General features: G+C 41.9%; 2 protein-coding genes across 2 annotated transcripts; both read left to right on the top strand.

Moving 5' to 3' along the window:
- The first annotated feature begins 11,668 nt into the window (after window positions 1-11,668).
- Window positions 11,669-36,889, top strand: LOC118581721 (interleukin-36 gamma-like). Its single transcript, XM_036184203.1, has 5 exons — window positions 11,669-11,841; window positions 32,069-32,121; window positions 32,611-32,718; window positions 33,512-33,651; window positions 36,680-36,889. The coding sequence occupies exons 1-5, from the start codon at window positions 11,669-11,671 to the stop codon at window positions 36,887-36,889; spliced, it is 684 nt and encodes a 227-aa protein (XP_036040096.1).
- A 20,631-nt stretch (window positions 36,890-57,520) lies between these two features.
- Il36a (interleukin 36 alpha) lies at window positions 57,521-59,532 on the top strand. Its single transcript, XM_036183366.1, is given in 5 exon segments — window positions 57,521-57,536; window positions 57,631-57,744; window positions 58,206-58,264; window positions 58,266-58,346; window positions 59,320-59,532. Coding segments are annotated over 5 exon segments (483 nt in total).
- The last annotated feature ends 9,033 nt before the right edge of the window (window positions 59,533-68,565 follow it).

The following is a 68,565-nucleotide window of genomic DNA, read 5'->3' as shown; positions in this document are numbered from 1 at the left end:
TGGCAGCCTGTGCCTGCTAGATCCTAGTGTAATCTGTGGGTCTGCAAAACAAGCATGGTCTACAGATCATCAGAAATGAAGAACTTGTGGCTCACGCAGAATCAGAACTTGGATTTTAACAAGATCCCTAGCTGATTCCTACTCACACTTGTATCTTGAGGTGCACTGTGCTGAGTGACATTTTATCCATTATGGCTGACATAGGAATACCCAAAAAAATTAGAAGGACACTGAAGATGAGGTGCCACCCTCTAGAGACTCTTATTGAATAGATCTAGAAGGCAGACTCAACAGTGGTTGGAGAAATATTGGGCTAATACATATGCTTTGTGAGAGTGCTTATTTTATTTCATTTGAGGTGGAGAAAACCAAAGTTTTGAATCAATTTAGCACCAAAGGAAAAATAACAAGTTTTTGCACCTTGGGAACAAAAATCAGCAAATATGAGAAATCAGTGACACCCCACACACTCAAGAGCCATGTGTGAAATGTCAGGAAATTGTCTGAGGAAAAAGGAAAAATTGTCTGAGTCAATCTTTATTTCAACTTTGCAAACAGGATAATTCCAATATCTTTGAGGACTTGAGGACATCAGGGGTCAAGTTACAGACTGCTATGGATTGGGTGTAGTTTAACTCTTTGGAGTTCAAGTGTTGGAAAAATGGGTTCTCAGTGTAGCAATGCTAACAGGTAGGGTCTTCATCGGGTGGGGCCCAAATTCAGGTCATTACTAGTCCCTCCCTTTCCTGTCATGACTGATTCCCTCTCACAAGAAGCAAGAGCTAAGGTGATGTAACCAGAAGAATCCTTACAAAAAGTGGCATGCATCTTACTGTTTGGGCTTTCAGCCTCTAAAACCATGAGCTAAATAAACCTTATTTCCTTATAAGCTATACAGCCTTGGGTGGTTCATTATAGCAACAGTAAACTGATAAATACACAGACATCATTGGCCAAAAGGCTGACAACATTCATATCAGACCTTTAATTTGTATCTATTCAGATGACCACCACATATCCATTCATTTAAAGAAATGCTATATTTAGCTATCGTGGATCAATGTCTACCTAGTAAAGAAAACCCAAAAAGGTGGGCTCCGAAAGCACTTTCCTAAGACAAATTTGCTATTTACCGTTAGAAGCCATCCCCATCACTAGGAGAGGACCAAGTAATGTCAGCAACACTCTAGCACAATGCACCAAGGAATTATGTCCTCAAACTCCATCCTCTACCTCTGCCCAGACTTCTAAGAGACTATTAATTTCTGGTACAAGTTCTACTGGGTAAAACATCTGCTCCTGCACCTTTGCAAGTTGCTCAGCATACACCTCAGAGGTAGAATTTGAAAGGATAGAAGAGCCACAGGTGAAAAAAAAGCCAGGCCAACTAAATTAGTGCCATTCCATTTCCCCCAGTGATGCAAACCTACAGCTAAGGAATAATAAGATTTAGGTTTGGGTCAGAGATAGTAAGGATTAAAGTCACAGGTACCACAGCCCAGAGGATATTCCAGGACTACATACCTAGGTCACGGATGTGTATCTCAGTAGCTCTGAGCAGATGCTGGAAGCTGTGGAGTATCTTTGGACACAATGATCCCAGAGACTATTGCTTCACTTGGAGTAGTAGAATGGGAGTGGATAGATATGACGTTATAATAATAACTATCATCCAATTGTTTGGTTGGCTTGTCACATTGGAGATGACTGCAAAGTCCTTGATGTTTTCTGCTTGCCAGGTGAGGTCCCCTCCTCTGGGTCTGTGATTGCTGATCATCAATAATAAGCTGTGGGAGTGTTGGATCCATTTCCAGCCTCTTCTTGGCAATGAAAATGATGTCTTTTGCTTCTAGTCCTTTGGAATACTTCTTACAACACAGTGGTGTGGGTGTAAGAAGTCTGAAGCTGCCCCACTGCAAGACAAGACCCATATTATTGACAGTTCCCTGATGTCTGATTCTTATCAACTGGTCAGCCCAATAATCCTGGTGAGCTGCATGGAACATAATAAACCACCTCAGCTGAACCTTACGTTCTACCTAAATGGCAGAATTATTAGTGGAATAAGGTACTGATTTTTAGGCTAGTTTGTCCCAGATGACCAGAAAAGAATTTGGTACCAGGATAGAATGCTCCAGTAGCTGACAAATAAATATTGGCTTTGGTTCTACATGGTAGGTAGAAGATAGAAAACCACAGGAAAACTGGTAGGAATGACTGAAGAGTAAGAAAAATTCTACAAAAGCTAAAGAAAAAATAATGTATATTACAAAGTGGTGCAAAGTTTAGCGAAACTGTAAGACCCCAGAGAGATGTAAGAACATGTCCTCCAAGAAATGCTGGTGCCTGTGCACAGAGATGACTCAAAAGCTACCTGGAAAAGAGATATAAATGTATATAGTTTTCCCTAGTAATAATGTAAACTGCTTCTAATAATTGTACTTGCTTAGGCTGAAAGGAACAAAGACACAAAAGAGGACTTGATACACTATTATATATGCATTTGGTAATAATTTTCATTATTATTGAATGGGATTTGGAGGAGGCAATGTGAAGGAAAGAAGCCATTTTTATAGGAGAGGAATATAATTTGTACCCAAAAGACTATACTAAAGTAGGAGTAAATGCAAATTCCTTGACACTTCTCCTGAGAGATGTTGCCTGTGGCCTCCTATTGTATCAGTCCAGGCTTTGTGACCGATCAAGAGACTATGACAAAATGTCTACAGATGGATAACTTCTGCCCTTCTTCCACATTTCCGTAGTCTGGGATGCTTGTCCTTAGCATCCAGCTACAACCCCATAAAGAAAGCCAAGGAGCCCCATGGAGAGGAGTTGGACTCTTGTTCAGCAGCCTTAGGCAAACTACAAGTACCTTATACAGACTGGCCAGGTTGTATTTAGGAATACACACATATACATAAATGTATGTAACAGCAATTAATAAAAACACAGGATGTGAATTTGAAAGAGGGCAAGGGGGATATAGAAGGGTTGAGAGGAGGGGAGTTAGAAATGATATAATACTATAATCTCAAAAAGGAAAGAAAAAATAAAAATTCAAACAAGTATGTAGTAATTAAATATCCAAATACTAGTTTCCACAAATTCAACAACCAAAAATTTGAGTGTTTCACACAAGCTCTTAGAAACAAAACCATTATAAAGTCTGATTTCAGGGGCTGGAAAGATGGCTCAGCAGTTAAGAACATTGGCTGGTTTTATAGAGGACCTGCATTCACTTCCTAAGCACACCTCTTCCAACCTCCATGGACACCAGGCATGCATGTAGTGTGCATACACACATGAAGGCAAACAGTCATACATATAAAATTAAAATAAATCTTCAGAAGATACAAAGGCCACAATTTGATTTAATGAATTGATTTAAGTTACTTCAACTGTTCTTTGCTTTTATACTTTTTATTATGAAATTATACAATTAGACTATCAAGTTAATGTTGAAGGCTAGCAATATTTTTAGAGGGGTGAACTGGGCCCCAATGTAAAATGTATTTCCAACATGGTCCCAGTCAATGAAATGTTAGGATCAGTTCTTTGGCTATGATTAAAGTCTTATCCAGGTTCCACCAGCCACATGTCTATGCTGTGGACTCTAGTGCATGGTTCTTTAATGCCATCATGGTGTCTTCTGCTGATCTTGGTAGCCACAGTTCTGACAGAAGCTCTAATAGGACAAAAGACTTGAATGTTTTCTGAAGATAACTAAAAGGTAGACTCTGGTCGCTCTGGCAAACAGGCACTCTCAGTAGTAGAGCCAGGAGGTAAGAGGTAAGGATGTCTTGCTAAGGAGTTTGTGGTGAGTAAAATGTATTGATTTAAAAATCTGTGGTAAGTAAGCTGTTGAGCAGTGGGGTGATAAAGGGTCTTGTTGTAGTTCTAGACTTCTTCTCTACAGACCAAACAGGGCCACTGAAGGGTTTTACACAGGGTGTGATGTGATGAAGTCTGCATTGTAGGAGGATTTCGCAGGCAACCTAGAGAGGTAGCAGTTTGAGGTGGGTGGATAGTTATGCACTGGATCAGGTCCATGTGACAAATGGCATCCTTTGACCTCAGGTGGGTGGCCTATGATCTCTACCTGCTCTGGGCCCAGGACACTTACCTACGGGCTGATTCAGTCTCTCTCCCAGTTGGGCTCTAGCAATAGGAGCGCAGAAAAGAGAGGAGTTCAAGTGGAGTTCCCTGTTCTTACAAGTTAGCAAGGGCTACATTCTCCTACAGATGGCCACAGCTTCTGTTCTTCTGAGCCTTAAGAAATTCTAGGTCACGTAGTATACCAGTGTTCTAGTTAGGATTACTATTACTTTGATGGAATACCATGACCAAAAGACACTTGAGGAGGAAAGGGTTTGTTTGGCTGATACCCTGAATCATAATCCACTGGGGGAGCCAAGGTAGGAATTCAAACCATGGGGGAACCTGGACACGGGGACCGATACAAAGACCATGGAGGAGTGCTGCTTACTGGCTTTCTCAGCTTTCTTTCTTACAGAATCCAGAACCACCTGCCCAGTGATGGCCCCACCCTAAAGGGGGCTGAGCCCTCCCACATCAATTAATAATTCAGAAATGCTGTACAGGCCTGCCTACAGCCCAGTCTTACGGAGGCATTTTCTTAACTGAAGCTCCCTCCTCTCAGATGACTCCAGCTTGTGTCAAGTTGATACAAAACTGGCCAGCACAACCAGCTACTGCTCAGTCCCCTGCTCCTTCCCCTCTAGAGAGAATGGTGAGTTTCAGCTGTTAGCAGTCACCTGTGCTTCCTTATTATAGCCTGCTGTCATTATTACAAACACTCTCAACTTTGCAGTCCCTCCCATGCACCTCTTGAGTGTATGCTCTGTCCATTGTCAGGACCTAGGTCGTGCTTCTTCAGAGAATTTTTCATTCTCTGATAACCTAGGTCAGGTTATTCTTCAGAGAATGGTGAGTGGAATATCAAAGGACTTTAGATCATTCAGTGTTGAGAGCTGATGTGTTTCCTGAAGAGGAGTGTCAGGTATAAATGAGTTGGTTAGTCTGAGTTTGAGCTAAGCAAACCATGATTAGACAACAGTAGGAATACTGATGATAGGCAGTGAGAAGATACCTCACCAAGTTAGGTCAGGAAGGGAAGAGGGAAGCCAGGCATTAGATGAAGATGTTGGCTGCACACATACATTACTTGGTAATTAACTTCTGCAAAATGAATGTGCATCAAAAATATCAGTAGTATAAAAGTTCTGTTTTCCCTACCCTGTACTTCCTGGCACTTGGCATACAGCTGGACCTAAGCTAACAGACTTCGTGGTTGGCCTTGTACCTGAATATTTCTGGGATGACTGTTAAAACTCTCAGATGGGGGTCCCATCAAAATACTATGTGAAAGGCACATATGAGTCATATATGTAATTAAAAATGTTTTTAGACAGAGTCTAGTTATATATCTCAGGCTGGCCTTTACTATGTAGCCAAGGCTAGTCTCAAACTTCTGCCTCAGCAACTACAATACTACAAACTATCCCAGCAACTACAATACATAAGTGCAATTTAAATTTTCTTGTAGCCACATAGGGCTGTGGAAATTGACCATCTGATTATGCTCTTGCAAAAGACCTGAATTTATTAACTGCCTGTAACTCCAGCTCCCACATGATTGCATGCCTCTTCCTTTCACCTCTACTCATGTATATATACCCACAATACACAGACACACATACACAATTAAAAATAAGAAAATTTTTTAAATGATTCACTATAAATAATTAAATTTAAAATAAATTTTAATAGTCACGTTAATAAAAATTAACAAAAAAGAAACAGGTGAAACTAATATTAAAAGTATTTCACTTAACCTCTGTGGTGGTTTGAATGATGTCTCCCACAGGCTGATGACCTTGAATACTTGGTTCCCCATTAGTGGTACTATTTGGGTAGGTGGTGCAGCCTTGCTGGAGGAAGTATGTCTCTGGCGGCAGACTTGAGATTCCATAGCCTCACCCAACTTCCAGTTTGCATTATGTTTTCAGAGGAAGGTGTGAGTGAGTATATGCTCCAGCCACGTGCTGCCATTTCTCTCCTGCCATTGTGCGCTCTCCCTCTAGAGCTATAGCCCAAAGTAAACTCTTCTTCTGTAAGTTGTTTTAGGTTATGGTATTTTATCACAACAACAAAAAGTAACTAATACAACTTAATGTTTGAATGGGAGCCCTACCGCTGTCCATATATACCCAAAAAAGGTTGGGATGGTGGGGATCTCCAGCTAGGGCCCCCATTCCATGCTCTGGTCTCACTCTTCCCATTCCAAACCCCATCTCTGAGAAAGGTCTCCAACAGTCAGCCCTCCCTGAGACCATGCCTACAGGCTATATAAGACCTGGTAGCCATATTTGCCCTATGATTCCTCTCCTGCCCTGAGGGTCACTCAGGAGTTGCTTTGCTCTGTTCATTAAACCTGAATTTAATCAATTCAGTTTGATTGGCTTATTACATAGGCGGTGGTGAATATCCAATAACCAGGGATTCAAAATTTATCAGTTAATATTCAGAATATTACCAATTCAGAGTTGTAGTTTATACATTGAAAACATTTTACATTTTTGTGTTAGTTATCTTTAAGTTTGAAAATAAATTAAATCATATATGCCCAAGATCTATGGTGTGATTGTTGTGCCCAGGTCGCAAGACCCCCAAGCAAGACCACCACAGAGCCAATATCTGATGGACAGAATCCTTACAGCAAGCACACAGAGGTTTGTTTTTGTATTTTTTATTTTATTATTATTTTTTTAATAACAAAGCAAGCCCAGGGCTTGGTCCTTATTTCAAACACTCTACATAGTGGGTGGAGGACAGCCCTGAGCACTCACTTGAAGGGGTTTATATAGGAAAGGTTTACATCCAAAGATTTACATATCTTGGGATTGGACGAGGGGGTTAGGGGTGAGGTAATTCTTTGAAGTTACTGGCTAAACTATAAGCATGAGGTTACTGATGGCTGACAGGATTCAGGGTATCTATAGAGACATAATTTTTTTACTCTCTATGTCCTGCTTTTGCTGAACCCAGGATATAGACATTCAGATTTATTGTTCCAGTCCTATTCTTCCATAAGTTCAATTTCTGGTCAGTTGAGTCCATTACTCCCCATATCCGGTTCTACCAATCCAGGATATAGATATAGATAGATAGATAGATTTATTGTTCCAGCCTTATCTTCCCATGAGTTCAACTTCTGGTCAGTTCTAAAACTGCTGGTCAGCAAATACCTTTGGGGTAGGGAGAAGAGTCTCTCAAGATGGCTACTGATTTTTCCCTTTCATGATGATTTGATACATGTATACTGTGTGTAATGATTGGCACAATCCAATCAATTAACATATTCATTATCAGCCATGACTATTGTCTTAGGGTTTTTATTGCTGTGAAAAGACATCTTGGGATCTCCAAAGCAATCCAGGCTTCAACTTCACACACGCAATGGTCTCTCTGGGCCTCCGTTCAGGGACACCCCAGACATATGCCTGGCCTCAGCGGCTTTATTCCATAACTTCTTTCTTCTCTCCTTAACTCTAAAGCCAGAACCATGTGGCTGAAGCTGCCAAGTTCTGCTGCTTGCTGGGGCTGGACCCCTGTTCAATTACATCTTCACCAGCTTTCCTTCTTTCAATGTCTAAACTTGGCTGTCCTGAAACTTTCTCTGCAGGCCAGACTGGCCTCAAACTCAGAGATCTGCCAGCCTCTGCCTTCCCAGTGTTGAGATTAAAGGCATACACTACCACACCCAGCTCTAAGTTTTTCTTTAATTCCTTTTCACAAGTTGAAAATCTAGCTGTGTGGAATCTTGCCCTGAAGTCACCACTCCCTTTATTCCATTTCTTAATCTATCTCCTTGAACACAGAATTTAGTTCCATTCCACTTTTTGGTGCTGCTTTTCCACTCAATCAGCTTGATACGATTCATTAGTATGAATTAATCATTAGTTCATTATAGATCTTAGAGTTAACACTAATAACCACAAAACTGAGTCTATACTAGGCAGTTTTGAGATTTCCTCTGCCAAGGGAATTAATCCAAAACTCTTCACTTTAGCCTCAGGCAGACTCTTTGGACAAGGACAAAAAGCAGCCGCTTTCTTCACCAAGAATGACTGTAGGCAACATACTAAAATTCTCCTCTGAAACCTCTTGAGTGAGCCCCTCATAGTTCAAATAACTCTTAGCACTGCTGTCTTCCATGTTCTACCAGCATGAGTGCAGCCCATTAAGCAGTACTTAAAGCATCCCACTGCTTTCCAAACCAAAGGACCAAAGTCCAAATTCCTCCAAACAAACACATGGTCCGGCCTATCACAGCAACACTGCAGTCCCTGGTACCAACTTCTGTCTTAGGGTTTTTATTGCTGTGAAGAGACACCATGACCATGGCAATTATTATAAAGAAAACATTTAATTGGCATGGCTTACATTTTCAGAGGTGTAGTCCATTATAATCATGGTGCAACATGGTGGCATGCAGGCAGACATGCATGGTGCTGGCTACATTTTGATAAGCAGGTGACAGGAAGTCGACTGTGACACTGGGGAATATTGTGACACTGTGAGTATTTCAGCTATTGTGAAATTTATTGTAATGAAAATGGGGATTATTTCTTTGACATGCTGACATGCTGATATTCTTTTTTTATATATATGTATTTCTGTTAGGTCAGCTGGAATGTTGGTTAACTTGTTCTAACTGTAACAGAGTCCTGACATGATTTAAAGGAGTAAAAATTTAATTTAGCTTATAGTTTCAGAGATTTCACTGTTGAGCCGGGGCTCTGGGGAAGCTAAACATCACAGCAGTGGGAGCATTTCATAGATTACTTACCTGATGGGCAGGAAGCAGAGAAAGAGAAGTGGCCAGGACAAGATATTGTTTTTTTAGTGACCTATTTCCTCTATATAGGCCCTATCTCATAGTTCCTACCACATTCAAATAATGCATGATATTATAAATCTAGAAGGGATTAGACTACTGTCTATTATCAAAGCCATTAGGATCCAGTAACTTCCTCAAAGCCCATCGGCTTGTAACCAAACCCTCAATATATGAACCTGTAAGGGATATTTCATATTCAGATCATAACAGATGGCTAATTCCATTCTTTCCAGGAATCTTCATCAGAGTGGCATCTCAGAACATGGTCCAGGAATGGGGACAATTCTAAGTGCTTGTGAGAAAACTCCAAGAAAACAAGACAAGAGTGACCTGTTTCTTCAAAACACAGAATTGTTCTTAGAATGTGTTTTCATGTTCCTCCCATGTGTAGCAGATAGGAGTGAGTTTACTTTAGGTTATTCACTAATGTTTGCTGTTGTTAATCAATTAAATGTTTAAACTATCCTTTATATGCTCCTGAGGGAAAACATGTTTTTGCTACATGTGTTTTTTCCTTGTGATTGTATACAGCTTGAACTCCTGAGAACTTTGCTCAGATGACCCTTCTTAACCCTCAGAGTATAAATTGGAAGACTGCCCCCACATCGGCCTATTATGGAGGTAAATTCAGCCTTAAGAGGGTTGGGAGCTACAAGCTCTAAGGAGGTTAAACAAGGTGCTACAAAATTACACAGCGTAGGTCCAGAAGGCATAATGGCAGTCCCACAGGCTTATGTTACTCATGTTCCAATTACTCTTTGGGGAAGAGACTTTCTACAACAAACTAATGCAGAAATCTATATTCCCACCTCTAATGCTGCCTATTCTTCACAAGCATGAGGTTAATGAAAAGAACAGGGTTCAAAAAGGAAAAGGACTAGGAAGAGTTACAAGGGATTCCAGAACCTATATTCCCACAAGGACAAAATCATAAATATGGATTGGGTTTTTCACAGGGGGGTCACTGAAAAAAATACCACCTATAAAAATTACATGGAAATCCAGTGAGGCTGTCTGGACACCTCAATGGTCCCTCTCTAAAGAAAAGTCACAGGCTCTTCACCATTAAGTCAGAGAACAGTTGGAGAATGGACACATAGAGCCCTCTTTTTCTCCCTGGAATTCTCCTGTTTTTGTAATTAAATCTGGTAAATGGAGACTGTTGATTGCCTTACAGAATGTTAATGCCACCATGTGGCAAATAGGAGCTTTACAGCCTGGTTTTCCTATGCCCACAGCTATTCCTGAAGCTTGGCCTTTAATCGTTTTAGATTTAAAGGATTGCTTCTATATGATACATATTCATCCTGATAATAAGGTGCATCTCACCATTCCTGTTCCCTCACTCAATCACAAAGAACCTCAGCTCCAATATCAATGGCCTATATTACCTTAAGTTATGACAAACTCCCCTACTATATGTGTCAATACTGTGTAGGAAAGGTTTTAGAGCCTGTGAAGCAGGTCTTCCTTCAGGCTTATATTATTCATTATATGGATGACAACCTATTAGTCACCTCCAAAGGGAAAGAGCTAAAATCTATGTATGACATGACTCAGAATATGCTACATAAAAATGACATTATTGTTGCACCTGAAAAAGTACAAACATCAACACTGTGAAGTATTTGGGACAACCAGTTGCTAGAATAACTGTTAAACCACACACACACACACACACACACACACACACACACACACACACTTCCATTAGAGAAGACAATTTAAAAACACCTAACAACTTTCAGAAATTATCAGGAGGTATTAATTGGCTACATCCTACTTTTGGAATACCTAGTTATGCACTAACCCATCTATTTAAAACTCTAGAAGGAGAGGCAGCATTGGACAGTCCTTGCATATTATATTGAGAGGTAAAGGAATAACTGCAGCTTTTTGAATCCATAAGGGCCAAAAAATACTAACTGCTTATCTTACTCTTCTTGCTTGATTAGTAAATCAGAGGAGGACCCAATGTCAACAATTATTTGGATCTGATCCTTACTGTATTTTATTACCCTTAACTAACAATCAGATTTTTTTAACATAGTATTTTTATTGATTGTTTGGGAATCTCACATCATGCACCCCAATCATACTCACTTCCCAGTCCTCCCACATCTATCCCCCACCCTTGTAACCTCTCCCCACAAAAAAAGAAGAAAGAGGAGGAGGCGAAGGAGAAGGAAGAGGAGAAAGAGGAGGAGGAAAAGGGGGAAAAATCAAACCCAATTTGTATTGCCCATGTGCCCACTGGAACATGGTCAAACTCCCAGCCCTTTAAAGAAAACTGAGTCCCTCTACAGAAGACATCAATTGTGGAGAGCTACACTTCAGCATCCTTATCACAATTTTGATGGCTTCCTTTTTAGGTTGTTACTTTGAGGTTGGGGGTTGGGGGGTAGGGGCTGTCACAGAAGCCTTCTATTTCCCTCTTTCTCAACTGTGTGTCTGCAATCATTGATACCACAGCAAAAGCAGCTTCCTTGCCTTTTACAGTCAGTGGAAGCATGGATCATGGGCTTCTACATGGTTTCTGGTGACAGCACAGACCATGAACATCCACATGGTCACCAGCACCAGCAAGTGCCAAGGACCTCTGTTTGGTCTCTGGTGGCAGTATAGGCCATGGACATCAACAAAGCCCTCTGCTGAAGCATGGACCATGGGCGCCTTCATAGCCTTCTGGCAGCAGCACAGGCCATCAACAGCAGAGAACATCAACATGGCCTCTGGTGAAACATGGCCCACAGTCTTGTGACAGCCTGGCCCATGGATATCAACATGGCCTCAGGTGGCAGCATAGACCACAGACAGGACAAAGACACCAACATGGCCCCAGTTGCTGCACAGATCACCCACATCAACATGGCCCCATGTGGCAGCACAGTCCATGGTCTTTGGCATGGCTTCAGGTAGTGAAACAGACCACTGACATCCCCCACTACCTTAGGTGATAACACAGGCCATGGACTTCAACACAGCCCATGGCTGCTGTATGGCCATGGCCTCAGACATGGCCTTCAGCAACAGCATGAACTATAGATATCATCAGGATTCAGTGGTGGCACAGACTACAGATATCCACATGGACCTTGAGCTTCATCACAGCCTGGGGCAGCAGCATGGACCATGGATACCAATATGGCCTCTAGAGGAAGTATAGACTGTGGAGGTCATTTGAGGAAGTCCAGCTCCATTCCTGGACTGTGTTCTGATACCTGATTGCCAATCCTAATCTCACTCTTTCTTATTTGTGTAATCTCTTCTTAATCCATAGCAGAGTGAATCCCGTCCCTCATAGGATCATGTCAGTAAACACATGGCCTAATGCCTGAAAACATAGCTAGGTGCCAGGCTCAAAAGCAGTAGTAACTAAACAACTGTTCGCTCTTCATAGTGTTGAGGCCCTTTTACACCACTGCCTTGAGTAGTTTTCAAACAGCTCACCATTTTGGCCACAGCCCCCAAAATGTCATTACTGAGTTAAATCTTAGCTACCTATTTTTTTTTTTTTCTAGGCTTTCATTGGTCTTGGGAGTTTGGGCGATGGCAGGAAGTTCCTCATACATATTGCCACACTTTCCATCTAATATCCCTAGGCAAGCAGAGGCCTAGAGTGGCGTTCCAATGGACTGCTTCTATATAGGGTAAATGAGGAGGGGAGCTATCCACGGAAGGAAGCCAGAATAGCTGGCATGAAACTCAGAGCCTTGAGCAACTCACTAGAAGATAAACCAGATGTCAGAGCCATTTGGTTAGTCTGTCCATCTGCCAAGCTCCATATCAGCCATCTGGTTGGTCTGCCCACCTGCCCAGCTCCATGTCAGAGCCATTTGGTTGGTCTGCCCACCTGCCCAGCTCCATGTCAGAGCCATCTGGGTGGTTTGCTCACCTGCCCAGCTCCATGTCAGAGCCATCTGGTTGGTCTGCCAACCTGCCCAGCCCCTTGTCAGCTGAGTCTGATTGTGCTGTCTAAAGCAATGTCCTGGGGTCTCTGCCCTTAAAACACTCCAGATGATTCTCTCTACAGTTACATTTATCTCCTTTCTAACAGTCTTCCATATCCAGTAGTGCTCATTCTCCTCAGTTCAAAACCACATGTGGAGCCTCAAAAATAACAGCTCCTTCCTCCTGAATTCACAAAAAAAGAATGAATAAATACATAAACCACATTCATCAGGTGTGTGAGGAACTCCATCTGTACAAGGTAGATGTTCTCCATCTCTGACTTGCATCTGAATGACCAAAAGAAGCTGTTTAACACAAGACAGGGTCCCACCCTTACCATGTATTTGTATGTGGGTCTGAGGGACCCTAAGGATTTGTATTTCAAACAAGGTCCCAGTGATGCTGATGTGCTGGCTGGTGAACCATACTTTGGGAATGTTTTAGAATTCACAGGGCCCTTACACCTGTTATAATGTCACAGAGCCATAATGCACTCCAATTTGCAGGGGTGAAGCATGGAGACTCAAGTGAAACAACTTACCCTAAGTCTTTAGCTCTTCAACTAAGAGCCTTCTCACACTGACTGGGCAGTGAGTGTCTGAAGCCAGGCAAACAAGGCCTTGGCCTGACTAGCTCAGCCTGGGGTATCAGCACTGCAGATGGCAATTAGATTAGTTTAGCCCTGTTAAAAGGAAATATGAAACCTGTTGCCTTGAAGAGCCCTTATTGGCAAATGTGATTAGAGCATACTTATCTTCTTCAGAAGTTTGCATTGCCTCCCCTAGTAGACCCTGACACATCCCCTCCTGGACCTTGTGACATCACATTCCTGCCTTCTGTTGTGTCTTTTTCCACAGCTATCACACCAGATGTCACATTTGGAGTAAGGATGTTGCTTCTCCCTCATTTTTCTCTTCCCTTCTCTGTAGTTCCAGTTCCTGCCACCTTCTGGCATTCTCTGGTGCTGCAGAAATCTGCCGTTTTCCAGTGGTGTTTCCTGCCATTTTCCCCAACAGAACCCTACATTCTTGAATGCTTTCAATATACATTCGGTGGAATGATTCTTTTGTACACTGTGAAAATTTGTCACTGTGCTTGTTTTAATAAGGAAGCTGACTGGCCAATTGCTGAGCAGGGTAAAGTTAGGTGGGAGAGCCAAACTGAGAATGATGGGAAGAAGAAGGGCAAAGAAGGACAGATGCCAGAAGATGCAGAGAAAGCAGAATATGTAGAAAATGAGGTAACAAAGCATGAGCCATGTGGCAAAGCATAGATAAGAAATATGGATTAATTTAAATTTAAGAGTTAGCTAGTAACAAGCCTGAGTTATTGGCCAAGCATTTACAATTAATATTAAGTTACCATGTCAGTTACTTGGGAGCAGCTTGCAAGACAGAAACTTCTACCTACGTATACACATGGACATTGTTTTATCAGATTAACTTCTCAGGTCTTTTATTTCCTTTCCTGCACTGGCTTTGTAAGGTTCTGCCTAGCTTAGCTACTTCCTGTCAGGTGACTCCAGCCTTTCATGGGTTTCAGAATTCAGCCTCTGTGTCCTCACATTTCAGAACCTTTACTTTTATCTCTGAAGTTAGAATGTCCTTTGACCCACAGACTCCAAAATTGATTTAATCTTTTACCCTTTGACCTTTCACTACACTATTCAGGTTCTCAATTCCTTCCTTGTCCAGCTTAATTTCCAAGACCCATCGCCACACTTATTGCCTTGCACTACTCTCATTCCCAAGACCTCTTCCTTTTCTAGTCCCTTTACTTCATTGTCCATATGTAGCAAAAATGCAGCCCTGGCTAAGCTGAGCCCTGATGAGGACTGAAAAATTATATATGCGTACATATGCATGGACAGGCTTGGAAGTGTCACTATACTTCTACAGCCATCACACACTGTTTTTCTTTGGTCTTCTGGATTTCTTGATGGCTATTTCATGCTTCTCCTCTCTCCTCTAAACTCCAGCGCCTCCTCCTCACTTTCAGCTATGACCTCATTTCCTATTTCACTCAGAGCACATAAGCAACCAGAAGATAAATCCCACATGTGTATCTGCTGTCCATTACAGTGTCCCCACACCCGGTCCTTCCTTCTATTGCTCAGGGTAAGTTGCCCGTGTTCTCACCTAAGCTTATTCTTTTCACTGTGTGGGTATCCCACCCTCTCTCATCTGCTCAAGAAAGGCTCCATCAGGTCCACATGTTACCCTACATCCTCACAATTTCATGACCTGACTTGTGGGTCAGATCCACCTGCATACTCACTTCCTCTTTCTCCTCCATCTCTCCTCCACACTGCTCTTAAACTCAGAAAATTCCTCAAGTGCTGTAGATGCTTTCTGTGATCTCTCTTAGTCCCTTTAAACTCACTACCCAGATCCACCCCAAGTGACTTTTGTGTTCATCACTGCACTTAAACCAATCTTGCCAGGTTTGTCACCAGCTTCCTCTTGTATCTTTTGTGTGACTTTCTTCTCTCATTTGATCTACCACACACGTTATCTGATAAATGATCCAAGCCGGAACACCTCTAAGGAAAGAAAATAGTAACAAAAGGCATAAACTGGGAAAGCCAGATATATAGCCACCTTATCTCTGGTACTCTCCTAAGACTCATCTGAAACAGCAACCTCTGAGATGATTGTCTCACTTTGCTCTGCAATCCATGCTGCCCTGGTTTTATCCTCCTCTGGCTGATCATTTTGATTCCTTTCTGATTCTTTCTCATTCTCTAGTCTATAAAGCTTTGCTCCTCAACCAAAATGATTTTCTTCACCTGGAGACATCTGGCAATCACGATTCCTAGTGTTGCTGCTGGCAACTAGTGGATAGAGGCCAGAGATACTGATAAAGATCAGATCAGTCCTCATAATAAAGGATTATTTAGCCCCAAAGGTCAAGTGACTACACTGAGAAATCCTGATTAAAATATTAGCCTTTGGCATTCTCTTTCCTTTATCTGTACCCATACTTTCTTTTGTAGGCTTTATAGTTTTACCATAGTAGAATCCTGTGTTAGATAATAAGTTAGGTCTCAAATGCACTTCATACAAAATGCAGGATGTGGAGAAAGCAGCCTCTGCTTCCCTTCTGGGAAGCACACTAGAGCTGACCCTGTTGTTGGTGATGCAGGTGAGTCAGCCCTGAGGGCGTGAGAGCAAGAGAGCTCACACACACACACACACACACACACACACACACACACACACACACACCGCCCCCTCTCCCAAAAGTCCCCTACAGCAATCAGGAGAGAGGACCCTTGCCTGGGCAAAATAGTTGAGCTATCCCTGGTGATATGAGTGAGGGGACCCAGATCTGAGAACCTAGGAGCAGAACTGGCCCTTCTTGCTGTAGTCTGCATTTGATGAGTGTGGAGGCAATGCTGGAAAGCTCCTCTGGGTAGTGACCATGAGAGAAAGCTGGCGGGCTGACCAATTCAGCTACTACCTAGGCCCAGAACCAGGGCTATGAGTTGGCCCACACCAACATCCACTTCATCTATGAACTGTTGGAGCGTGTGAAGGAGACAAACCTACAAATTAAAAAAAACAACAACAACAAAAACGAAACAAAACAAGAACAGGATATTCATGACACAGGACAACAGAATATCCAAGAGGAGCCCCACTGAGAGCCCATTACTGGAGGTGTAGCAGAAACCAGAGGCCTTGAGCCAGACCAATGAGTCAGCAATGAACACTTGCAAGTAAAGATGTATGGACTAAGTGCTAACTGTGTGACTCACTGGGCCACACTACAGCTTCCACAGCAAGATTCTTTTCTTTTTTTCTTCTGTTTTTAATTTTGTTTTAGTTCTTTGTTTTGCTTTGTTTTTTGGTTTTTCTTTTAAATTTGGTTTTGTTTGAGGGGAAGTTGCAGGGCAGAGGGTGAATTTGAGGGGACAGGGATAAAAGTGGGATCGGAATGCATGTTGTGAAATCTAAAAAGGATCAATAAAAGTAAAAGAGAAAAGAAAAATGCTAGCACAGTATTACACATCTGTGAACAGAAACAACTAAAAAAATGCAGAGTGTGTTCTTAGAAGTTAATAAAAATCCTAGGGGATGTCTCCAGTTAGCCTGTGAGACTCTCGCTTCTCCTCCCTTCTCTTCTCTCTCTTTCTGTGTCTCTGCCTCTGTCTCTCTCTCTCTCTCTGTCTCTCTCTCTCTCTCTCTCTCTCTCTCTGTGTGTGTCTGTCTGTCTGTCTGTCTGTCTGTGTGTCTGTCTCTCTCTCTCTCTGTCTCTCTCTCTCTCTCTCTGTGTGTGTGTGTGTGTGTGTGTGTGTGTGTGTCTGTCTGTCTGTCTGTCTGTGTGTCTGTCTGTCTCTCTCTCTGTCTGTGTGTGTCTGTCTGTCTATCTGTCTGTCTCTCCTGTGTGTGTGTATGAAACACACATTCATTTTCTCCCTTGCTGTAGTTAGGCACCACTCTGTGGCAGCAGTTTCTTAGGTTGGGTATCTGGATGCAGTGGACTGGAATGCCTTCAGTGTTTTCAGTTCTTAGTGATAACCTTGACTTTCCAGTTGACTGTCATTGTAAATGGGATCATGCCTGAGATGAGTGCACTTTCCCCTGACCCTCACTTCCCTGTTTCTCGGACATGATGTGTTTTGACTATGCCTGACAAAGAGGCAGTGAGTGGCTCAAAGCATAAACTTTGAGTATATGACATGTGAGTTCATTACTCTGGGTGTTTGTCCTAGTCCGTTCACCTTTATAAAAAATTCCATAGCTGGGTAATTTATACCTAACAGAAATTTCCCATAATTCTAGAGGCTGGGAAGTCCATCAGGTCAGTGTCTGGTGAGTGCTTACTCTCTGCTTCATGTGACAGATTGTTTGCAAATGGGAAGATAGCTGTGTCTTCAAGCCCTTTTATGGGGACACTAATCCCATTCACCCACTTAGTTCCCAAAGGCTCTGCTGCTTAATACTATTAATACTGAGAATTAGCTTACAAAACAGATTTTGGTGAGTTACAAACGTTCAGATATTGGCAGTGTTTAATCCTGAACGACTAGCAATTTGTTGTAAGGAAAAAATGATAATTGACACTCTCTAAGCTGGACTCCTGAGTCTTTACTCCGTGGGGACCCAGTGTTCAAATACTTGAACTTATGGGGGACATTTCTCATTCAAATCACCATAGTAACCAAGAGCAATGTCAATATCTCACTGACAAACAACTCCAAAATTGGTAACCCATTCCTGGTACTGGGATTTTGGTTAGCCTATGATGTCTACGAGGGGCATTGTCCCCCTGTTACAGAGTAACTTCATTTAAACTTTTTTCACATGTGTATTTGAATATATTTTAGGAAGCCTCTACAGTGGTAGCTTCTAACACAGCTTTTAAAAAGGTCTTTAGTGATAGTTATCCTTTTCCCTTTCTCCGTTTTCCTTCTCCACCCTGAACTCACATCCCTAACCCCACTTAATACTTCTTCTTCAATTACTCCACATTTGGCTTTATTTACACCACCTTCATCTTGTCTACCCTCTCTTTAAAGATCCTCCCCAATGACTCCTTGGTAATTCCTTGGGCTCCATGGATATTCCAATTAATTACACATATCTAAACTCAAAGCTAGTATCCACATATGCTCAATAACATGTGAAGCTTATCTTCCTGGGTCTGGGTTACCTCCATTAAAATTATTATTTCCACTCTCCTGAAATGTTTGTAATTTCATTTTCCTTAACAGCTGAATGGTCTTCCATTGTGTAAATGTATTACACTTTCATTATCTATTTATCTGTTTGTGGACAGCTAGGTCATTTCCATTTTCTAGCTATTGTGAACAGAGCAGCAATAAACACAGGTAAACAGGTATCCCTAGAGTAAGACACAAGGTCCTTTACATTTATACCCAAGAGTAGTATCGTTGAATCATATGGTAGATGTATTTCTAGCTCTTGGAGGAACCTCCACACTGGTTTTCACAGTGGCTGTATACCAGTTTTCATCCCCATATCCTCATCAACACTTGTTTCCTTTCCTTTCTTTCTTTTTTTTTTTTTTTTAAATCTTTGCCATTCTGACTGGGATAAGGTAAACTCTCCAAGTTTTGAGTTGCGTTTCCCTGGTGGCTACGGATGTTGAATATTTTACAAAAGTGTTTCTCATCCATTTTTTCTTTTTAAAGAACTCTCCATCTAGTTTAGTGGTTCTCAACCCTTTAATACAGTTTTTCATGTTATGGTGACCGCCCAACCACAAAATTATCCCCATTGTTACTTTGTGACCATATTTTTGCTACTGTTATTAATCTAATGTAAATACTGTGTTTTCTGGTGGTCTTAGGAGACCCCTGTGAAAGGGCCGTTCAGCCCTCAAGAGGACACAAGCCAGTTTGAGAACCACTGTTCTAGCTCCATTCCCCACTTTTTGATTGTGTTGTTTGTTTATTTGATGTTTGCTTTTCAAATTCTTTGTATAGTCTAGATACTAACCCTCTGTCAGATGTATAGCTGGCAAAGCTGTTTCCCTGTTTGGTAGCTGAATGAGTCTTTTGCAGTCCAGAAACTGTTTGGTTTCATGAGGTCATATTTATCAGCTGTTGGCCTTAGTGTCTGTGTTATCAGGTACTGTTCAGAAAGTCTGTTCCTGTGCCAATCAGTTCAAACACAGTCCCTGCTTTCTTCTCTGTCAGATTCAGGGTATCAGGTCTCATGTTGAAGACCCTGATCCATTTGGAATTGACTTTGTGCAGGGTGAGATGAGGATGAAGTCTCATTCACTCGTCTCCACAAGCAGACAGCCGGTTTGACTGGAGCCATTCATTGATGATTCTCTCTTTTTCTACAATGGGTATTTTTTACCTTTTTACCAAAAATTGAATTGCTGTGATTGGACTTATATCTGTGTCCTCAATTCTATTGATCAACATATCTGTTCTTTTTTATGCCAGTATCATGCTGCTTTTATTACTACAGCTTTGTAATTTAACTTGAAATCAGGGGCAGTGACACCTTGATCATTATTTTATTGTTTGGGCTTATTTTTGCTATCCTGAGTCTTTTGACTTTCCACATGGAATTCAAGATTTTCTTTTCAATTTCTGTAAAGAATTGCATTGGAATTTTAATGCAGATGCTTTTTGGTAGAATGGCAGTTTCCACAATATTAATAATACCCATGAACGTGGAGGTCTGTCCATCTTTTGGTATCTTCTTCAATTTCTTTCTTCAGTGTCTTTACATTTTTGTTGTCAAGTCTTTAACTCCCTTGGTTAGATTTATCCCAAGATATTATTTTTATGCTATTGTGAATGGATTGTTTCTTCAGTTACTTTCTTGAAACATTTTGTTGTTGCTCTTAAAGCAATATATTATTTTTTAATTTATTGCTTTGTTTTTGTTTTGTTTTTATTTTTATTTATTCTTCCTTCGTATATTATATCCTGACAGCAATTTCCCCTCTCTCCACTCCGCCCACATACACCTCTCCTCTCCCCCAGATCCACGTCTCTTCTGTTTCCCTTCAGAGAAGAGCAGGCCTCCCAAGAACATCAACTGAACATGGCAGAACAAGATGAAATAAGACTAGGCACAAACCCTCATATTGAGGCTGGATGAGGCAACCCAGTAAGAGGAAAAAGGTCCCAAGAACAGGCAAAGTATCCAGAGATACCCCACCCCCACCGGTAGGAGTCCCACAGGAACACTAAGCTACACAACTGTAACAGAAAGCAATGTGTTTTCTTCTACGTGATCCATCCTACTGGTGAGGTTTTCCATTGAGCTTTTTATTTGCCTGGCTAAATTTTCCATTTCAAGTTTTATTTCAGTTTGGCTTTTCTTATGAAATTCTTTTTCTTTATTAAGTTATTTTTCATATCTTATACTTTTTTCTTTATTTCATTTAAATGTTTGTGTTTTTGCCTTCTCCATTATGGCGTTTATTCATATTCTTTTCTAGTTCATTGGACATATTTGTTCTTTGTGTGCAGAGGGAAGTCAGAGGTCTTTAAGTGTCTTTTTTCATCACTTTTTAACCTTGTTTTTTTTTTTTTTGAGACAGGGTCTCTCTGAACCCAGAGCTCACCAATCAGTAGACTAGTTGATCAGCAAGCTCCAGAGATCCTCCTATCTTTGCCCCATGAATTCTGGGGTTACAGATGCATACCACACTGCCTAGATTTTTGTTGTTTTTGTTGTTATTTATTTATCATAATTTTTATTTAAAAAATTTTTCTTAGCCAGGTGTTGGCGGCGGCGCACACCTTTAATCCGAGCACTCGGGAGGCAGAGCCAGGTGGATCTCTGTGAGTTCGAGGTCAGCCTGGTCTACAGAGTGAGTTCCAGGAAAGGTGCAAAGCTACACAGAGAAACCCTGTCTCAGAAAACAAATAAAAAAAATTTTTCTTTCCTTTTTACATACCAACACCTCTTCCCCTCCTTCCTCTTTTCCCACCCCCCGCCACCTACCCCTATCCCATCCTCTCCTCATACAGGGTATCTGCCTAGATTTTTTTAATGTGGATGCAATGGATAGGAACTCAGGTCCACAGGATTGCACAACACTTTACCGACTGCACGACCTCCCCAATCATGCAGATGACAATTTCCATCATGACCCTTTATCTCTGTTGATAAAGACTAAAACCAAAGCAACCTTACTGAGAGTTGGGCCTCTGTATTTTGGAGTCAACTGACAATTGGAGGTTTATGTAATGAGAGATGAGCAAATCCTATTTAAACCAAGTCACAAAAAAAGAAAGCAACTTCTAGAGCATTTTAAGTCATGCAACAGCAGAACCAGAACTGAAGGATGGGTCTCTTGTTTCTGGCCTGTCTATCCTTGTTTCCTGAAGTGTAATGTTGGGAGGTAATGCAGTGAGATCAGTAATGATGTGGAGTAGGTGACACACTCCGAGTAAGCCTTGGCTCCATCCCTCAGGGAGATGCATGATTCATTTAGGAACGGTAGCTTGCCCTTCCAACACCTAAACTCCTTTCAGAATGACTAAGAGACTTTCTGAAGCATGCAGCATTTCCCACACCTCTGCAGGTGAATCATGTTTTGTTAAAACCCACAAATATCAGTCAGGTTTGGTGGGGCACACCTTTAATCCCATCACTCAGGAGGCAGAGGCAGGTGGATCTCTGATTCAAGGCCAGCCTGGTCTACAGAGTGAGATCCAGGACAGCCAGGGCTACTCAGAGAAACTCCATCTCCAAGAAACACACAACAAAATACACTCCACAAAGAGTCTGATCCAGTTTGATACATTATCCTTCCATAGAAAATTATTCATTTCATTTAGGCATTACACAAAGCTAAAAAGAGTTAATGTTCGTTATTTTTAAACTTTCTTTTGTTTTCTCCATTTTCATTTCCCTTTTTGGTTATTTTGCTCTTTCCAAGTGTTTTGAACAAGTCTTGGTGTGATAGACAGCTAATCTACCTTTAGCTACACCTGCCTGCAGTCTAGTCAATGAGAAGAAACCTGGCTTGGCTCAGCCACAGTACTATTATTTTTTTAAGCAAAAGAGGGATTTTTAACACCTGTCATTTGTTGGTTTAAAATGCCACTGGGCCGGGCGGTGGTGGTGCACGCCTTTAATCCCCGCACTTGGGAGGCAGAGCTAGGTGGATCTCTGTGAGTTCGAGGCCAGCCTGGGCTATAGAGTGAGTTCCAGGAAAGGTGCAAGAGACCCTGTCTCGAAAAACCAAAATAATAATAATAATAATAATAATAATAATAATAATAATAATAGTAATAATAATAGTAATAAATAAAAATAAAAAAATAAAATGCCACTGGACCAACTTTTGTTGGGCCCATGCCACTGTCAGCCCCCAGTGGAGGAAAGGAAAGTGTCATTAGCAAGAACTACTTGTCAACATACTGTGTTTTAGACTCGGGCAGTGACAATACCACAGAAACAAGAGAGAAGTTACAAACCAGGAACCATATGGAAACTACTCCAGACTTTGGATGTCCTGAACACAAGAGGCCAGTCAACAGGGCAGACAAATGGAAGGATAGTCAGGATCTCTTTTCCCCAAAAGCCCTGGATAAGGCTAATTTTATAGATTGATCCTATAAACTTTTGAGGATCAATTAATTCCTGTTATATCCAAGTTATTCTAGGCAGAAAAAGAAACGTTATTCAGATCATGAGAATAGTGTATTTTCTACTTTAGAACCGGAAAAGAATGATGATGATGTTATTAGGCAATGTGGTATCACACCATCTTTGGTTATAGCTAATGAAAAAGTTCTAGCTAATGAAAAAGTTCTAAAAACTGCAAATATATGAACAAAATACCAATAGCTCTTCAAATCTACCCATATTAAGGTTTATCCTACAAACACAAAAAAGTTCATTAGGAAAACTGTAACATTAATATAGTTAAAATTATAGTGTTATCTCACTTGACACAAAAAGGCATTTTATAGCTTTCCACATTTATTCCCAACTTAAAAAAAAAAAAAAACTTTACAAATTAGGGAGAGTGGGAGAGTGTTTCTTTAACCTATGTGTCAATTCTCTTTAAAATAAGTAGTAAGACAACAGAGTCCATTCAGTAGTGCAATTCAGTACCTGGGTAATACTTTGGGATAAGAATTGAGAAATCTAGGTGTGGTGGCCCACTCTAGCCAAGCTCTCGGCCACTAAATCCTTGTTTTTCTAATATCTTTGCAATATCATGGAATAAAGTTAATTTGTTAACAAATTTTGGGTTTATCAATTATTTTGTGGGACTTGTAGCAAAATATTTTTAAAGATAACAACTGTTTAAAAATTAATTCTCATCCGGATGTGGTGGTCTATGCCCTTAGTCTCAGTGGGAGGCAGAGGCAGGTGGATCTCTGTGAGTTTAAGGCCAGCTTGGTCTACAGAGTGAGTTCTAGGACAACCAGAGCTACACAGAGAAAGCCTGTCTCAAAAAACAACAACAACAACAAAAAGAAAAGAGCTAATTCTCTAAAGCCATAAAGTTTTCTATGAGTTTTGCCTGTAAACAGATTTTACTCTACTACAGATATTTATTTTACGGTCACTATCATGCATAACTTTTGATTAAAGCTGGAAAGTCTCAGATTCCCAAGGCAACCATTATTTACTTCCAGGTGAAACAAGAAAAAATTTAAAAATCACCCATCGGGGCTCTATCACAGAATACCTCAGTTTCTATTTGACTACCCCATTCCTTACTTTATTCTTTAGCCCAAATACCTTATTTACATGAGAAATATTGACAGCATCAGTAGAACTGCTGCAGGTTTGGGGGTTTTGTTTGTTTGTTTAGCATAGTAGGACAATTCTTGTATCTGCTGTGCTTAACCCAAGGACCTAGGGTGCCAGACACTCAGTCACCAAAGACTGACCTGAGACAGTGGCCCCAGAGTTCATTTGTTCATGCCAATGATAGATAAAGACACAGGTACTCCTGTGAGTAGGCAAAGCAGAAGCAAACTTTATTAAGAGACATTAAGGAAAAATAAGAAATTAAAGAAAAAGGAAACACCCAAGTGTTAGGTGGGGTAGGCATCCGACAGAGAAAAAAAATAAACACATTAAACTTCCTTGTCTAAGGGTTTTGGCTATAGCAGAAACTGGACAAAGGCTGAAACAATTGCTGTGGCATTGACTAGTTCTCTGGACTGTGATGGGCTGAGGCAATGGAGGATACACACACTCTATGCATGTTCAACTGGTCCACCTGGAGATGACCAAGCGCTGCCTACAAAAGAGTGGCTAGACCCCGTGGCCTTCGTCTGTACCAGACTTTGTGAGTCATTTGCTGGGATTGTTCCTTCTGATCTTGCAGGTGTCTCAGTAATTATACTGAAACCACCCCCTTGTTTTCACAGCTACCAAGAAGTAGTTGTAGGGTTCTTAGTTCATGCCTTTCTACAAGGTGGTCTGAGGCCCCATTTCCAGAATAGGCAAAGACTTTCTTAGAACACATCTTTGCTTACTCTGTTACAATTAGCTGACTTAGAAACCAGAGGCCACTGGGCCTGCTGACCCTGGCGAAGAATTCCACCTTTCCTCTTACCTATCAGTCTGGTTGTCTTATGCACAGCTGGGAGCTCTTTGTTTCTCATCCTGACTTGGCTGTTTCAACCCTAAAATTCCTGTTAGCCTCAGTGCCAATTGTTAATGAACACATTTGAGCAGCTTAGTTTTCATCTTTTCTGTATTACCCACAGAAAGCCAGCTCTTGCACCGTTCCTTCTGTTAGGAGATGGGACAGGAACTGAAGCAGAGACAGGGCGGAATGACGCTTTACTAGATTCCTTCCCATGGCCTGTTTGGTTCCCTTTCTTATACAACCCAGGACTACCCGCCCAGGAGTGGCAGAGCACCCAGTGGACTGAGCCTTTCCTCATCAATCATTCATCAAGAAAATGTCCCTACAGGCTTGCCCACAGGCCAATCTGATGGAGACAGTTCCTCAGCTGTGGTTCCCTCCTCCCAGCTAACTCATTTGTTTTAAGTTGACAAAACCTAACAAGTACAGGCAACACTTTGATATCAATAAAACATTGAAGCCTTGTGGGGGCCTGTGTACAGGTGATATGGCTGCAATAGTGGAAAGTGTATTATAGAATGTTACCATGAAAAATTAGAGCAAGGAGAGTCATTATAAGGACCTAAAAGATGATCAACACCACTGCTGTGTTCCTTGTATGAACCTTTTTTATTGATGGTGGCAGCCAAGAATGTAGAAGGAAAGATCATTGCTAAAAGTGTTTGGTCAGGAATTTCTAGTAGTCATTTCAAACAGGGAACCTGTTTTGAAATGTGCTGTAGAAGCAAGCTCCAGTTTTTTCTGAAACTTAAGAATGTGTTGATGGTGTCAGGTTCTTCTGTGTGGCTTTTTCAGCTGTTGGAGCTGAAAGTCACCAAAATGATAAGTTCTTGTAAGCAGAATTACCAAGTCAAGAGCACACACATTAAAATTTTAATACCTTCTGTAGTTTGTTTCCCAAAAATGCTTATGCTGATTCACACATTATGCATGGAGAGAGGCAGAATCTGTTTCCTCACACCATTGTGTATTGTCTTTTTAATTAGTGGCTTCCTGGTGGGTGGAAAGGGAATATCATTTATTGCTTTGATTTGCACATTACTAATAACTATTATAGGTAATTATAATTACTTATATTTATTGAATATTTATATTTCATATCTGACAAAATGTTTTTAAATCTGTCTTTTCCTATCAGTTAGTAGGTAGTAACTAAAAACTTTGAATATGAATTACTTCTTTTTTTAATTATTAAGAAATATTTTACATACCAACCACAGATCCTCCTCTCCTCTCTCCTCCTGCCCCCCAGCCCCCACAACTCACCCCCCATTCCCACCTCCTCCAAGGCAAGGCCTCCCATAGGGAGTCAGCAGAGCCTGTTACATTCAGTTAAGGCATATCCAAGCCCCTCCAAGGCTGTGTAAGGTGTCCTACCATAGGCACTAGGTTCCCAAAAAGCCAGCTCATGCACCAGGGATGGATCCTGATCCCACTACCAGGGGCCCCTTAAGCAGGTCAAGCTAAACAACTGTCTCACCTATGCAGAGGGCCTAGTCCAGTCCCATGGAGGCTCCACAGCTATTGATCCACAGTTCATGGTTTCCCACTAGTTTGGTATGATTTTCTCTGTAGGTTTCCCCATCATGATCTTGATGCCCCTTGCTCATTGAATCCCTCTTCTCTCTCTCTCTTCGACTGGACTTCTGGAACCTGGCCTGGTGTTTGACTGTAGATCTCTGCATCTGCTTCTATCAGTTACTGGATGAAGGCTCTATGATGACATTTAGGGTATTCACCAATCTAATTACTGGAGTAAGCCAGTTTAGGCACCTTCCCCACTATTGCTAGTAGTCTAAGCTAAGATCATCCTTGTGGATTCCTGGAAACTTCCCTAGCGCCCTGTTTCTCCCTATTCCTATGAGGTGTCCCTCTATCATGGTATCTCTTTCCTTGCTCTCCCATTCCCTTATGTTCTCATCCCCTATCCCCTATGCTCCATTGTCCTTCCTCACCCCCAGTTTGCTCATGGAGAACTCATCTATTTCCCCTTCCCAGGGTGATCCATTCATCCCTCCTTATTAGTCAGCTTCTCTGCAGATGTGGGTTGTATCCTTTGTTTTACATCTAGTATCCACTTATGAGTGAGTACACACCATGTTGGTCCTTCTGAGTCTGGGTTAACTCACTCAAGATGATATTTTCTAGTTCCAACCATTTGCCTGCAAATTTCATGATGTCATTGTTTTTTTACTCCATTGTGTATATGTACCACATTTTCTTAATCCATTCTTTGGTTGAGGGGCATCTAGGTTGTTTCCAGGTTCTGGCTATTACAAATAGTGCTGCTATGAACATAGCTGACCATGTATCTTTGTGGTATGATTGAGCACTCCCTGTGTATATGCCCAAGAGTGGTATTGCTGGGTCTTGAGGTAGATCGATTCCGTTTTCTGAGAAACTGCCATACTGATTTCCGAAGTGTCTGTACAAGTTTTCACTCCCACCAACATGAAGTGCTTCTTTTTTCAGTGAGTTACAAATAATTTTTCCTAGGTAGCTTGTCTTTTTTATTTTCTTTCATGGTGTCTTTGGTCCACATTTTCTCCCAGATTTGAACATTTCGATGGCACCTAATGTCTCAGCTTTTTTTTTTTTTTTTAAAGTTTGTAGGGTGTAGGTTATTGGGTAATGACTAAGAATTCTCTGCCAGTGGCTCTTTATCCAGAAACTTTCAATGTTAGACACTTAACCATGTTTAAGTGGTGGTATGTGTTCTGCTCAAATCAGTGTCTTTTGATGCTTTGGCTTTCCAGCTGCACAGAATTGCACAATGACCCACAGCTGCTGTAAATTATGAGAAGCATCTTCATAGTGGTCCTACATGGTTCCATTCTTTTCTAAGAAGTCTTTTCATGCTTCTATTTATTTCTGCCATTTTCTTGTGGAGTTCAGGGGTTACTTTTATAAATTTTCCCTGTGCTTTCATCCAAGGGAGGGATGAAGTTAAATAGCATGTTGGCTCACATCACAGAATGTGGGTTTCATAGAGACCAGCTTCAGAAGAACATGGTGGAGGCCAGTCTTAGACCACAGGGCTGGGCTGCTCCACACAGCAGAAGCCTTTAACATGTCCATCCTATTATTCTATCTACAGAGGCTGCCCCAGAAGTTTCCTTGGCACTTCCTCTAGTCTGTTAGAGTATAAGTGAACCCATGGTGGTCTCTGTGATTCATGGTATACCCCTGATACCCTATCAGGGCTACATGCCAGTTCCTTTCCAGTGGCATCCCCTGCCCAGAATGCTAGCCATGATGTAGATCACCCTTGACAGATTAAAAGCAACACTGGATTTGATCTTCTGGTGAATGTGTCAGTGGAGAATTCTGTACTTGATTTTGAGACTCTAGTCTAGTGCTATGATAGCATTTCTGAATAGTTGATAAGTATTGGGGGGAGAGTCAATGGCCTTTACTGTCCAATGACCCCTGATGTTTTAGTTTTGATTATCTACCTGACTACATGAATACAGATTATATGACCAATACCTGTGAAGTGGTTCTAGAGACTCTCATGATACTGGAGTTCTCTCACGCTACCCAGTTTCCTTGATCTTTCCTTAATCTAATAAGGTCATAGACCTGTTAAGTAAATGAATCTGTAGGACTAATTACCTCCCTCTCTAACTCCCCCTCTCTCCACCAAAAAAAAAAAAAAAAAAGTAGTAACATCTTAGAGTCTGAAAATTAAGATCTGGACTAATAATTATCTTGAAATTATTTCCATATCTAAGTCATTTAGCTTTGTGTATACTTACCAGGATTCAGCTCAAACCACACTTAGTGTTCATTGTCGTCACGATTCTGTGTGATGCTAAAACAGTAATAGGAAGCACTGGCACCTGGATTATTTTAATGGCAAAGTTCTGCTCTACTTTTCAGCTGTTAGAAGTAATCAAGGATGTATAGTGATACTTTATTTGTATTGAAATGTGATTTTATTTGTATGTCAATAAAGTTGCCTTGAGGTCAGAGCAAGCCAGAGCAGAAGCTGAGCAGTAGTGGGGCACGCCTTTAATCCCAGCACTTGGGAGGCAGAGCTAGGCGGATCTCTGTGTGTTCAAGGATACAGCCAGCATGGCAGACACACGCCTTTAATCTCAATAGCAACCATAGACGACCTGGAGGTCTGTACAAACAGGCAGTGATGAGGAGGTCATGTGGCTGGGTTTACAACCAATGAGAAAACAGAAGAGAAAGTCTTTAAATAGACAGGACAGCAGAGAAGTAGGTCTCTTGCGGAGAGGAAGAACGGCAGAAGCAGTGAAGGGTAAGGTTTTCCGCTCTTGCTCTGACCTCGTGGTTTTTAACTCTGCAATCGGTTCTGTGTTTCTTATTTAACGAGCCGGTTACATCTACAAGGATGTTATGAGGGCTCATCAAAAGGAAGCTGAGAGGAACCACTCTTCAGATGAGGAGTTATATCACCATGGTTTGAAGTGGGAAAGTGAGACTTCAGTCTAAGGAAGAGCTGCATTTGGAAAGACAGCCTGACGTGGGTCCTGAAGGGAATCTTCTTCACAGCACTATTGCCATAGGCAGCCATGAGGAGGCCCTGAGGAGAGAAGCAGACCAACCCCTCAATTCCATAGCACAAAGGGAATGTCTCTGTCTTTTAGGTTTCCAAGCGTGGGAGGGAAGAATCCACACCATGTGACCCACTCAGGCTGACCTAGCCAACATGCCGGGAGTCACAGACTGGAAGGTACTAGATAAAAGTGAAGTTATCATTCCAGGTTAACCTGGCTTTGCTCACAGTTGCAATGGGCAATGAGGAGAGAGAGTATAAGGCCATCGTAAACTTTGCTTACCAGTTCTCTGGAAAGAGGCAAGGAGAGAGAGGTGGGGGGGAGAGGAAACTGAGGAAGATGTGGCTTGAGTTTTAGGGGAGAAAGGACAGCTTGGCAACTAGAGGACCTGTGATCTAACATTCTAGCATAAGTAAGGCACTTCTGTCTTGGGCTGGACAGTAGAGCTGGGCTTGCCTGAAGCTGAGATGGGAGAGGGACCCTTGCTATTGACGTTGCTACTTGTACCTATAAACGGACTGGGACCAGGACTTCAGGGAGATATGACTAGATCCCTCCCAGGCTGCTGTATCTCTTAAAGTGGCCTCATTTTAAAGCAACATGTTCATGGCCTGACAGCTAGTGTCAATATTGGTAATCATCTCAAATGAAGCTAGGGGAGCTTCATAATAGCTATCCATTTCATTTTGAGATAAGAATTCTGGACAACTCCCTCAGTAGCTGCTCAGTGGTAGAGCGCTTGCCTAGCAAGCACAAGGTCCTCAGCTCCGACAAAAAATAAAATAAAATAAAATCCTAGAGTGATTTCTGTTTTCCAGATGGGGTTCTGACTGAAACAGAGCACTAAGGGATTTGGGTGGCAGATGATGCCTTTTCAATACAGTTTTGTGGTGAGCATTCCAAGGAAGAGACATTTTGACTGATAAATAATGGAAGGGGCTAGAGGAGTGGCAGGCACCTGTGGTGGTATTGTGTTCCCCGAAATATTGTGTGTTCCCCGAAATGAACTTATCTGGGGTCAGAGAGGAGGACGGCCACAATATTAAACATGAGGATAGGCAGTGGTAGCGCATGCCTTTAGTTCCAGCACTCGGGAGGCAGAACCAGGTGGATCTCTGTGAGTTCAAGGCCACATTGGAACCAGCTAAAGGCATGGTGACAGACACACGCCTTTAATCCCAGGGAGTGACAGCAGAAAGTAGAAAGATATATAAGGCGTGAAGAAGAGAAACTAGCAGCATTTGGCTGGTTGAGCATTTTAGCTGGTTAAGCTTTTAGGCTTTGGAGCAGCACAGTTCAGCTGAGATTCATTTGGTTAAGGACTCAGAAGCTCGCAGTCTGAGGAAACAAAACCAGCTGAGGAACTGGCGAGGTGAGGAAGCTGTGGCTTGTTCTGTGTCTCTGATCTTCCAGCATTCACCCCAATAACTGGCCTCGGGTTTGATTTTATTAATAAGACTCTTTGATATTCATGTTACAGGCACCAAACCTGATTTTGGATAAGAGTGATTCTCAATTCATTTTACACATTTTCCCAAGATAACATAGGAGCACATTCCTCCAAGGCCAGAAAGAGATCCAGGTGGAAAGTAAGAAAGATTGACTAGGAAGACTGTTGAGATCCCAGAGCAGAATTTTGGAGGTCCCGGTTCAGAAGCCAACCCTATTGTTAGTGTTCCTTGAAACTGCAGTCTAACCCCAAACTGACAGGTCAGGTCAGCTGAGCTCTGGGAAAACCCCATAGTCTCTCCCTTCTGAAAAATCTAAGGTTTGTCATGAACTCTGTTTCCTGGTGGCTGGCCTATGGGGCTGGGCTCCTCACGTTTCTAGAGGAGCTCAGACAAGTCACACTCATTGCTGGTTCTGAGATTTCTTCACCTGAGCCTCCCAGGAGCAACCGGCAGGAGCAACTGGCTATCTTCCACCTTCTACATTTGCCACACCCCATGAAAGAGGCTGGAGCCTCCTGCACTCATCTAGATAAATGACCTAGGCTGTGTCAAAGCCCATCACTGCACCTGGGAGCTGCCCCAGCTGTGATTCAGTCTCCTGGACTTTCCATAAAGACTCTTCTTGCCAGGTATAAAGCCCCCATAGCTACAAAACCCTCCGACTCCGGTGCTTTCTGTACTCAGTGAATGGGAAAGGCCATCTTGCCATGATTCTGGGCCCTGCTCTGTGTGTGAGCCTCTGTCTACTACTTCTGAGTTGCTGGGATTCTGGCCAAACTGCCCAACATGGAGACCTCCCTCAGGAAGAAAGAGATGGTAGTGAAGGGAAAGGACCTCTGGAGAAAGTATGTACAATGACTTGGCTGCTTGGGGAATGTTTAAGACTGGATGTTATTTATGGCCTTGAAATTTGTAGAGAGATGATATTGTTGAGATTTCTGGGTAGAGGAGAATACTGCCTGCTCTTCTGTCTCCAGAGCCTTGAGGTTTGGCCCTAAGAGGTAGCTTAGCTCTTCTGACTAGGGCATCATGTCTGGTTATGCATTTCTGTTCTGTCCTGAATGAGGTCCTGGGGATCCAGGGTTTGGAAAGTCTTGGAAATGTCTCCTGAGGTTTATCTTTCTTCTTGATGTCTCCTCCCTCAGGTCCCAGGACAAACCCACCATGGAAAACTATCCAAAAGACACCAGATTTGGAGGTGATGCTGGGATGGGACACTAGAGAGCTGGGCTATTTGTATCCTCAGCTATGTCCTCTGGACATCCAAGAATTTCATCCTACCCCTCAGATATGGCTTTTGGCACCTAGGAAGGTGCTCATATGCCACTAGGCCTTTACTTTCTGGAGAGTGGAGACCACACTGCTCTAGCTATGGTTCTCAGCATCAGCCCAAGTACAGAGCAAGCACGAAAAAGAGTAGCTGGGTCTGAACACATAGAAACTGTGGAACTGCTGGTCACTTTGTCTTGATGGTTTGTCTTCTTAGAACAGTAATCCTTAGTGCCTTTGCTTACCATGCATTTACTGCAAAGAAAGTCGAGGTTGATGGGTTGCATGAAGGCTGCCAGTTTGGGGCTGCAAAACCCTGGATGTAAGCCTTCATTACAGACAGGGCCTGGATTAGGTCATCTTCCTCTTGTTCTTCAGACTTCATCTTCATGTCTATCATTTGTTTTCATTCAAACAGTAAGAAGCAGTGCTCAGACCGGGAAGGTTTCTGACTTGAATCAGCAGGTGTGGATCCTTCGTGGTCAGAGCCTTGTGGCAGTTCCACAGAACAACAGCGTAGTCCCAGGTCAGTGGCCATCTGTTACTGCTTTGCTCCTTACATAGACTTTGTTAAAGAAAGTGTCAGTACCTTATTTGCAGCTGGATGGCCACAGTTAATAGTAGTTAGAAGAGAGTCTCTTGAGCGTTAACCACAAATAAATGTTAACTATATGAGATGAAGGATATACCAATCCCTCGGGTTTCCTCATTGTTGTATGGCATAGACATGTATTAAATCAATACTTTGTACCTCCAAAATATGTCTAATTATGGGTCAAAACCAAGCTTAAACTTTCCATGGGGGCCACATGGAAGGGGCAGAATTTTACACCTGTCTGGAAAGAGAAGTCAGGACAGGTTTGTCCCAGACTAGGGAAAAGCAGTCACCAGCAGATCTGTCCTATGGAAGGGGAAGATGTATGTCTATATGACATCAAGGCATGCTAGAAGGATTAAATTAGTGAAAAACACAGAGAGATAAACTTCAACCTGCCATTAGGCTAACTTTGCTAATGGTCACAGCTCTCCAAGGATCAGAGGAATGGCTTAGGGTAGGAGCTTGGGCCTCCAGGTGTGAAAAGCATCTAAATCCTACTATCAGCTCAGCTCTGTGCCTGCCTCAATAGCTGGGTCAGTGCTTGCCTATCAGGATGGACAGGTGAGTAGGCAGAAGACCATTTGGTTGGTCTGGGTAGCAGGGGTTACACTCATCAAGTGTCTTCTGGCCTTGCTTGGCATTCGCTGCTCTGCTCAGTCAGAACTATTAGAGCAGTCTGTCTTCCTGTCCTCAGAAGAAAATTATCTTCTTATTCTTATAGCCACCATCACTGTCCTCCCATGCAAGTATCCAGAGTCTCTTGAGCAGGGCAAAGGGATTCCCATTTACCTAGGAATCCAGAATCCTGATAAATGCCTGTTTTGTGAGGAAGTTGATGGACAGCCCACTTTGCAGCTCAAGGTTGGTGACTGAGAAAAATAACATAAAAATAAAAAGCCTGCATTTCTTTTCTTATACTTTTCATTTTTAAGTTAGCATGTAAAGCATTAGGTTACATGTGACATTTTTTTTTTAAGCAAAGCATGTTTTAGTAGGTTCTCAACACTCCATCTTTCTCCTTTTCCCTAACAGCTAACTCTCCACCAGTCTCCCTTCTGTTTCAGGTCACACATGACCTTTTTTCCACTCTGGTGCCACCCTCCACCCACCCCCCCCCCTCCCCACTCTCTTGGTGGTTTTTCTGGTCTTTAAGAAAAGCCCATGTATCCTTGCATGGTATATTTGGCAAGATATCAAATTTTAGAATTAAAGAAGAATTTTATTTTCCTAAACACATTTATTTTTAGCCCCTTTTAAAATATGGACATGTCCTGTAGAAGACTACCTTAATTAAATCAATTGATGTGGGAAGACCAAGCCCACTGTGGACAGTACCACTCCCCAGACAGGGGGTCCTGGACTGTAGATGGATGGAGATATCTAGCCATGAACAAGTAAGCAAGTAGGCATGCTCTTGGATGTGATGTAACCAGATGCCTCAAGGTCCTGCCTTAACCTACCTAAGGTGATGGACATTAGCTTGGCATTATAAGCCAAGTAAACTCTTTCTCCCCCAGAGTAAAATTAAAAAGAGATACATAACAGACATTAATTTATCTTGCCCTTCTTTAGTTGAGGATTTTGGTCTTTCTTAGTTTTAAGACGTCCTCAGTCATTGTGGCTTCACATGTGTCCCCTCCCTCATCCTCCTGTATGTCATTTTAGAACTCCTGGTCACCAGTCAGAGGCCTCACCTTGGTATTTTATACTATCCTACATAATGACCATGCTTTCTGTCCTCCCACTGTTTAGTTATTTACTTATTAGCCTTGCATTCTAAGAGAATTTCTTGGTACAATAGCCCAGTTTGTAAGTATGCTTTTGTCTTGTCTTACCTGCTAAAAGACCCTTCCTTAACCTTTTCTTTGCTATTCCAATTCCTAAACTCTCAAAGTGGTTGTGAATATGTACACACATAGAAATGTATACACATAAATATGATTTCATTTGTATGTAAGTTTATACAAACTTCACTTTAATTAGCTTAATTCAAGTCTATCCAGTTTAGCTCAGCAAAATGTGCAGGAGCTTAATTGCACCATATGAGTACATGGGATATCTTTGAAGAGAATGGCAAAGAGCTCGGTGCTTTGTACAGCCTGGATTCTAGAAGGAGAGACATGCAAATGATAAATATAGTAGTACATTTGTGATATGCCAAAAAGTATCACATGTCCTAGGAAACAAAGCAAGGCAAAACAAAACAAGTTCAGAAAAAACAAAACAATCAGCCAATCAGATCAGGGCAGAGCCTGGGAGTGGCAGAAACAGGAGTGGAGTCAGGCCCAGGAGTAAATTGCGTGGCAGATGGCAAGCGTCATTGTGTAGGAGGAATTCTAGAAGAGAACAGGAGATGGGGAAGTTAGTCAGCAGGTGAGGATGAGCCAGTGAAGACAGATGTGTAGCAGTGAACTGAGACCAGATCTCTGCCAGGACTTAGTCACTCCACCCAAGAAAGGAGAAACCTGGGATGCTTTGAACAGAGTGACCCCAAATACCTTAGGTCTAAAATGGGTCACTCTGACTTCAGGCTGATCATACATTGCAGGGCAAGGGTGGAAGGCCTTGGGAGGCTTTATGGTGGGCTAGGTGTGAATTGAGGGCTCTGGGATGGCGGTAGAGTGGGTGGGAATAGATTCTGAAACTAGTTTGTCATCAACAAGATCATGGACAGAGTAAATGTGATTACATTCTGAGCTTGGTCCTGTCTTTGCTAAGTTGGACTTTTGGCCTCAGAAATTGGTCATTGATAACGTATCGATTTTAGGGGATCTTAATGAGATAGTGTTGAGGGTTAAGTCTCGCTTACATGGAGTGAGTTTGAAGAGATAAATCAGAGAGCAAATATTGGCAGCTACTGCAAAAGGTTTGCTGTAAAGCAAGAACTGACAGAGGTGTTGGGTCATTCAAATACAGTAATGTGTCACATGACGGTGTTTCGGCCAACAGTGGACTTCATAGACAGTGGTCTCCTGAGGCCATGTCATCCAATGACATTGTAACTGCTTTAGATTGTGTAAGTACATTGGCAATGTTGACTCAGTAGTGAAATCACCAATGATTACTCTCTCAGGGTGTGTTTGTCATTTAGTGACATGCCTATGTTTTTTTAAGATGAAAGTAAATATACAGATAAGAATGATTGAACAAAGAAAGCAAAAATGGATGCTGCAGGAGAGAGCAGGCAGGATGGCTAGAAGAATGTCCTTGGATGTGTGAGTGGAGAGAAACCATTGTCTAGTCCTTTTCAGGTAGAGAGGCACATGTATGGATGAGATGGTAGTTTGGAGATGTTCTCATCCAGTCACTTCAGCTTCCTCAGGGAGTTGGAAACCAAGAGTGAAGATGATGGAAGGGGTTGGAAGTCAGAAATAAGAAGGCTAGTCAGCAAATCTCTGCTGAGCCGAATGTAGGACAGTAGTGAGCAAGTCTGACAAGTGTTTATGGTTGGTGGGCAAAAATGCTAAATGTAGAGGGGCTTTGCTAGTGAAGGAAAAAACCAGGACAGAGATAGTGATAGATAGGCAGCAAGATTTGAAGGCTGCCTGCCTGCCCGCTTCCCTTCCTTCCCTCCCCTCCCCTCCTTTCATTTCCTCCCCTGCCTCCCCTCCCCTCCCCTCCCTTTTCTTGCAACTTCTTTTCTTTCTTTTTCCTTTTTTTTGGGGGTGGGGGAGATGGGGGCGGTAGTGGAAATTGAACCCAGGGCCTTGCACTTGCTAGACATGCTCTACCACTGAACTAAATTCCTAAGCCCTTAAATGTCCTTTTCTTGTCCTGTTCTAAGAGAGGCTTCCTTGAACTCTGGAATATTTATTGGTTGTGTAAGGATAACGTTTCCTATCAGAAGGCACTTCTGGGTTTGCTCATGAGTATGCTCTCTCACGTGCAGGAGGAGAACATTTTGGATTTGTACAATAATCCTGAGCCCGTGAAAGCTTTCCTGTTTTACCATACCCAGACCGGAACAACGTCCACCTTTGAGTCAGTGGCTTTCCCTGGCAGTTTCATCGCCTCCTCCAAGAACGGCCAGCCCATCTTCCTCACGTCAGAACAGGGGAAATACCACAACATTAACTTCAATTTAGCGTTAGGGCCTTAAACTCGGCATTGAGGTAGAGGGTTGGTTGGAAATCGTTGTCTTACATTTTTTATTTGATCCGTGGTGTTTTCATACTGAGAGGTGAGCAGGATCAGCACTATCTCATTTCATAGATGAAGGGGCGATAAAGCAGATTATGTACTCCAAAAGTAGGTGGGATGGGAGCTGTGTAAGGCTGTCCTCTGAGGCTGAAGTGGTCCAACCCACAAGGCATCATGCCTGAGAAATCACGACACAGTGTTTAAAACGTGGAATGCCCTGTGAGTGGTGATATCCTTGTTTCCAAGCCATTGGACTAACTCATGCCAGATTTTCACACACTTATAATATCAAATCCTTGCGTTTGGATAGCAGAGACTTCACAGTAACATTCACTGCAAAGGCTGGTTGCTTTGATCCTTTAGCGACTGACCTCTGTGTGGAGCTGGACACACCAGGAAAGGGTTTAGGTTCCTGAGTGAATGAACATTTTTAAAAATGACTAGAGCTATGCAAACTATGTTGGGGTACAGTGGTTGCTCCTTGAAGAGTGAGAATGCTTCCTGGTGACTCATAAATAGCTAGATCAATTAACTCGGCTTGAGCAACCCTTTTTCTGAATCATCCCAGTGGAGATGAATACTGAGAACAATGTGTATGAGTAATAGTACATGTCAATAAAACACTAACTTTTATTGTTTTAGACTTCCATAAGTGTTTTAGTGTTCTTTCCATTATAATGCACATCTGTAGTTAACAGCAGCATTATCCCACCCTGGTCCTATCTCTGTAAGGCATCTCCTCTTTTTCAGTTCTTATTCCCCTGCAGCTCGCTCCCAGGCACCCAGGGACACATGGGAGAAAGCACTGAGTCAAGCTGTAGCTACCAACTGTGAGACTAGGAAAGCCTGGTACACAGTGGCCTAGGATGATCTTTTTACCTGTCTTTAGGATTTGAATCATTTATTTGATTATGTTTAAGTGTGTGTGTGTGTGTGTGTGTGTGTGTGTGTGTGTGTGTGAATGCAGGTATTTGTGGAGCCCAGATGAGGCTGTTGAACTCCCTGGAGTTGGGCATTACAGCAGGTTGTGAGCTGCCTGATACAGGTACTGGGGAACTAACTCAGGTCCTCTGCCAGAGCTGTACATGCTCTTCAGTCCATGGATAAATTTTTAAATGGCATCATTTCCGCCTGCCTTTTTATTTTATGAATGAGGACAGGAAAGCATGTGGAGTGGACAAGAAACGCTGAGGACGGCCCTGACTGACACTGATTACTCTAACTGTAAATAATGACATTCTTGATCTGGGGACTTTAAATGTCTGTCTGCTGGAGTGGAGTCATTATGAAGCACAGTGTAAGAAATCAAGAGAAACACCCTGAGCGAGACTGTAATGTTCCACATGAGATAGTTAATGACAACCATGCTGGTTAAGCCAATTAAAGGCTTTGAGTTCTTTATGAATGGCCAGACCAAGAGTGGACTCACATCTCTGCAAAGTCTTTTGGTGCCCAAGCTCAAGGGTACAGCATTTTAAAAGATAAAACCATAGTTACATCAGTGCTGGTTCAAGGTGTTACATTAGTGAGGGGTTGGGAGTTGCCTAGTAACATCTGCTTTCTTTACAAGGCTCAGCAGTATCTTCCAGACATTACAGTATGTTGGGACCATGGTCAAGGTTATGGACAGTCCCAGAAGTATTGCCAAGGTAAATGTGGTTGTTGGGAGTGGAAGGCTGAGAAGTGACCAGGCAGGCACAAAATAATGTTGGGATAGGATGGTGTTACCTTAGTTATTTCATGATGGCATGATGTACATGACAAAACTTCCTGGGGAGACACAACATACACACACACACACACACACACACACACACACACACACACACACACATATGCTGTGGATATCGCTCTGTGTAAATAAAGTTCTGATTGGCCAGTGGCCAGGCAGGAAATATAGGCAGGACAAGAGAGAAGAGAATTCTGGGAAGTAGAAGACTGGAGAGAGACACCGCCAGCTGCCGCCATGAGAAGCAACATGTAAAGACACTGGTAAGCCACAAGCCATGTGGCAAAGTATAGACTAACAGAAATGGGTTAATTTAAGATAGAAAAGGTAGATAACAAGCAGCCTGCCATGGCCATACAGTTTGTAAGCAATATAAGTTTCTGTGTGCTTTCTTGGTTGGGTCTGAGCGACTGTGGGACTGGCGGGTAAGAGAGATTTGTCCTGACTGTGGGCCAGGCAAAAAAACTCTAACTACACACACACACCCCTACTCATCCCAGAAAGGGATCCCATGACAGACCAAAATACAGATACCACCAAAGTCCAACTTGGTAAATCAATGAGTTTTATTGGGGTTACTTACAGGGATATGGGTGAGGAATTACTTACAGGAGCAGAAATGACTCAGAGACAGCTGCATCATCAAAATCCACCCCAGCATGGGAGAGAGTGCACAAAAGCTGGGAAGCCTGGAGCCCCCTGCACAGCCTGCAGGTGGCTCAGCAGGTTGGGGAGCATCCTTCCCAGGTGCCTCAGTTGGTCTAAACCTCTTCCAGCTGGCTCTGCTGGTTTCTGCTCTGTCACACAGGTGGTCTGGTCTCAGGCTTCTTAGCAGCTCAGCTCCTCTAAGTGGAACTCTAAGCTTTTACTGTTTATTCTGGCAGGGAGGGGCCTAGTGAATCTGGTCAGTTTCAACGACTTCCTGAAGCTATTTTGAGTTGTTTACTTTCCTGCTTAAGGAGCTTGCCTGGAGGATAGACTGTTTCAATGTTGGCAGAAACTGTGGCATAATTTATGGCAAACTCAGGGCCACCTCACTCCCATCCTTGAGGCTGGCCTTACCTTGCAAGGTATCAGCAGATGACTCACCCAGAGGCAATACCTCTGGCCACCCAAATATGATTATGTAATGACAGAAGCATTGGAATGTACTTATTTCATCGCATTTCTCAAACTTAAAACAGCATCAGCATTACCAGGGGTGTGTACTAAACCTTCAGAAACCCCACACCCAGTAAATTAAAACTTCTTCCTAGACATTGCAATATGTTCCCTAGGGTTTACTGATTGGCTAATGTTTTCCTGGGTTTTCTCAGTATAATTTTCCATGTAGATATATTCAGATTAATTATAGTTAGGACTATATGTGTGCTTCTGTAGAAATCAAGTTATCTTAAAATGTGTGTGTTTCTTGCTGATTTTGATATTTTCTTCTCTGAGGCCTTTGCCTCTTGAGTGATTTAAAAGGGAGCTGTACAAAATGACTTGTATAAAAATGTTCAAGCCCTGGAATCAAATTTCATAATAATTTAAGCATACAAAAAAGCCCAAATTTCTATCAACTAGAGATACACACAATGTATTCAATACTACCCAATAAAGGGAAATTACTGATATTCAGCTAGATGAATACCATAAATGTCCTGAGGATGGCAGGCACAAGAGGGATATAATGTATATATTGTTTGTTTTTTGAGACAGGCTTTCTCTGTGTAGTTTTGGTGCCTGTCCTGTCCTGGATCTCACTCTGTAGAGCAGGCTGGCCTCGAACTCACAGAGATCCACCTGGTTCTGCCCCATCCCCCCATCCCCTATCTCCCCCACCCCCGAGTGCTGAGATTAAAGGCATGCGCCACCACAGTGGGACTTTCAAAAAGCTGCTATAGAATTATAACCAGCCCCATTCAAAGGAAGGGAGAATCAAACAGCTTTGAATTATTCACTGCAACAACGTGCACCAGAGGCCACTGGAGCAACACTTTGTAGAGGAAAATTATTTCTATGGTAGAAGTTGTTACCCACATACTTTATTGCTTAAGAATGAAAGTAGAATGAGCCCATTCAAAGAAGTTTATTTTCAGAGCTGGCAAGAGAGCACAGAGGGTAAAATTGTTGCTGTCCAAGCCTGATGACCCAAGTTCCAGCTCTGGAACCCACAGTGGGACAGAAGAAGTAAAGACTGACCCACAAAAGTTGTCCCCTGCCTTTACACATAAGCCATGGCACACGTACACACACACTACAATAAATAAAGTTTTTAAAAGTGATTTGTTTCCAAATGTTTTGCTTAAACTGCTAAAGAATGTGTCTGCCCAAACAAGAGAAAAATGTAGCCTCCTTAAAGTAGGGAATCTTCACCAGAGAACAAGGTGAGCCTGCCTGATAATGGGAAAGGGAGACCCCAGAAGATACCCAGGCAGAGGAACTGTTACAGGCTCAGCAGCAATAAGCAAGCCATGTAGACAGAGCTCAGTATGTTTAAATGAATTAGATTTTGATGGTGGGTAAAATTTGTGGGGGGAATAATGAACTCTATGCAAAAATTTTGCATGGCAGTGCATGCCTGTAACCTTAGCACTCAGAAAGCTGAGGCAGGAGGATAACGAGTATGAGGCCAGATCTGGGTGGAAAAAAAAAAGAAAATATGAGGGAGGAAAAGGGAGAAGACAGACAGACGGAGACAGAGACAGAGCAGAGAAACAGGGAGGCTAAAGAACACTAGAGCTGACCCTGACGTTAGGGATGAAGTGACCCTGCCTCCCTCCTGTCTGCCGCGTGGTGGCAGTGATGAGGGAAAGATGGTTTCCCCTCCACTCCTTGCTACCTGTGTCAGGTGAGAAAGTTGGCACCAGGGTCACAAGAGTGAGAGAACTAGCCCTGCCCCTCACCAGCTGCAGCACACAGGCAAGCGGGGGCCCTGCAACTGCACCTGGGCAGCACACTAGAGCTGATCCTGTCGCCGCCGCCACCCCCCCCCCCCCCCCGCCACCCCCATTCCCCCCCGCAGGTGAACCAGCCCTGAGGGTGTGAGAACAGGAGAGCAGACCCACCCCATCTCTCTTAAGTTTCCTATAGCAATTAGAAGAGACGACCTTGCACCCTGCCTAGGCAAAAGAGTAAAGCTGGCCCTGGTGATGTGTGTGAGTGTGGGTGACCCAGAGCTGAGGACCTAGAGCAGAATTGGTCCTGTTCCTTGCTGCAGGCTGCATTGGGGGAGCTAGGGCAAGGCAGTGCTGGAGAGCTTGCCTGGGTAGTGACAATGAGGGAAAGCTATTGAGCTGACCAACCCAGCTACCATCCAGGTCCAAAACCTCTGTTGGCCCACCTCAACATCCCCCTCATCTATGAACTGTTGTAGCATGTGAAGGAGACAAAGCTACACATCCAAAACAGCAGGATACACAAGACAACAAACGGATATCTAAGAGGAGCCCCAGTGAGAGCCCATTATCAGTGGTGTAGCAGAAACCAGAGGCCTCCAGCCAGACCGATGACTCAGCAATGAACACGTGCAAGCATAAAGGGTAAACTGTGTGACTCACCACTACAGCTTCCACAAGATTCTCCTGCTTATGTTTTGCTGTTTTGTTTTGTTTGTTGGTTGGTTGGTTGGTTTTTGTTTGGTTTGGGATTTGGTTTTTCTTTTAAATTTGGTTTTGAATGTGGGGGGGAGGAGGTTGCAAGGGCAGAGGGCAGATTCCAGGGGACAGGGAAGTAAGTGGGATCAGAGTGCATGATGTGAAATCCACAAAGAATCAATAGAAGTTGGAAAAAAAAAAAAAAAGACAAAGTAAGGCAATTCTTTATTTCAGCAAAAATGTTATCTAGAAGAAAAGAATTAGTAAGATTACTGTATGAGACAAGTCTATTGTATTTACACTACTTGATACAGATCTACCCTTTAAATAACATTTTATTTTATTTTGATTTATTTATGGCTTTAAACAAAGTTGTAAGATTTTAATGAAGGAGAAAGGTTGTGGCAAACAATAAATGATTGTTATTGTTATGTTATTTCTATTCTTTCTAGAACATTCAGGAAATCTCTTCAGAACGCACTTTTTACCCCTGTGGTTCAAATTAAGCCTTGAGTGAGTGTGAAGGTTTACTTACAACAAATATGTCCAAGATCTCATCTCCTAACTGAAGAAACAGACATTTGGAAGCCTCGCTTGTCAATCTTTGTTCCCATCTCCTTTCCCCACATCTGGCATCTGTAACTGTCACCCTTTGGTGGCTACCATTCCTTTGGACGTCATTATAATATTACTGTGTATATGACTATCCCTCAAATATGTACTATTTAGCTTTATACATTTTAAATTTTTATGGAGATGAGATCATAGAGTATGCATTCATCTACAACCATGCTTTCTCAGTGTTCATTTATGTGAATTAAGGTGTTTTGCAGAGAAGATGCCAAGAGACTCAATGGGAGAAATACTTCAGAAAAGTGTAGGTCACAGTAGTCAAGAGTAGGCAGTGAGAGGCTGCTCTTTCATATTTTATGCCCTGAAGGACAACATCCCATCCTCCCTTAATTATATTCTGGAAACCTTCACTTACTTACTTATTTTTATTTAAAAGTTTTATTTTTTTCATTTTACACACCAACCAACCACAGTTCCCCCTCCCTCCCCTCCTCCTGCTCACCCCTCAGCTTCCCCCAACCCCACACCCTATCCACTCCTCAGAGAGGGTAAGGCCTCCCATAGGGAATCATAAAGTCAGGCATATCAAGCTGAGTCAGGACCAAGCTCCTCCTCCCCACCACCCATATCAAGGTATCCCTCCATAGGGAATGGGCTCAAAAAACCCTGTTCATACACTAGGGATAAATTCCTGGTCCCACTGCCAGGGGCCCCACAAACTGCCCAAGCCACACAACTGTCACCCACATTCAGAGGACCTAGTTCAGTCCCAGGCAGGTTCCCTAGGAGTCAGTCCAGAGTCAGTGAGCTCCCACTAGCTAGGGTCAGCTGTCTCTGTGGGCTTCCTTGTCATGATCTTGACCCCTTTGATTATATAACCCCTCTCCCCTCTCTTTAACTAGACTCCAGGAGCTCCACCCAGTTGGTTCTTAGCTGTGGATCTCTGCATTTGCTTCTGCCAGTTACTGGATGAATGCTCTATGATGACAATTAGGGTAGTCATCAATCTGATTACAGTGAGAGGCCAGTTCGGGGACCCTCTCCACTATTGCTTGGAGTCTTACCTTGTGGATTCCCAGGAATTTCCCTAGAACTAGGTTTCTCCCTAACAGCATAATGGCTCCCTCTATCAAGATATCTCTTTCCTTGCTCTCCCTCAACATCCCTCCCCGAACCATCCTGTTCTCTCATGTTCTTTTCCCACCTCTCCTTATCTCTTCCTCCTCCTCCCATACACTCCTAATTTACTCAGGAGATCTGATCTATTTCCCCTTCCTAGGGGGATCCATGCATGTCTCTCTTAGGATCCTCCTCATTACCTAGCTTCTCTGGGGTTGTGGATTGTATCCTGGCTATCCTTTGCTTAATGTCTAATATCCCCTTATGAGTGATTACATACTGTGTTTGTCTTTCTGGGTTTGGGTTACCTCACTCAGGGTGATTTTTTTTTTTCTATTTCTATCCATTTGACTGAAAATTTCATGATGTCTTTGTTCTTTACTGCTAAGTAATACTCCATTGTGTAAATGAACCACATTTTCTTTATCCATTCTTTGATTGAGGGGCATCTAGGTTGTTTCCAGGTTCTGGCTATTATGAATAATGCTGCTATGAACATTTGAGCAAATGTCCTTGTGGTATGAATGTGCCATTAGGTACATGCCTAAGAGTGATAATGTTGGATCATGAAGTAGACTGATTCACAATTTTCTGAGAAACTGCCATACAGATTTCCAAAGTGGCTGTACAAGTTTGCACTCCCATCAGCAATGAAGGAGTGTTTCCCTGACTCCACATCTTTTCCAGCATAGGCTGGCATCAGTGTTTTTTATCTTAGCCATTCTGACAGGTATAAGATAGTATCTCAGAGCTGTTTTGATTTGCATTTCTCTAATGGCTAAGGATGTTGAGTAATTCTTTAAGTGTGTTTTCGTCATTTGAGATTCTTCTGCTGAGAATTCTCTGTTTAGATCTGTACCCCATTTTTCAATTGGATTGTTTGGTATTTTGATGTCTAGTTTCTTGAGTTCTTTATATATTTTGGAGATTGGCCCTCTTGTCAGATGTAGGTGGCAGATGTAGGTCAGGTGAAGATCTTTTCCCATTTTGTAGGTTTCTGTTTGTTCTTTTGACAGTGTCCTTTGGCTTACAAAAGCTTCTCATTTTCAAGAGGTCTCATTTATTAATTGTTGCTCTGAATGTCTATGCTACTGGTCTTGTATTTAGGAAGTGCTCTCCTGTGCCCAGAGCATTCAAAGCTACTTACCATTTTCTCTTCTATCAGATTCAGTGTAACTAGATTTGTGTTGAGGTCTTTGAGTCACTTGGACTTGAGTTTTATGCAGGACAGTAGATATGGATCTATTTGCAATCTTCTCCATATTGACATCCAGTTATGCCAGCACCACTTGTTGAATATGCTTTCTTTTTTCCATTGTCCAGTTTTGGCTTCTTTGTTAAAGCTCAGATGTTCATAGGGGTGTGGATTAGTGTCACGGTCTTCATTTCAACTCCATTGATCCAAGAGTCTGTTTTTATGCCAATACCAAGCTGTTTTTATTACTATAGATCTATAGTATAGTTTGAAGTCAGGGATGATGATGCCTATGGATGGTGATGATCTTTATTGTACAGGATTGTTTTGGCTATCCTGAATTTTTTGTTTTTCCATATGAAGTTGAGTGTGCTCTCTGATTTCTTCAATGACTCACTCAACATTCAAAAGTGCAATATTAGCCTTCATATGCTTGTGTAGTTTTTCTACTGTTAACTTCTGGTTTTACTGAACTATGATTAGAAAAGATACAAGAGACGATTATGATTCTTCTGTGTTTAGTAAGAGCTAATTTGTTGCTTAGAATGTGATCTATTTTAAAAAAGATTCCATGGTTCTATTTCTGTTGGATGGAATGTTCTGTAGATACCTGTGAAATCAATTTGCTCTATGGTACACTTTAACTCTGGGATTTCCTTATGGGTTTTTAGTTTTGGATACATAGAAATGAGAGCAGGGTGTTAAAATCATCCCTATTATTGTATCAGGATGTTTTATGTCTTTTAAGTATTTGTTTTTATAAAATTGAAAATGCTAATGTTTGAGGCATATGTTTTTATGGTTATTATATTTTCTTGATTAAGTGTTTCTTTTAGTAATATATAGTACCCTTATTTATCTCCTCTAATTAATTTTTGTTTGAAGTCTACTTTATCAGATATCAGAATAGCTCTGCCAGTTTGTTCATTTTCTAGTTTTCTATCTTTGACATTTGAATGTAGATTTTTAACCAGTGAGACACTTATATTGATTTTTATTGGTAAGTTGAGGTTATTTGCATTTAATATTATTATTGAGATATATTCATTACTTTATGTGATTTAGTTGGTTTGGGAGTTGGATTGTTATTTGTTCTTTATTTTATTCCATAGTAATAATATCAAGGGTTTACTAATTTACTGTGTCTGACAAAGTGGATTCATTTTTAGATTTCATTTGTTTAGCATTCCTCTGGGGAAATTATTCTTTTCTGTGTTCTCATAACTGAAGCCGTTCTTCTTCCTCTTCTGTATATCATATCCCTAGATACGTTCTGCAGTGCTGACTTAATGGCCACAAGCTGCCTTAATGTGTACTTGTCTTGAAACATTTTTAGCATGTCAATTTAAAAACTTATCATTAGGCAGATCTTCACCCTCTTCCTCTGATCCCTGAGATCCTCCAGTCTAATTCCCAACTCTACAGCAGAACACCTGTGGCAGCCTCCCCCAAACTCCATCTCTATTAGATCCCACAGGTCTTCCCCTTCTAACCCTCCTCCTCCACTTGGTGCTTTATCCCAGCCCCTAATCTAACAGGTATGCCTTGCTAACCAGCAGGCCACTCCTGTCTGGAAAGTAGGTAGGCTGACTGAAGTTCTTCTCTTCTTCTTCTGTTCCTCTAGATCCAATCCCCCAGTCTCATCCTCAGCCCTGTAGAAGAATGTCGAGAGTGACTTCTCTCTTCACTCTCTGCTATTTCAAAGAAATTAAATAAGCAGATTCTGATGAGACACTCTGCTTCCTCCATTCTGTTAACCCCTTCAGACCCTTGTCCTATCTCCATTCCTAAGTACCAGCTCCCAATATCCAGAAACATATTTTACCTGGAATGGAACCCCCAGTAGTCACACCTGTCAAGTCCACAGAATATTTCCTATAAGACAATACAGCCACTACACTCTCCTAAAATCCAGAGAGGAAATGTAGAATAAAAAGAGCCAGCGAAAGAACACCCTGGCCCTGAAACCTGAGCCAAGGAAATACACCCTGCCCCCAACAAATCAGGACTTAAATCCATCCAATCCCTGAGCACAAAAACCAAACAACCCCTGAGCATGAAATCTAACCAATTGATGAGCTTGTCCCAAGCTCAGGACTTGAGATTTTACCAATCCTCATCCTGAAAATCCTTACTCTAGAAAGCTCCACCCCTAAGAAACCCTATATAAGTCCTGCGCCTGTTCAATTTGGGGCTATCTTTTTCCACCCTGGCAGAGGCAGCCACTCTCTTGGATTCTTCCTCCCAATAAATCTCTTGAGTGAGGTTTGTTATAATGTCTTTCTTTCCCTAGAGAGAAACAGAACTCTAACAACTTTCTCCAAAGCAAATTAAATCTGTAATGGCTCTTGCCAGAAAGGAATGAAGTGGAGCTGGAGGAGAGCAAAGCAGAACTGTATAACACTTTGGCTGAGAAAACTATCCCTCACTGGAGCAGAGTTGTTACACTCTAGGGAAGCTGAGCAGAGCTGTAACACTTCTCCAGAGCAGAAAGGTGCAGAGAGTTGTTACACTTGCATTAGGGAAACATTTCTGGAGCAAGGACTGTAACACTTTTCTAGGTAAGCCGTGTATCCCCCACCCCCTCCACCAGAATAGAGCTGTAACACTTCTATTGGAATACCTTTCCCTTTAGAGCTGTAAAACTTATAGGTATTCCTTGGCTTCTGCCTACCAGGATACCTTTTCCTTCAGAGCTGTCACACTTACAGAAACAGAAACCAAAGAACAAAACAACCACCCAACAAAGACAAAACTAGACACCAGTGGGTAGATTTGCAATCTTCCCAATCCTCTATGTCTAGACACTGGTGTAAAAACCACTATGTTTCCACAAGAGCCCAGGAACCCTAACACAGCAGGCCCTTCCAACATAGCTGAAGCATAAGAAAAAGACCTTAAAACAGCCTGTATGATGATGATAGAGGTCCTTAAGGAGGAAATGAATAAATCCCCTACAGAAATCCAGGAAAACACAAACAAACAGTAGAAGGAACTGAATAAAATTGCTCAAGACCTGAAAATAGAAATAAAATCAATAAAGAAAACCCAAACTGAGGGAATTTGGGTAATTTAAAAAAAAATAGGTATTGGAACAGGAACTACAGAGACAAGCTTCACCAAAAGAATGCAAGACAGAAACGAGACTCTCAGGCATTGAACACATGATAGAAGAAATGTATAGTGATATTTTATTTGTATTGAAATGTGATTTTATTTGTATGTCAATAAAGTTGCCTTTAGGTCAGAGCAAGCCAGAGCAGAAACTGGGCGGTAGTGGTGCATTCCTTTAATCCCAGCACTTGGGAGGTAGAGCTAGGTAGATCTCTGTGAGTTCAAGGACACAGCCAGCATGGCAGACACACGCCTTTAATCTCAATAGCAACCATAGAAGACCTGGAGGTCTGTACAAACAGGCAGTGACGAGGAGGTCATGTGACTGGGTTTACAACCAATGAGAAAACAGAACAGAAAATCTATAAAAGAGATCGGACACAGAGAGGTAGCTCTCTTGCAAAGAGGAAGAACAGCAGAAGCAGTGAAGGGTAAGGTTTTCTGCTCTTGCTCTGACCTCGTGGTTTTTAACTCTGCAATCGGTTCTGTGTTTCTTATTTAACAAGCCAGTTACATCTACAGAAATGGATACATTGGTCAAAGAAAATGTTAAATCAAAAAGACTCATGACACAAAACATCGAGGAAAGCTGGAAGACTATGGAAAGACAAAATCAAGAATAATAGGAATGGAAAAAAGGAGAAGAAAAACAGATCAAAGGCCCAGAAAGTATTTTCAACAAAATCATAGAAGAAAATGTTCCTAACCTAAAAAAGAGATGCTTGTAAATGTACAAGAAGCACACAGAACACAAAATAAATTGAACCAGAAAAGACAGTCCCCATGGGGCTGGAGAGATGGCTCAGTGTTTAAGAGCATTGACTGCTTTTCCAGGGGTCCTCGAGTTCTATTCCCAGAAAACATATGGTGTGTGGTAGCTCACAATCATCTACAATGAGATCTGATGTCCTCTTCCAGCATGTAAGTGTACATGCAGACAGAACACTCATGCATAAATAGATGCATTAATTTTTAAAAAAGACAAATGGCATTTAATAATTAAAACACTAAATGTACAGAAGTAAAAAAGAATATTAGAGGCTGCAAGGGAAGAAGACCAAGTAACATATCAAGGCAGACCTATCAGAATTACACCAGACTTCTCAATGGAGATTCAAAAGGCCAGAAGGACCTGAACAGATATGCTGCAGACTCTCAGAGACCACACACACACACACACACACACACACACACACACACACACTAACCACCACCACCAACAACAAAATAACAAGAATCAATAATCATTGGTCATTGATATCTCTCATTATCAGTAGATTCAATTTTCTAGTGAGAAGACACAGGCTAACAGGATGGATGCAAAAACAGGATCCATCTTTCTGCTCTTTGCTAGCCCAGACTACTATAGCCAGCAAAACTTCCAATCATCATAGACAGAAAAAAAAATAATACATACCATGACAAAGCCAAATTTAAGAATATTTGTTTACAAATCCAGCCCTACAGAAGGTGCTAGAAAGAAAACTCCAACCTAAGGAAGTTAACTGTAACCATGAAAATACAGGGAATAAATAATCTCAGACCAGCAAAATAGAAAGAAGGGAAACACACACACACACACACACACACACACACACACACACACACACTAACCACACCACCAACAACAACAAAATAACAAGAATCAATAATCATTGGTCATTGATATCTCTCATTATCAGTAGATTCAATTTTCTAGTGAGAAGACACAGGCTAACAGGATGGATGCAAAAACAGGATCCATCTTTCTGCTACATCCAAGACACACACCTTAACATCAAGGATAGACACTGCCTCAGGGTAAAGCAAATAAACCTAAGAAGCAAACTACTGTAGCCTTTTTTGTATCTAACAAAATACACTTCAACTCAAAACTAACCAGAAGAGACAGGGAAGGACACCACACATTCATCAAAGGGAAAAAAAAATCACCAAGAGGACATTGCAATTCTTAATATCTGTGTCAGAACACAAGGGCACTCAAGTTTGTAAAACACTACTTACAGCTTAAATCACATATTGACCCTCACATACTGATAGTGGGAAACTCCAACACTTTACTCTCACCAATAGATAGGTCACCTAGACAAAATCTAAGTAGATAAATATTGGAACTAATTAATGTTGTAAATCAAATGGACCTAAAAGATACTTACAAAACATTTCACCCAAACACTAAAGAATACACCTTCACTTCATGGAACTTTCTCCAAAATTGACCATATACTCAGACACAAAGCAAGTCTGAACACACACAAGAAAATTGAAATAACTCTGTATCCTATCAGACCACCATGCATTAAAGCTGGATATCAGCAACAACAGAAATAACAAAGAGCCTACAAATTCATGGAAATTGAACAGCTCTACTGAATGAAAAATGGGTCAAGACAGAAATTAAAGACTTTCAAGAACTGGATGAAAATGAATACAGAGCATATCCAAACACTGCAGAAGAGGAGATAGAAAAAATGGAAGGGCCAGAGGGGGTGGGGGACACCAGGAGAACAAGGCCCTCTGAATCAACTGAGCAAAGTTCATAGGAACTCAGAGACTGAAGCAGCAGGCACGGGGCCTACTCAGGTCTGCACCAGGTCCTCTCGGCAGATATTATACCTTTCAGTTTGGTATTTTTATGGGACTCCTGAGTATGGCAACAGGAGGGTCTCTCAGTCTTGCTCCTTCTCTTGGAGATCTTTTCTTGCTTTTGGTTTGCCTTGTCCAACTTTGTGTGGTGGCTTTTGTTTTACCTTATTATATTTTATTTGGTTACATTTTGTTGTTATCTCTTAGAAGCCTGTTCTTCTCTAATGAGGAAAAGAAAGGGAGTGGATCTGTATGGGAGGAGAGGGAGAGAGAGGAGGGGGGCATGGGGGGAGAAGAGGAAGGGAAAACTGTAATCAGGATACCTTATATGAGAAAAGAATCTATTTTCAACAAAAGGGGGTATCTTTGTTGAATATGGCACTGTTGGTTGGCAGTTAATTACTTTCAGGGTGTGAAGTGTATCATTCCATGATTTTCTGTCTTTGAAGCTTGCTGATAAGAAATATGGTGTTATTCTCATGTTTCTGTCTTTCATAGATGAGGAGGCATTTTGCCCTCACAGATTTTAATATTGTTTCTTTGCTTTGTATTTTTGACATCTCAACATAATAGGTTACGGGGAGGATTTTCCCTGGTCAAGTCTGTTTGGACTTATAAATCCTCTTACATCTGAATGTCTACTTATGTTGCTAGATTTGAGAAATTTTCTGCTGTTATTTTGTCCAACATAGTCTTCATGATGTTGGTATTTGTGTCAGCTCCTTCTACCCTGTGGATGTTAGGTGTGGTCCTTTGATGGTACCCCAGATTTCTTGGACATTTATTTTTCTTTATTGTTGTTAGGATACAGCATTTCATTATTCCCCTTCATCCCTGATATTTTTCCACTGCTTAGATAGACCATTGGTGATGCTGTCTACTGTCTTTTATGTGGTTCATTGAATTTTTCATTTTCAATATTTTATTTTTTCTCTGAATCTTGACTGGTCCTGGAATTTTCCTTAAAAGAAGGAGGTTTTTAATAACAGCTTCAATCTCATTGCTTGTAATGAGTCTGTTTAAGTTGTTCATATCTTCAGGGCTTAGTTTTGGTAGATGATGTGTACATAGAAATTCTTCTGTTTTTTTCCTGGCTTATCCATCTTTTCATTATGTAAATTTTCATAGTAACTTCTAAAGATGCTCTTTATTTCTTCAGATCCTGTATAATGACACCCCCTTTTTTCTAAATTAGTTATTATAAACATTGCATATTAATATTTGTTATACATAAATTTATCTTTATTATAGATCTTATAGATCTCATCCGCTCATGACATTTTTATCTCTAATTTTATTAATTTAAGTGTTCTCCCTCTTTTTGTCAGATTAGCTAAGAGTTTGTAAATCTTACTAACTTTTCAAAGTTTTGATATTGTATGTTGTTTTTTAGTCTCCATTTAATTAATTTCATTAATGTCAATTTTCTTGGTGAACTTTGCCTCTATGTAATCAACTTTTTCATACACATTGCTGAGTTTCTAAATTTCATTTTGCAGACTTTTTCCTCTATAAAAGTCACAGATTGAATCCACCTCTTTGATTATATGCACTCTCAAGTCCTGGATCATTTTTTACCAGTAAACTTTGGGGAATCTTTATCTGGAATTTTATTTATTTTGTGTTCAATAGTTATGATCTTTTGGAGAAGTCATGTTGCTTTGCTTTTTTCATGTTTCTTGCAACTCTGTGTTGCAATTTGTACATCTGTTGGTTTGCATATTTCTTTGGATGGGTGGGGCTTTTCTTTTTATTGAGCAGCCTACTCTTCAAGTCTCAATCCCCAGTACCACTCAGTAAAGAAAAAGCAAACTCCTGTAGCAGAAGCATCATACCATACAGAATATAGAAATACACTTAAAACACATTGTATCCCACAAGCACGTCAGAGTACATCATCAGTAACAACAAAAATGAGACAGGAAGAATTACTGGAAAGTGTGCTGTGAAGTGAAGAATCATGTAGGGTAACAACAGCATAGAAAATTAATGACATCAAGAAAGGGATTGGTGGAAAAGAAATAGAGAAGCTAGGTTAAATGAATACGGAGGGATAGAAAAAGGAGAAGGTCTAGAAAAGAAACAAATTCAGAAACGGAAATTTTAAAAATTACCAATGAAGAAAAAGTTCAAAAACACAAATAAGTTATTAAAAATAAACATCTGAATATCAAAATTAATCCTCAACCCCTTAATAAGATAAAGTCAGAGTACTATCAAATATATACATGGGGCAAAAAGGGAAAACATTAAAACTAAAAAAAAAAAAAAAAATTAAAGAAATTAAGGAAAAGAGAAATATTTGGCCCAAATGGTAAGAAATTAATAAATAAAATTGGATGGATATATGCAGGAGAAAACAAACCAGAAAACTGAGAAATGCAGCCAAGTTAAAATCTTGCTAGACATGAAGGTGAGAGTGGAGAGAATTATAAAAAGTAAAAGGAGGAAAATGGGGTGTCAGATTAGCTTCTTTCTGGGCCCTCAAAATTGGAAACTGATTATTGTATCCAAAGAGTGGGCCAAGGGTCTGTTGCATTGGTGAATGCACGTTTTTTCAATGGTTTATGCTGTTGCTGAGTCTGGACGAGTGTCTGGTGTCCACCAGAGCTGCCATTACAGTGGTAGCTTTCTTTCTCCACATAACAGGGGCCTTTGCTGGCAGTGCTCAGCTTTGCATTGCACAGTCCCCTATATTATCTTCTCCTGAGACTCCCCAGATGGAGGGTCTGGCTAATATTTTAATTGGCATGTCTCCCAAGTGCATTAAGAGTATGAGAAGCAAGCAGCACAGAAGTCTTCATACTTTCAAGACATGCTGGGTATTAATTGCCCTGATGGAGAAATACAGTTGTGGGTGTCTTGCTGTGGTGGTTTGAAGGAAAATGCCACTCATAGACTCATGAGGAGTGGCACTGTTAAGAGGTGTGGCCTTGTCAGAGTAGGTGTGGTCATGTTGGAGGCAGTGTGTCACCGGGGGTAGGCTTTGAGGTCTCAGATGCTCAAGCCTGGCTCAGTATCTCACTCTCTTCCTGCTGTCTGCCAATCTGAATGTAGAACCCTCAGCTCCTCCAGCACCAGGTCTGCCTGTGCCTTGTCATGCTTCCTGATGTGATGCCAATGGACTGAACCTTTGAACTACATTCCAACTCCAATTAAATGTTTTCCTTATTAAGAGTTGCTGTGGTCATGGTGTCTCTTCACAGTAATAGAAACCCTAAGACACTTGTACAACCCTGAAACTTCAGAGTTCTCAGACTCTACCACAGTGAACAAAGGAGACTCCCAAATTAGATCTACATACTGGCCTTGGGCTCAAAGCCACCAAACTCTTTGAGTTAGTTTTGGTTGATGAGGTCAGTGTCTGACCATCCAAGGTCTCTTCCTGTGCACTTCCGGCCTGAGTTAGTCCTTTTGCTGTTTGTATCCTTTGTCTTTCCAATGACTGGTCCTCCTGCTTTGCACACCCGCCTGCATGTGCCTTTCCTCACTCAGGGGCTGGGTCAGACCTAACTGAGTCTCTGACCTGCGGATGCTCCTTAATCAGCACGCTTAATCAGGTAGCTCAGCTTTACCACCAGATTCTCAAGATGTTGCCTGCCTGCAGTCCCCTAAGTAATACAGTTCTACTGAACCCCATTTAGGCACAGAACACACCCAAACACTGATTTCCAACACAAGGAGTCCTAGGCTTTCTCTCCACTGCTGTCTGCCCTTCTCACTAGAACTTGCAATTGCACTTGAAGCTTATGAGGGCTGTGATTTGTCCCCAGGAGAGGATCATTTACCTTTTTGGAAGGTGCTTCTGTTTCCTCTTCCCACTATGGAACTCTATGGCTGAGGTTGTACTCAGGTTACCTCTCCATGTTCTCTCTCTTTCTTCCTTCTCTCTCTCTCTCTCTCTCTCTCTCTCTCTCTCTCTCTCTCTCTCTCTCTGATTTTTCAGGAATCCTTTTACTTCCCAAGGCTCTTCCTCTGTTTCTTTTTCTAAGATAAAGTCTATTATTTTAAATCGTGACTCCTTCCTGCCTTGCACAGAGTCAGCCTGCACTCAGCCTCCTTACCCAAAAGTCCAGTTGAATTCAGCATTTGGGAATATTATTCTACTGTCTTCTCGCTGCCATTATTGTCAGTCTTTGGTTTCCATGGAGAAAATGCATTTTTATTATTTGTTAGTTTTACTATTTGACTTTTGTCTTTAATTTTATGAAATCTCATCCCAGTGAAGTTATGAGTGCATTTCTTTTATATAATCCAAGATCCTTGTACCTGGGCCCATGACTGTCCAGAAATGGCTTCTTTTCATCCTTCTCTCCTTCTGTTTGGTACCAACACAGCCCATTTGCTTAGTTTTCAGAGATTAAAGAAAAAACTGGCTTCAGGGCTTTGGACCTGTTCCCTCCCAACCCCAAGCATGCCCAGAGCCCACACCTCTTTCTTTTTGTGTTGATTTGATTATGTTCTGAGCATGGATGTGTGCTATAAACTACAGAAGGCATGGCGGTCTCTCTATATAGTCCTGGCTGTCCCGGAACTCACCATGTAGACCAGGCTGAGCTCAAACTCACAGAGATCTACCTGCCTCTGTCTCATGAGTGCTGGGATTGAAGGCGTGCGCCACCACTCCTGATGATATAGCAATTTTAATGTTCTTTTCTTTCAGATCTTGAAAGGTTGCAGTAAAGCCCAAGCTTCAGTATTTCTGACAAGATGCCAGATGATGCCAAAACATCATTCACAGTCTATGCTTTAGAATCTAGTGTGTGCACAATTAAGAGTGTGGAAAGGTTTATTTTGAATACCTATCATTTGAACACAAGTATCTTCCTTTTGAACACTGACTACTGTCTTAGTTGGGGTTGTCCTTATAGCAGGGAACTTGATTAAGAGATGAGTCCAGGAAGTGCCATGAATACTAGTTAATTTTTTAGATAACTATGGCTGGGAGCAGCTAGGGGCCCTCTAAGAAGCCTGAACATTGTCCTGCCAGGAGACTGGGAGTCTAGGACTTTATCCACCAGTCCCTTAATTCGTTGGTAGCATGTGTCCCTGAGATGGAAGCCAATAAGATATAAAGGTAACATGTTCTGGGATCTATTGGAGGCAGACTGTGAACTCAGATATGGGAAAAAGCATCAAAATCTTTGCCTCAGTTTCCTTTTGGACTTACCTAATGATAGGCACTGTTGTCTCAGACCATCTGACAACTAGGCTTTGAAGGGCTCTAACAGGCACAAATAAGATAAACATGGCATAGTCAGGCCCTGCCTCCCCACCCCTCCCCACTTCCCTCTCCCTTGCTAAACCAGTAGGTTCTTAGGCACTTCCACATTCCTAAAGCTGGCCATCAAGGTCCACTCCCTTATTTGGCCACTTCCTTATGCCTGACTCCTTCTTGAGGCTGATCAAGGTCCAGCTATCAAAATTTCCTATTTGGCTACACCATGTAACATGTTCAATCAGAACCTACCAACGCACCCCAGCTCATCCTAATACCGACCTCCCCTTTTTCTCTTTACACATCATTCTTACAGACCCTTTTGCTGCTGTTTCTGTCCAATTCAACCACCTTGTCTCTTCACCTTGCTTAATCTCTTTGTGTTGGAAATGAGTGTTTGGTTGTGTTCTGTGCCTAAATGGGGTTCAGAAGGGAGCACCCCAAGGTGTGCAGTTTCCTTCAGGCTTCCTTATCCTATAACAAGATAATGACTTAAATCCGCTGAGGTGTGAGCAGGCAGTCCAGGAATTGGCATTGCTTTGGGTCAAGTTTGTTGGTGGAGAAGCAGCAGGCTCGTGGGCTGGGAGAAAGAGGAGCATCCCCTCTAGTCAGCCTAAGGTGACTTGTACCAGGTTAAAATCTACATAGGACTCAGGACAGGGTCTTCTCCACATTGACTCTTGCACTTGCTACAGGTTCCTTCTGAATGAGCAATATTCTAGTACCCCATTTTACATTACCTAGCCCAGTCATCCACCCTGGGGAAATCCCATAATCTTTCTTTCCTCAGCCAGTCAGAATCTGTAACTGTATTTCCTGCTTGCTGCTCTCACAGGCTTAGCATGCCCTGCCATTTCATGGCACTCTGATAAGTCACAGCCGTGCTACCGTTGACATTTATCCCAATAAAGACTCAGCGAGTCCTCTAGTACAAGGAACTAGTAATTATCTAGGGTGCCAGGCAGTCCCAGATCCTCTGAGGCAGAACTTCCTTCCTTCATGTTAAGGATAAAAAGGCATGGGCCCCAGTAGAGCCTGTCAGTGAAGCTGAGCACAGCAGGAGCTCTAGTTCCATAGTTACCAGACCCAGGTGCAGAGCCGCTGCAGTTCTGTAGTGTGCAGACACAGTTTCTCTGCAATCAGGTTGGAGATGCAGCCTGTGGTTTTCAGTCCCTGATCTCTGATCTCTTGCTATTTGGCTCTGACCTTGGTACTCTCAGTCATCCCGGACCTCAGGCCTGCCTGCATGGGAGTTAAAGGGGAGCTGTTTCTTTTGGGCAATAAGCTGAGTCTAAGGATGTAGAGGGATCTTGGTGAGACTTGGGTTAGAGAGTCTGACTGGCTATTAGGCTGATCACCAGCTCCTCTGATCTGGGGTCAAACTGGGACTTAGTTCTAACTCTGTTCCTCCCTTAGGGTCAATCTGCACATATATAACACTGGAGCTAGGTTGGCAGTTCTGAAACAATATCATCTTAATGGATCAAGGAAAACGTAAAGTGGGAAAGATTGGAAAATGGGGGTGGGGGGAGAAGGGGGTGTTCTGTGCCTTTGTCCTTACATATCTGCGTTTTCCCTTTCTGTACAGAACTAAGCAGAGAGACACCTTGGCTAAGACATATTCAGGACCTTAGTAGTCGTGTGTGGGTTCTTCATAATGATATCCTCACTGCAGTCCCTAGGAAAGAACAAACGGTTCCGGGTGAGTAGCCCAGGCCCTTTGTGGCAGCCCCTCTGGCTAATGTCGTGGGTCTGTCCTCAGCCTTTCATTTCCCTGCACGTGTGTTGGCTTTCCTTACCTGGAGGAGCATTGCAGGGCAGTTTAGTATAGAGGGCAGTCACAGACTTGGACAGCTATAGGATGAGTCAGGAGAAAGAGAGGTGACCCCAGGAGTGGAAGGTTGAGGAAATGGTGGAAGTCTTGTTTTCTGTGATGTTTCAAAAAGCCAAATAGCAGAGAAAGATCTACGAGATTAATCTTTGAGTCTATGAGATGCTGATTTTCTCTAATGGAAAGAGTTACCCAAATGGGACACCTGTGTGAGCCAAGTGGTAAGTGGTGGGGGACATGAAGGTTGGCAAGGCCCTGTTTCTTTGTCTCTAGTTTAGAGCAGTGCTTTGGAAACATGGACTGAACCCCGATTTCTGCTCTTGCATTCCCAGTCACTGTCACCTTACTCCCATGCCAATATCTGGACACTCTTGAGAAGGGCAAGGGGGATCCCCATATATCTGGGGCTGAGCAAGCCTGAACGCTGTCTGTTCTGCACAAAGGAAGGGGAGCACCCCGTGCTGCGGCTCAAGGTGAGTTTAGAAAAGAAGGATCTGCTCTTTGGCCAGGGGCGAGGAGCCCATCTGTCCCATAAAGCTCCCACTTGACAGAAACCCCAATTCCCAAATCTTTTGAAAGGCAATTCACAGGTTATCCTAACACCGATTTATTGTTCCCTGCCTGGGATGCATGAGGGTACATGCATCACCAAAAAACAAGAAGAAGCTATAGGGGTATTTGAAAGTAGCTTTCCAAAGTAAGTTTTTGTTTTATTTTACAAAAGTAAGTTTTGTCAAGGAGGAAGGTGTTTTAGAGTTACGCGTGTGTGTATGTGTGTGTGTGTTCATGTGATCATGTGTCTATGTGCAAGTGTGTGCATATGTGGGTATAGGTCAGAAGTTGACACTGGGTATCTTCCTTCATCTCTCCCCATATTATTATTATTATTATTATTATTATTATTATTATTATTATTATTACTGTTGTTGTTGTTGTTGTTTTGAGACAGGTTTCTCTGTGTAACAATCCTGGCTGTCCAGGAACTCACTTTTCAGACCAGGCCCCAAACTCAGAGATCCACCTGCCTCTCCAAGTGCTGAGATTAAAGGCGTGTGCCACCACCACCTTCCCTACATTATTTTTAAGACAGGATCTCTCACTAAGTCTGGGGCTCACCAACTAGGCTAGGCTGGCTGGGGCAGGGAGGGGGAGTGCGGGATAACTGAAACAGCTGGACATGTGGCACCTGCCTCTCATCTCAGTACACAGAGAGACTTTATCTTAAGACACTAGAAATATCAAACTCCAGACAGATGGACAAATTTGAAACTTGTGTCCTAATGCTGCTACTCTACTTTTAACATGTATTTGGGTGTGTGATTCTTAATACTCCAGTAAGAACCTGCAGTCTCCAGGCCTGCTTTAATAGGTGGGGACTGGTGTTGCAGACAGGTGCACAGCTGAGGTGGTGATGTTTCTTCCTGGGATCTCCTTCTCACCCGCCAGGAAGGGGACATAATGGAACTGTACCACCAAAGGGAACCTGTCAAAGCTTCCCTCTTCTACCACAACAAGAGTGGCACCACCTCAACATTCGAGTCCGCAGCCTTCCCTGGCTGGTTCATCGCTGTCTGCTCCAAAGGAAGCTGTCCGCTCTTTCTGACCCAAGAACTGGGAAAAACCCACATCACTGACTTTGAGATGATTGTGGTGCACTAAGGTCAGTCTTGTAATGGGTGTTATCTGCCAAGAGAGCTTTGCCTTTGCCTCCACCATCGTAGCCCTCAAAGTTCTTCCTTCTTACGTGAGCATTGTTGTCCTGGACCATCCTTTACTGGGAAGCAGGTTTGCTCATGCTATGCTGGTTAGTTTTTGTCAACCTACAACAAGCCAGGCTCATCTGGGAAGAAAAAAATATCCATTGAGAAAATGCCTCCAATATATTGGTTTGTAAGCAAATCTATAGGGCATTTCTTGATTAGTGATTGATATGGGAGGGGCCCAGACCACTGTGGTTGGTGCCACACCTAGGTGGGGGGTCCTAGGGTGTTTAAGAAAGCAAGCTGAGCAAGCCGTGTAGAGAAAGCAGCATTCCTCTGTGGTCTCGGCTTCAGTTCTAGTCTCTGGGTTCCTGTTCTAAGTTCTTGCTCTGACTTTCCTTGGTGATGGAAGTATAAAATGAAGTAAACCTTTTCTTTGCCAAGTTTTTGGTAAATGTTTTATCACAACAATAAAGAAGCAAACTAACACACACATCCAAGTGTGGGTTAAAGGGTAATAAAGTCTGAGCCTAGAATAGGAAGAAAGAATCTGTTGTTGGGTCTCTCACTCAAAGGTGATTGATGTCCTCCAACATATTCATGCAATGACCTAAATGCTGGTGTAGGCTGTCCGGGAAATAGTAGTGAAATATTGGGTATCTTTGTCACAGTCATATAGTTAAATCATGACACCATCACAAAACTAACAAAGAGAGTTCTAGCTATATACTATGTATAATATATATTATATTATATAGCTGCTAATACATAAATTAAGAAACATGAATGTGACCATCTGTTTCCACACTTAGGGGTTTTCAGACACATTGCTCTGTGGCACTCAAGATCTCTCAGATCCTGACAAGAAGCAACCATATACACCCCAACAAAGCAGAAGACTGAAAGGAAAGTTGAACCTTCCTGTGGCTGGCTTTCCTCTCTGTGACGGCTGGATCAGATGCAGAACATCTTACCATGTTTTCATCCAAAGCATTACTGCTGTTTTTTATAGGGAGTAAACTTTGTGGAATAAAATAGTTTATCTCACTTGCTTTATTGACTACAATGATTTTAGTGGAATAAAATAGCTGTATTATTTTTGCATTTATAAGGAGTTACAGCTTGAAAAGCAGGTTCACATGAAGCTCCTCTTGGTCTCTCTGTGTGTCTCTCTGTCTCTGTCTCTGTCTCTCTTTCTCGTGTGTGTGTGTGTGTGTGTGTGTGTGTGTGTGTGTGTGTGTGTGTGTGTGTGTGTGTGTGTGTGTATGTGTGTATTTGCATATATGTGCATGTGAAAGCCAGAAGCTGATGATGCGGGTGTCTTCCCTAATCACCCCCCCACACACACACCTTTTATATTGAAGTAGGGTCTTTCATTTGGGCTCAGGCTTACCAATTCAGCTAGGGGGCAGCTAGCCAGCTTGTTCATGGAGAACTCCCTGTCTCTACTTTCAGAGGACTAGGATTACAAGTGGGACACTGTGCTAGTTAGCTGTTTTGTCAGCTTGACACAGCAAGGGCCATCTGAGAAGAGGGAACTTCAGTTGAGAAAATACTCCCAAGAGATTGGCAAGTCTATAAAGCATTTTCTTGGTTAATGACCATGTGGGAGGGTCCAATCCACTCTGAGAAGTGTCACCTCTGTGCTGGTGATCCTGTGTTGTATAAGAAAGCAGGCTAAGAAAGTCATGAGGAGCAAGGCAATAAGCAGCATTCCTCCATGGTCTCTGCTTCAGTTTCTGCCTCCAGGTTCCTGACCTGTTTGAGTTCTTGCCTTGGCTTCTGTGGGGGTTTCAATGAGAATGCCCCATAGACCCACATATTTGCACGCTTAGTCCCTAGCTGGTGGACTGTTTGGGAGGACTAGGAGGTGTGGCCTTGTTGGAGGAGGTGTGTTGCCAGGGGTGGGCTTTGAGATTTCAAATACCCACACCAGGCCCAGTGTTGCTCTTTCTGCCTGCTGCCTGAGGATCTCAGAGAATATAAAGCTCTCAGCTATGGCTCTAGTGCCATTTATGTCTGTTTCCCATGAGATAATAATGGACTAACCCTCTGAAACTGTAAGAAGGCACCCAATTAAACGATTTTCTTTATAAGTGTCACCTCGGTCATGATGTCTTGTCACAGTAATAGAACAGTAACCAAGACAGTTTCCCTTGGAGATAGGCCATGACCAGAATGTGTAAGCCACATAAATCTTTTCCTCTCCAAATTGCTTTTGGTCATAATCTTTATGAAAGCAGTAGAAAGCTAACTACCACAGCCACCATGCCTGCCCAGCACTTACATGGGTACTGGGGATTTGAACTATGGTTCTCACACTTGAGCAGCAACTACTTTACCCTCAATTCCATCTCCTCAGTCCCAAGTCTCTTATTTTTTAGAACTAGCAAGATTTCTAAGGAAGGTGGTCTCTTCCAAAACCAGGTTCTTCAAGGCCCAAATATGGATGGCTAGGACAAACAGGGCTCCATTAATACAAATTGTATTCTATATGTCAGTGCACGATGCAGATACATAGTTGAATGAAAATCTCCTGTCCCACTTATAGAAAAGGGATTGAAAATAACTTTGCACTTGTGGTGCTTTGGATGAAAATGGCCCTTATGGGCTCATTCATCTATTTGAATGTTTGATTTCTATTTGGTGGAACTGTTTATGAAAATAATGGTAACCAAGACAAGCAGTAGTGTAGAATGAACAACATTCCAATGACTTTAGGCAACTAAGTGACACAAAAGCCTAAATACTTGTATTAACTTAGAAATATTTTCATATTATTACCTAGAGCATGGCACGGAAATGTGATCTTCTTGTCAGACAAGCTACGTTACAGTTAGTATTCTCAATTCCTGATTAACTTTTTCTTGAATAGTATTAGATATCCATTAAACTGATTAAAATATTCCAACTTGCAAACAGGACTTCCAGATTTATTAAAAATATTCATTAAATGTCTTAGAATAACAATGCTAAGAATGACAAATGAATGATGAACTCTGGTTAAAACTGAAATTACATTTTATTTTGTTCATTAAGTTATCAAATTATTGTAATAAATTTTAATTCAGCTTATTCAATAATTATAAAAAAAGAAAGAAAGAAAGAAAGAAAGAAAGAAAATCTCCTGCCCCACCCTGGAATGTGTTTCTGTGAGTATCTTTTGAGTTTTTCCTTTTAACTCATCAACCATAAACTGACTTGGCTTTCATGTATGGTGAGCATATTCATTTTTGAAGGTTTATCCTTTCCTATATTCTTTTAAAGTTTCTTTTAAAATATTTTTAGTAATTCTTTGAGAATTTCCTACAATATGTTTTGATCACATTCACTCCATCCCCAAACTCTTCCCAGATGCACCCCTCTTTCCCTATCCACCCAACTTTGTGTCCTCATTTTTTTGTTTGTCTATTTTTAAACCCATTGAGTTCCATTTTTGCTGTGTTGCAGGAGGCAGATGCATTCAGGATTTCCTTTTATTATGTGTACACACGCATGCGCACATGAAGTTTAGTTCTTTGGAGTGTGGTCATTGATAAAATAATCTTTTAAGTCCTGCTGGAAAAGATTGTAAGTCAGAGCCCCCTTTACCTTCAATGAAAAGGGCCATATCAGGTTCTCTCATCCATCACCTGTGCTACAAAACTTCAAGAGAGAAACTGTTAGAATCATATTTTTTTAACCTAAAATTTGTGCCAAATCCTTCTGAGAACACATCCAGGTAGACTTCAGAAGAACTAGGTGTTACTCATCTACCACAGTGACAACTGAGTACTACAAGAAATAGAACTCAGAACCCCTCTTGCACATTTCTGTTAGACAGCTCTTCTATAATGTTTTTTAAACCAGTTTCTATTCAGGTCTTTTAAAAGTTATCTGACATCTTTTCCTTGGTTCACTTTTTAAACAATAGAAATAACAATGATCTTGGTTTTATAGTGTGACTTAATGAGAGAACCAGACCACAAGAGCTGGGCTGAGGCGAAAAGGCAAAGCTTTACTTGGGGTATGACTGTCAGGCTGTCCCCAAGAAAAGGGAATGCAGCACCACCAAAGAGGAATTTTGGGTTTATAGGGTTCTTTTAGTTGGGTGGGAGTAAGGCAGGAGAGTATTAAGAAAAAAGGTACTGTCTGTCTCGGGCAAAGGAGACTGCAATAAGCAAAATCTTATGGAGGCTGGGGGATCTGGAGGCTGTGGTCAAGCTGCTCTGCTGAGACAGGGGTCATCAGACCCCTGACAAGTGTACATTGTTCCATTTTCATTGCCCTGAAAAGGCTGGATCCCACATGGGTCACCCACCTTGTGTCTTAGGTGACTCTTTCTTGGGCCAAATACCTGAGCCAGTCCAACAAGTATGATCTCTTAGTCAAGATTTTTCTGACTGCTTGCTTACCTTGACTGTCTACTGTAACAGGTCTTCCTTGTCTGACTGTCTTTCTTTAGGGACTGCCAGCCCCCAAATAAAACACAGAGACTTATTAATTATGATAGCATAGCCTTTAGCTTAGGCTTGTTCCCAACTAGCTCTTATAACATAAATTAACCTGTTTCTATTAATCTATGTTCTACTATGTGGCTTTTTTTTTTAAACCTCTCCTCCATTCTGTATGTCTGACCCCCTCCGTGTCTTATTGACATCTCTCTTGTGTGCCTAGATTCATCATGAGTTCCTCTCTCTGCCCAGAAGTCCCACCTTACCTCTCCTGCCTAGCTATTGGTCATTCAGCTCTTTATTAAACCAATCACAGTGATACATCTTCACAGTGTAAACTAATATCCCACAGCAGTCTACTGTATTTAAACCAAGACTTCGCATTTAAAGATATTCACATTTTTGTTACTAAAATGATTATCATTCAATATAGACATTATAAAACATCTGGGTTTTAGGTGAACAGAGGCTTATTGTAAGCCTTTCCCCAAAACCTCCCATTTTGGAGGCACCTCTATTTTAGAGCCAAATTCCTAGACCCACAAACATAATACTTCCTATAAAAAGAGGAGATTAACTGGTCCAATCAATTTAATTCCTGTGTTGCTATTGATGTTTAAAATGTCAAAATACAACAAACTTATAGACATCACAATCTGTCAGAGTTGCCTCTATTTCATATCACTGATCCTGATGACCGTCTGTCTTATACATGTGGCTAGATGTCCCATAGTACAGGAACTCATCATACCTACCAAACATAAAAACTCTAGTTAGTGAACTCAAACTCCAGATGTTATATGCCAAAGAATGAAAGGTTCCGTAACCCCTGTAGCCTTTTGTCTACATAGGTAACTTTGACTCTAGTAACTCTTATTAGAGATAAACCAAAGGTTTGGGGTCGACTCTTTTTATCCAAATTATACCAAAACCAATCAATCTCTGTTGAAAACAGCATTTGTGGTGCTTTTTAAAAATCAGAGAAGTCCAGAGTTGCAGTCAGTGAAAAGGCATGACTGAATTCTCACATCTTGTAGGGGCAGTATCATGTTTTAAAGTTTCACAGCTGCTTCATGTCAGTTCCATACTCCATACACAATGGTAATACCACAACTACATCCTGTCAAAATACTTTAATTTTCGGACAATAGGATTTAAAGAAAGGGCACTGGGAAGAGTTAGGAACCAGAGGCTCAAGAACTTTCCGGACTCTTGAAAAAGGGATTTGAGCGTATCGTCAGACACTAAGCTGGCCATTGGTGACCTGCCCTAGGCTCTAAGGAAGTGAAGCTTGCTGGAAGGAGCCATTTTACCAGGACGTCACTGTTCACCCTAGAAAAATGTCTTCTCTGACTGCAGGGAGCTCCTATGTTCAGAAAGGAAAACTTCCAGGCACCTGGCTTGGTAGACTCTGCCAAATGGTTCTGCCATTTCACTTCCTGTTTTCCTATTCTGGGTATTTCCCTCATCTTCTTCCTTTGAGATTCTCTCACTTGGTTTGCAACTGTCAGGTCCCCTTCCAAAGCATCACAAGGAATAAGCATTCTAGAGACAGGCACCTGCACATGCTCCTTTAGCCGAAGGCCAGAAGCCCTGCCTCAGCAGTCAGAACACAGCATGTTTGTTGTCAGAGAAGCCACCAAGACCAAAATACCTGTGGATGGGCCCCTAAGCACTGTTCAGCAGGAGGCAGCTGATGCCTGTTCTTACAAACCCCACCATTAAATTAACTCTAGCCATGGATAAGGCTCTTTGACTTCAAAAGCTGTTTCTCATTGAGCAGAGAGTTGATGTGACCATAGTCATTGTTCCTCATATCAAGGCCAAGGCTGAGAAAGACTGAAGATTCTGCATCATCAGGCAACAAAAGGAAAAGTCAGCACACTACTCATGAGATTATATTAACAAGGCACAGACAAAGCTAGATGCAAAGTATCAGGAACCATATTTTTTCCTCCAAGGATTGACTGGTAGAGGAGAATGGCACACACACACACACACACACACACACACACACACACAAATTAAACATATGATTTAATTATTCATGTAAAATAGCATGATGAATGACTGTTACTTTCTTATTCAAACAGAGATTTTATTTCTTCCCACTATGGGAAGTCAGAGCTAGGACTGCTTGGATTCTTAGGAGCCCCAAGAATGAAGCATCTCTTTCCAAATTTGCTGGAGGTTAATAATCAGTGGTCACAAACAGCCACAGTCATAGTTAGGGTTTTTATTGTTGTGAAGAGACACCATGACAACGTGTCACACTGAGGGAAGCTTGAGCAAAGAGACCTCAAAGCCCACCCCCACAGTGACATTCTTCCTCAAATAAGGTCACACCTCCTGATAATGCCACTTTGAGGGGGGGGGGGGCATTTCCTTTCAAACCGGCGCAGCCACTATGTCCATCCTGAGCCCACATTACCAGATAAAGGCACTCTATGACTGTCTTAACTTTATATTTTGAGAAGACACAGTCTCTGGATCAACTTCACATTCTTAACCATGATGCAAAACAAACCCTGTCCACAGCACACTTCTTGCTTTGATATTTAAACATTGTTTCACCTAAATGCCACATAAATGCTACTCTTCTCCAAGTTCTCTGATGACTGTCTTCCAGGAGTAAGTCAAAAAGTTGGACTTTGCTGGACTTCAGAGGTGTCTCTGATGATTGTAGACCCATACAGTTAGGACAGTGTGATAATTAGGCCTGAGCCCATCACAACTGGACCCTGGTGGCACACTCGAGTATGCATCATGATATTTTATCTGAATAATTAAACCACATTTGCTGTCCCAACCAATATTCCATTCTCCTTCACCAGTACTGTTAAGATGCTTATGACTAGTTGGTATTTAAAGCTGAACCCAAATATTAGGCCTATCTAGAGTAAGAAGCATCCATTAATACCAGTGCATTGTGGAGTGGACCAAGGATTAGACTTTTGCTATATTAATCTCTAGTCTCTTGGGAAGGGGTAGGAATCCTTCACCCCATCATCAAGTTAAACACCAATTGGGAATTAAGACCAAGGCTAGTTATTTATAGACTAATTTATTATGAAGAATGTGGGTTCATTCTACAAGGACCATTTGCCTAGCTGACACCCATTTGTGGGCAGCTTCTCAGTGCCATGTGCCCTGCCTTGTGATAATGGACCTCATAACAGTGGAAATAATAAAGGAGCAGTATAATGTGGAGGCTTTCTTCATATCATCTGGTTCTCAGTGGGAAGTAGGTTGACAGCAGCCTGGCCATGAAATGTGTTTCTCATAAGACCACATGTATGTTTGAGAGAAACAGGGATAGGGTCGGTGATTACAAAGGAGTTGTGCACAGATAGGGATTCTGTTATTCTCTGTGATGTCAAAGGTTGGGAGCAGGATGGTGGGTTTTACTTTGAGTAGAGCTAGTCACATTAGTTTTTCATTAGCATATTGAGTATCTGAGACAATCAACTTACAAAGAGGAAAGTTTTGCTTGAGCTCACACTTCTAGAGGTTTTGATTCATTTAACTGACTAGTGCATTCAAAAGATATTTATTAAGGATATAACAGACTCTACACTGGGGACTGGTGACACAGTGGTTAAATTGGCAAACATCCCAGCGACCAGGTTCCTTATAAAGTAATGGGGAAAGAAAGGGAAGGCAAAGGCAGAAAAATACAGACAACTTGTGTAAAGAAAGACTGGAGAGAGAAAATACAAGTGATGGAAGAAGAGAGCTTAGGGCATGGTGGTTAGAAGATGACTCAAAGGAGACAGTGCAGTACAAACCAACTATCCAGGTATAGGGATGTGAAAGAGCATCATACATGTAAAGGTCTTGAGGCTATAAAGAACTTGGCATGTTCAAGGAATTGAAAGATTAGCATAACTGTTAGAGAATGAGATTCCCAGAATAGGGAGGTTGTGCCTAATTATCTAGGCAAGTCTGCCAAGTATGTGCAGATGGAAAGACTGGGAGAGTCTAAATATTGGTAGCCATGTAGAAGATGGATTTAATGGGTGTAGCTGAGGATGAGGGCATCATTCAGCAGCTGACCCCAATCCAGCTGAACTGTGGTGTTTGCCTGGTGAGTGGTGAATGTCAGGGTTCTTACACAAGGATGGGTAGAGTGAGATGTAGTTCAGAGGCAATCTGAAAACCAGCTTTCTGATGGAGTGTTGGGCTTTAGGAAAGGGAGGGATCAGTGATGACTCTTTGGTTTCTGTCTTGAGAAACTGAGAAGGAAACTGGGTGTAGGGTCAGGCAGGCTGTGGGGAGCATTAATGGCTCCGCTTGCCACATATCTATTTGTAAGCTATGAGACAGTACAAATCAGCACAGTTCCAATCCACAGTCTGGTAGAAAGTTCTAGGCCAAAGATCATCTGTTAACTTACACCTAGAACTTAAGTTCATGGGACAAGTAGTGCCACCTAGTGAAAGAATATGGAAGGAGAAGCAATCAAGGTGACTCCACGGCGGCTTCAACCTTTAGAAGTCACATGAGGAGCAAGCAGCAAGCAGGATTAGGAACAGACACCCAGTTAGGGTAGGAAAGCC

The sequence above is a fragment of the Onychomys torridus genome, chromosome 4 (assembly GCF_903995425.1).
Source record: "Onychomys torridus chromosome 4, mOncTor1.1, whole genome shotgun sequence".
In the NCBI taxonomy this organism is placed as follows: domain Eukaryota; kingdom Metazoa; phylum Chordata; class Mammalia; order Rodentia; family Cricetidae; genus Onychomys; species Onychomys torridus.
Note: the sequence above shows the minus strand (reverse complement) of the source record. Positions and strands in the feature narration are given on the sequence as shown.

Excerpts from the sequence above, each read along its gene's own strand:
- LOC118581721 (XM_036184203.1), top strand. The coding sequence starts at position 11,669 with ATGGCCCACAGTCTTGTGACAGCCTGGCCCATGGATATCAACATGGCC. Across the intron at positions 11,842-32,068 it reads GGTCTTTGGCATGGCTTCAG|GTCCCAGGACAAACCCACCA; the intron begins GTAGTGAAACAG and ends CTCCTCCCTCAG. Across the intron at positions 32,719-33,511 it reads GAACAACAGCGTAGTCCCAG|CCACCATCACTGTCCTCCCA; the intron begins GTCAGTGGCCAT and ends TTATTCTTATAG.